Genomic DNA, 72089 nt, shown 5'->3' on the forward strand with positions numbered 1-72089 from the left:
CTCCACTCCCAAATCCCCTCCATCTACCCGTCCCAGTGTGTCTAAAAATCTTTTCCTATCTAATGTTGACCTCTTCCCTACACCTCCCCCCGTCCGTCCCCTAGGGCCCGCCTTTCCAGGTCCCAACCCAGCACCTCAGCCACCACATCACAGGGCACAGTGGTGCCATCAACTGCGGGCTTTTGGAGTGCGCCAAGCAACAGAGCTGCCAGTGTTCCATGGAGCGAGGGCAAGGACATTCCGCCACCTCCAAAAGTAAAAAAGTTGCCCACATCCCGGGGGGAGAAGGCAAAAACACCTGCCACCAAGGGCTCAGGCAAAACAAAAGTGTATAGTGGCAAGACAGCTGCGCCACCATCCAAGGTGGGGAAGGGCCAGAAAATCAAGGGCAGGTCCACATCGACGCCAACCTGCACGGCAGACAAGACAGCCACCAGCACCGCCACCTGCACCGCCACACGCACCGCCACCAGCACCACAGTCACTGAGCCCGCCACCAGCACCGCAGACACTGAGCCCACCACCAGCACTGATGCCACAGAGCCCGCCGCCAGCACCGCCGCCACAAAGACCGCCACCAGCACCGCCGCCACAAACACTACCACCAGCACCAATGCCACAGAGCCCGCCACCAGCACCACCGCTACTGACACCTCTGCCAGCACCGATGCCACTGAGGCAGCCGCAAGCACCACCGCTACTGACACCGCCGCCTGCGCCGCCAGGGGTCCCGCGACATCCTGAGCCAGTGGCACCACCGCAGACATGGCTGCCATCCCCAGTGGTCAGTCATCCGAGGCTGGTGGTCAGTTCCAGGAGCCTGGGCAGCTTGCATGTTGCACTACTGTCAGTGGAGTATCACATCCACTAGCTCAGTCCTTGACAGGATGAAGCATTCTGGGCACCAATCCCGCTCCAGAACCAGTGGAGTATCACATCCACTACCTCAGTCCTTGGCAGGATGAAGCACTCTGGGCACCAAGCCCCCTCCAGAACCAGTGGAGAGAGACATCCACTACCTCAGTCCTTGGCAGGATGAAGCACTCTGGGCACCAAGCCCCCTCCAGAACCAGTGGTGAAAGACATCCACTACCTCAGTCTTTGGCAGGATGAAGCACTCTGGGCACCAAGCCCTCTCCAGAACCAGTGGAGAATCACATCCAGTACCTCAGTCCTTGGCAGGATGAAGCACTCTGGGCACAAAGCCCCTTCCAGAACCAGTGAAGAAAGGCATCCACTACCTCAGTCCTTGGCAGGATGAAGCACTCTGGGCACAAAGCCCCCTCCAGAACCAGTGGAGAAAGGCATCCACTACCTCAGTCTTTGGCAGGATGAAGCACTCTGGGCACCAAGCCCCCTCCAGAACCTGTGGAGAAAGGCATCCACTACCTCAGTCCTTGGCAGGATGAAGCACTCTTGGTATAAAACTCCCTCCAGAACCAGTGGAGAAAGGCATCCACTACCTCAGTCCTTGGCAGGATGAAGCACTCTGGGCACAAGGCCCCCTCCAGAACCAGTGGAGAATCACATCCATTACCTCAGTCCTTGGTAGGATGAAACACTCTGGGCACCAAGCCCCCTCCAGAACCAGTGGAGTATCACATCCACTACCTCAGTCCTTGGCAGGATGAAGCACTCTGGTCACCAAGCCCTATCCACAACCAGTGGAGAAAGACATCCATTACCTCAGTCCTTGGCAGGGTGAAGCACTCTGGGCACCAAGCCCCCTCCAGAACCAGTGGAGTATCACATCCACTATCTCAGTCCTTGGCAGGATGAAGCACTCTGGGCACCAAGCCCCCTCCAGAACCAGTGGAGAAAGACATCCACTACCTCAGTCCTTGGCAGGATGAAGCACTCAGGGCACCAAGCCCCCTTCAGAACCAGTGGAGTATCACATCCACTACCTCAGTCCTTGGCAGGATGAAGCACTCTGGGCACCAAGCTCCCCCCAGAACCAGTGGAGAAAGACATCCACCACCTCAGACCTTGGCAGAGTGAAGCACTCTGGGCACCAAGCCCCCTCCAGAACCAGTGGAGTAAGACATCCACTACCTCAGTCCTTGGCAGGATGAAGCACTCTGGGCACAAAGCCCCCTCCAGAACCAGTGGAGAAAGACATCCACTACCTCAGTCATTGGCAGGATGAAGCACTCAGGGCACCAAGCCCCCTCCAGAACCAGTGGAGTATCACATCCACAACCTCAGTCCTTGGCAGGATGAAGCACTCTGGGCACCAAGCTCCCCCCAGAACCAGTGGAGAAAGACATCCACCACCTCAGACCTTGGCAGAGTGAAGCACTCTGGGCACCAAGCCCCCTCCAGAACCAGTGGAGAAAGATATCCACTACCTCAGTCCTTGGCAGGATGAAGCACTCTGGGCACAAAGCCCCCTCCAGAACCAGTAGAGGCTGTTATCCACTTGAGAGACTGTGGCTTTGCACTCCCCAGGATAGAGCAGTGGGCAAACCACCTACTGGAGAGACTTGAGAGACTGTGGCTTTGCACTCCCCAGGATACATCAATGGGCATGGAGCCCCCTCATGGAGCAGTGACGTTGTGCACTCATCTGGCTGAGGTGCCCCCTTCCCTTCCCCCTGAGGTGCCTGTTTCATTTCGATCTGATGCCCCTGCAGTGTTCTCTCCGTTTGATGTCTGGTATCGAGTGTGGGCCTCGCCCATGCATTTTGGGCCCAGTGGTCAACAGACTATGAATGGTGCACTATCCAGACTTGTGTAGTTGGTGTAGTTGGTGTACATAATTGTTCATACTGTATTTCAAGTTTTGACTAATGAATTTTTATTTATTACAATCGTTCAACTCATTTCCTTTTGTCCTTGTGTTCTTCCAGGGGGGGTGGGAGGGTGTAAATGTAATGTTGCAGCATGTATTTGTGTGTATGTTGTAGTGGGTGAGGGTGGGGGTGGGGGTTTTGCGTGTTGTGTGTGTGTGTCACTCTCTTTTCCCTCCCCCCTTCCCCTGTGTTATAGGTGCAGTACTCACCGTGGTCTTCGGCGCCATCTTTCGTGCTCCTGGTAGAGGAGCAGGGATACTATCGCAGGGAGTATTTTGAGTTCTGGCTCCATGGCGTCCTGGTTCCTCATGGAATGTGTAGAGGTGAGTGTTTTCCCTTCCAAGTCCTGTTTCTGCTGTGTTTTTGTTTGCGTTGGTTCCGCCCCAGAAAAGGTGGAGGATTGGCCTCTCATAATAGTGTGGGCAGTATATTGTCTTCCGCCTGTCTGTTGGCGGTGACCGCCAAGCTGTTTGTTTGTACCGCCGTGGCGGTCGGAGTGTTGAAGTGGCTGTCTATGTTGGCGATTTCCGCCATGGTCGTGATTCCATTTTTTTTACTGCCGCTTTAACATCGACCACCAGGGTTGTATTGTGGGCCATAATGTACTTTTGGTGGGAACTGTTTGCATAATTGTTGCCACAAGCCTGCCCCCTTCATATATTGTTTGGGAACATACCTGCATCAGGGGTCCTACAATATCTGTATAAATACATCTCACACGGACAAGGTCAGAGGGATTCCTACCAGATGCTATCAACATCTATGTTGTGTTGCTTTGATGCAGACCCAGCCTTTGTGTCACTGCGGAGTCTGATCTGCAGACCTCATTCCAAGGTAACAAGGGTTAGGGGGTGCTTCTCATGGATCTGGTACTGGTAACTAGGTTTATCACACCTAGCCATCTTTAGGTTAGAAATTAGGTTCTCCATGCTAGGGTTTTAGGGATTTCTTACATCTCATGTTAATTGCAAGGTGGTGGGGGTCTTTGTATTCACAACTCTCATCTTTACAATTCTGCTTCTTGCATCGTTCATTATCCTAATCATTGACCTAAAACTTAAAATACAAGAATTTCTCCAATACAAACAGGAGTACCACGCACCTCTTAACATTTTGCCACTTGATAGATACCACACTGTCATTTACACCGACAGTTCAGCACAACCAGCAGTAGGTACAAAACATCAATACTGAGCTGTTTTGTGCAGCCATGAGAGGAGTGATGAAGGATGTTGTATTCCACCCTCAGAATTCCAACACGCAGACCTTGGGGGACTGCACAGCTCCACTGGCTAAGTTAAAGGCTCTCATCTTGGCATTGGAACATACAGAGCCAGCGCAGCTCACATTGATTATGTGATTTGTACTATTGTGTCCAGTCCTACAATGATTATCTCAATCATTTGTGGTTGAACGGGTTTTGAATGGGTTCAAAGACTCAAAGGGAAACACCATAAAATACAGAAATCTGTGAGGTAGGGTGGCTGATCTTAAGGATACGTTACCTGAGGCTCATGTAGTCCATACATTGGGTCATCAATGTGTAGGAGTACACGTTATTGGAAACATCTTGGCTGATGAAGCGGCCAAATCTTCAGTAGCTACGGCTTCTGTGGCTGCAATGACTCATTCTAAGATGAAATTGGATAATGAAATTCTGGCTGCAGTGAGAGCTTTGGCTGAAGGCAAGTCTCTCCCAAAAGCATACCCTACTAAAAATTCATACCACACCACACCAGTGCACAGAATGTTGCCTTTGCAACAATACCTGAGTTTGGAGATCGAGTGATTCCCAACCAAGAGCATGAATTGGAACTCATCACAGCAGTGCATGATGGTGTTGCATCCCCTCATGCTGGTGTCACGGCCACAATATCACTCTTATAGAAAGGTTTCTTGTGGTCAGGTCTATACAAGCAGACCAAACAATATGTTCTTTGCAATGACATTTGCCAGCAGATAAAGGCCTCAAACATCAAACACCCACTGCAGACATCCTTCTTAGTGTCCAACAGGCCACTACCATGTGTGTACCTGGACCACTGTGGTCCCTTACAACTTGATGGTGCATACAAATACATCTTAGTCACTGTAGATTCTTGTTCTAGATTCCTGTGGGTTTGGCCACAGCAGTCGGCTGACACTCGAACTGTTATAAAAGACTTGTTGATCTTTATCAGTACATATGCGGTTGCAGCACTCCATTCAGACCAGGGCCCTACCTTTGCCCTTAAAGCATTCAGGGACACCATGAGGATGATGGGTGTTGAACTCCATTATTCCTCACCCTACCATCCAAGGGTAATTTGATCATGGAGAGGAGGAATCGAGATCTAAGTCAGTCCTTAACAGCTAGAGTATTAGGTTCAGGCTCAAGTTGGCTACATCACCTATATGGGGTCCACAGAGCACTGAATAATCTGACAAGATGGTCCTTGGGAGGACGCACTCCTTATGATGTCCTCTTTGGGGTACCCAGGTATGTCCCAGATCTAGATGGCCCTGGTATGGTGGCAGCAGACACACCGTTTGACATAAATGAATGTCTCACCGTGTCTTACAGGAGCTTCAGTAATTTTGTGATGATAATTCATCCGCCAGTACTGCCACCTTAGGAATAAGAGATTTGTCAACAACTTCTACAGTTTGGATTCCTAAAGTTGGGGGATCTGGTTTGTGAGAAGATATCCTGTGAAGAAGGAATTTGTCCTATCCTACACAGCACCAGTACCTGCCCAGGGAGTACAAGGCACCAGAACCATCATCCTGCCACCGCTGCCAGGTTCCAAAGGGAATAGATTTGTCTCCATCAGCAACATCACATTGCATCATGTGGCTGATCCTGCACAGTAGACCCAGAGGCCCCTTAGGTAGTCCCTGGATCCCTCTCACTACCCAACAGGACATACCTCTTCAAAGAATAAACAACAACTCTTCTGACTACACCAGCATGTACAACAATGCTACAATTGCCTCCTAGAGCATGGGGAGGGCAGAGAATGAGCTTCTGCTGATTCCTAGTAACACTTCACAACAAGAATTGTCCAAGATGTAGCTGTTTTCTACTCCAATGCAACGCAAACCGATGACACAGTCTACTCTGAACCTCCACGTGATGTGGATCCATCCACCAGTAATGCACTGGCTACTGTGTTTGCAGAGTCTGCTTCTGGTTACCTTATCGATCAAGATCACTTTTCTTCAACTTAATCTGCACCTGCAACTGAAACTGTTTCAAAGAAATATAAGCTGTACATATGGCTTAAAAATAACTATTTGGTTTATCCATGGTACTATCTGAAGATATTTCGGACATTGTTTGCTTTTCTGTTATGGATTGGTTTTGTGAGTGTTTACTTTCTCTTGATAAATGGTCATTATTTTCCTGAACGTGCTTCTGTTGAGCCAGTGGATGACATTTTAGCTCATATCTTTTCCCACCATAAGGTCCAAAAAGACTTGTCCCTTGTGAATATTTCAGCTCCACCAATTCCAGATGGGATTGTTTGGGATGAAGTTCCCTTTGATATATATGGGCATATTGAGGTTATACAAATTCCATATCTTTTCAAAAGTTCAATGACTGATGTAATTACACCCGGTGTTACTCCTATTGACTGGTATGTTAAAACAGTTGATTCTATGCTTGCTGAGCTGCAGGATTACACTGTATTTGAAAGTGATGATGTGTACATGAACACAGCAAATTATGGGGAAATGTTCTGTTATAATCATTGAGGACATTACTATCTGCAACGAGACACAGATTAGTATTTAATTACACACAGTGGGAACACTGTTCAACTCCACCTGTGGGGAGCCCTGAAACATATGTAGACAAATGTACATACCTTTCTGGGCATGACCCTACAAATGCTGAGTCATTTTATTTTAAATTACCACCATCTAAAATTTGAAAAAGAATGCTACCAAATTAATCTATTCAGATTCCTTTGTTTCCTGACTTGCAGTTGAAGGATGCGAATACTGGAAGAAAACTATTGATGTAAAAGGTGTATGGGGAAGACAAGATTGGCAAATTCAGGGTAGGGAAGCTTTGTTTAGAGCATGTCTTATTCCTGTCCAAGTTATCGTTTTAAATGACACAGTTCAACAGACAGCCTGCCTAGGGTTAGCAAAAATAAAAGAAATGAATGCACCCAGTATCCTCACTGCAGCCAAACTCTCCAATTGGCAATCATTCCTCAATGTCACCGAGGAGGAACTGAATACTTGGGTTCAGAATGTTACTTATAATTCTACACTTTCAAGCCCTGGCAGGTAGCCATTGTGGCCAATAGACACGAATGGCATGTTTTGTGCATTCTTCAAGGGGTTTCAAGATTAACGGTCTGGACCCTCGCTATGTCTCAGGTCAACACTCGGGTATGGTTACCACATACAGTGTGAGTAAACTGTGCCAACAGTGGTTATAGACTAACACCTTAGCAGCAGTCAAGGAACATCTTAATCTCCTATCAGAGGACGTAGACTAGCAAGATTTCTTGCTAGGTTCAAGAAAGCCACCCTCTAAACGATTCCTGAATGCCATACACAATGAAATATGGAATCTTTCTCAAATGGAAGCTGCTACATGTTTATGACGGATAGATAAAGAAAATATGGAAAAGGCTTTAATTGTTGTCGATAATGGCATGAATACTCTGTCCAACAGAATTTACACGCTGAATAACATAGAGGGCCACCGACCACGGGAGCACCGCCAACAGGCTGGCGGTGCTCCAATGAGCATTCTGACCGCGGCGGTTCAGCCGCGGTCAGAAGCGGAAAGTCAGCGGTCTCCCGCTGACTTTCCGCTGCTCTTTGGAATCCTCCATGGCTGCGGAGCGCGCTCCGCAGCCATGAGGATTCTGACACCCCCTACCGCCATCCAGTTCATGGCGTGAAAGCCGCCATGAACAGGATGGCGGTAGGGGGGGTCGCGGGGCCCCTGGGGGCCCCTGCCGTGCCCATGCCAATGGCATGGGCACAGCAGGGGCCCCCGTAAGAGGGCCCCGAAAAGTATTTCAGTGTCTGCCTTGCAGACACTGAAATACGCGACGGGTGCCACTGCACCCGTCGCACCTTCCCACTCCGCCGGCTCGATTACGAGCCGGCATCCTCGTGGGAAGGTCGTTTTCCCCTGGGCTGGCGGGCGGTTTTACTGGAACCGCCCGCCAGCCCAGGGGAAAACTCGTAATACCCGCCGCCGTCTTTTGACCGCGGCGCGGTAATTTGGAGGGCGGGATCCTGGCGGGCGGCCTCCGCCGCCCGCCAGGGTCATAATGAGGCCCATAGTGTCTTCTGCAATTGACATAATTCAGAATGACATGCACTTTTACAGCAGGGACAAAGTCAGCTGCGTTACATCATGCAGTTCGGTGGGACGTTCCAGATCCTGAAACATGGCTGCGTGCAATGGAAATACATTAACAGTAGTGACTTGTTCTCTGCTTTTAATTTGTCCAGGGATAAACAGATAATGGCTAAAAAGGAGACAAGTTACACCATGCTTACCATAGAAAAGTTAGAAAAGCTGCCTTTCACAGTAGCAGAAAGTCCTTCAAAAGTATGGTTTATACATGGCATTTTAAATCTGCCAATTTCCACCTTTTGTTTCACAAATTGTTTGAAACATTTTGCTGTAGGCAGATATGAATGACTAGGAAATAGCTTTATTAAAAAAGAGTGGGAGTTGCCTTTTGAATACAAATGTCTGAAAGGTGAAACAGAGGTCTCTGAGTGGAAGCGAACGCAAGACTACTGTTAGTCATTCAATGATTTGCGAACAGATGTCACTACACGGACTTTGCAATGCTGGAGTGACAAATTTGACATGCTTATTGAAGGGTACTCCTGTCCTTTGATTCATCCAACATTTCACATACTTTCCAAGAGACGTTAAGTGGTCCTGAACAAAGAGCTGTTGCGGTATGAGACCTCGAATTGCCTATGCAATTTCAGTCTCTCTAATTGTAACTTGCTGTGGACATGGTCTATTCCCCCACACATAAATAAAAGTAGCAGAAATGTAGCTTCACATTGTTAGTACTAATGTAAATTATGACAAGCTGAGCAGACTAAAGATGCAACTGTTTAAAGAAACAAGGGGTGGTGACATCCTCCAGAGAGAAGTGGGCTCTCCAGGTGGTTTCCAGAATATTTAATGCCTTGAGCACCACGGCGATTGTGCACTTCTTTAAGGCTATCCATTCACTCTTCTCAAGTGTGTTTGGTGGCTTTCGGGTGATTTTGGTACTGATTGGCGGGATACTGCTGCTGCTGTTCCTAATATACAGTGGTTGTCCCTTCTCCGCTAAGAGTAGTGATGGAGCTACTACCACCAGCCCAGCTGTGCCGTGATGGCATGGTGCAGTTCTTTGGTGTAGCGTTGCTGGAAGAATTGGAGCATGATTGGTCATTGTCATTCTGCCAGCCCTATGGTGCGTGCAACCTGTCTTTCATTGCACTTGGTGCCTCTTCGAATGTCTACCATTGGTGTGTCTTGCTGTTCCTCCAGTGCCTCTTGTGGACAGAGAACTGCTGGTGTTTCCAATGAGGGTTCATTCATGGTCGTGCCCCATGAGCCTGAGGCTGATTTGTGAGGCCACCTACGAGCCACCCCTTGTCATCTATTTATCTCCTTCAGGCACTTTGGATGGTACTGCCTTCGTAGGTGATCCCACGTTGGAGGCTTCTGCGTACTTCTGCTCCATTGATCCATCTGCCAATCCTGTCATCGATCTGATATCTCGATGTGGAGTCATTATTGGATGCTCTTCCTTTCTATGACTTTGGAGACATTCTTCAAGATCATGATTATTGTTAACAAATTTGACCATTGGCTTCATTCTAAAATTTAAAGGTTATGCCAAATTAACTTTAGCCTACTGTGTTTGTCATGGTTGACATGATATCTCATTGTACATTTTTAGTTAGTTTTTAATAAGATTTTATACATGTTTTTAGATATTTTTACCTCAGAGCATTTTAGCTTGTACTCATACACCTTCTGTGGCGTCATCATTATGGTGTCAACCTCGTTCTGGCAATGGAGAGGGTGTAGTGGATCCAATTTAGTTTTAATGGGAACCAGGAGTTTACCTTAGCCTTCTGGCTTGCAGGCTTGTGCCCCCGTCACCTAGTGGCTTTTAACCTACTGATCCTGCTCTGTCTTATCACATTTATTTTATTATTTCTTTTAGGATGGCTGACTTTACTTAGAGTTGGGAACAATGCTATGATTTGCATTATCAGTGCCACTCTGTGAAGGCATCACTATCAGCGTCAAAACCAAGTGATGGATGTAGGTATTCACATCATGTCCCTTTTCCACTTACGTGTGACAGGAACATAATGTACTTTTGATGGAAATTGTTTACATAATTGCCACCACAAGCCTGCCCCCTTACCTATTGTTTGGGAACATACCTGCATCAGGGGTCCTACAATATCTGTAAAAATACATCTCACGCAGACCAGGTTGTCAGAGAGATTCCTACCAGATGCTATTGACGCCATCTTTGCTGCACGTCACTTTGATGCAGACCCAGCCTTCATTTCACTGCGGAGTCTGAGTTAGAGACCTCATTCCAAGGTGACAAGCGTTGGGAGGCGCTTCTCATGGACCTGGTACTGGCAGATTAGGTTAATCACACCTAGCTCTTGTTAGGTTAGAGATTAGGTTCTCCATGCTAGGGTTTTAGGGATTTCTTACATCTCGTGTTTATTGCAAGATGGCGGGTGTTAGACCTGACAGCCTTAGGGTAGTCACCCCTAACTTTTTGACTGCTTCCCTCCACTTTTTGGACACTGTTTTTGCTGGTTTTTAGACTCTGCACACTTTACCACTGCTAACCAGTGCTGAAGTGCATATGCTCTCTCCCTTTAAACATGGTAACATTGGATCATACCCAATTGGACTATTAAATTTACTTAGAAGTCCCTAGTAGAGGGCACTGTATGTGCCCAGGGCCTGTATATTAAATGCTACTAGTGGGCCTGCAGCACTGATTGTGCCACCCACTTAAGTAGCCCCTCAACCTTGTCTCAAGCCTGCCATTGCAAGGCCTGTGTGTACAGTTTCACTACCAATTCGACTTGGCATTTAAAAGTACTTGCCAAGTCTAAAACTCCCCTTTTTCTATATATAAGTCACCCCTAAGGTATGCCCTAGGTCACCCATAGGGAAGGGTGCTGTGTAGGTAAAAGGCAGGACATGTGCCTGTGTAGTTTACATGTACGTGTCCTGGTAGTATGAAACTCCTAAATTCACTTTTACACTGCTGTGAAGCCTGCTCCCTTCATAGGCTAACATTGGGGCTGCCCTCATACATTGTTTGAGTGGTAGCTGCTGATCAGAAAGGAGTAGGAAGGTCATATTTAGTATGGCCAGAATGGTAATACAACATCCTGCTGACTGGTGAGTTTGGAATTAATATTACTATTTTAGAAATGCCACTTTTAGAAAGTTAGCGTTTCTCTGCACTTAAATCTTTCAGTGCCTTACAATCCACATCTGGTTGGGTTTAGTTGACAGCTCCCTAGTGCATTCACTCAGACACACCCCAAACACAGGATACTCAGCCTCACTTGCACACATCTGCATATTGAATGGGTCTTCCTGTGCTGGGAGGGTGGAGGGCCTGACACTTATATGTCAAAGGACAGTAGCCTGCCCTCACACAAAGGACTGCCACACCCCCTACTGGGACCCTGGCAGACAGGATTGAACAGAAAGGGGACCTTGTGCACTTCTAAGCCACTCTTTGAAGTCTCCCCCACTTCAAAGGCACATTTGGGCATCTAAACTGGGCCTCTGCCCCTACCAACTCAGACACTTCCTGGAGAAGAGAGCCTGAACCAGAACCTGCAACCTGCCAAGAAGAACTGCCTGGCTGCCCAAAGAACTCACCTGACTGCTTTCTGAGAAGGACTGCTGCCTTGTTGTTGCCCTGCTGCCTTGCTGCTCTCTGGCTGTGCTGAAGAAGTGCTCTCCCAGGGCTTGGATAGAGCTTGCCTCCTGTTCCCTCAAGTCTCAGGACCAAAAATACTTCATTCCTGCAAGAAGAACTCCCTGTGCGGTGTAAATTGCCGCACATTCTGCAGAAAGCGACACACAGCCTGCACTGCGGTAAAAAATTCACCACACGCCAATCCAGAACAACGCAGTCGACTTCCTGAGAGGAATCGACGCAGCACCTGCCGTGCGGTAGAAATTTCATGCAATGCCCACCGAATCGATGCAGCCCCTGTGATTTTGTCCCGTCAGCGCCGGATTTCATCGCATTGTCCCCGGGGCGTTGAAAACCCCGCAACCCAAAAAGGACCCAAGACTGAGCACCGGAAATCGACGCAAGCCTTCCATGTGTGAAAAACAAACAACGCTTCGCCGTGTGCGGCCTGAGAAATCAACGCACACCACCCTGTTTTCCTTGCATCTCCTCCTCTGCAGTTCCTTGCGGAGATTTTGTACGCAAGCCAGGTACTTTGTGCTTGCAAGAGACATTTGTTGCTTTTAAGAGACTAAAAACACTTTTAGCATTTCTACAGTGATATTTTCAACATATACTTATTGCATCATAATTATTTTGACCTGCATTTATCCAGATAAATAGTATATATTTTTCTAAGCACTGTGTGGTGTATTTTTGTGGTGTTCTACTGTGTTATTGCATGCTTTATTGCACTAATACTTTACATATTGCCTTCCAAGTGAAGCCTGACTGCTCATTGCCAAGCTACCAGAGGGTAGGCACAGGATAATTTGGATTGTGTGTGATTTACCCTGACTAGAGTGAGGGTCCTTGCTTGGACAGGGGGTAACCTGACTGCTAACCAAAGACCCTATTTCTAACAGTGGGGGTCCTTGTATTCACGACTCCAATCTCTACAATTCTGCTTCTTGCATCGTTCATTATCCTAATCATTGCAGCTCATGCATTTTACAGTCTTTTTCATAAACCAATTGAAAACTTTCTTGCATCTCCTTTATTGCCTGTGTATGACTCAGACTTATTGCTAATGTGAGAAAAGGATAACTTCCATTCAACCACGATTTTCCTGGGATGTCACATCCTAGACTCCATGCATAAAGGCTGCCAGAAATCACCTTTTAATGTTTGGGTTTTTGATGAGGTACTGCTTGTGAGCCAGGAGGGTTTGGCCGACAGTTGCAAATTGCTGTAGGATTAGCCTAGTTGCCTATTAACAAAAGTGCTGTCATCCCTAAATCAGCAGTCTCGCCTGGGAGCGAGAGTCCATCTACGACCCATTGTCACTTTTCTATTTAAATTTCTCATCCTACAGTTTGAAAATCAAGATAACCTTAAGTGTCTAACTGCTCGTGATACGGCATGAATAGGAATCTTTTCTTTGCCAAAGTTTCCTTCTGGACCTCACTATCTCTAATATACAATGTACCTTTCAATAACTGTAAAATCATAAGAATGCACCTGCAAGGAAATAACATTGTAGCAGAGGCAAAACGTCATGTTGAAGGTTAAAGACAAGAAACCAAATGCTGAAGGCCTTTAGCCAAGCTTACTTAGGCAAACAGACAGTGCACATTCAGAAGACAATATTACAAGTGCACTTTACAAAATAAATGCAAACATTTGTAAATGAAAACATGAGTACATAAAGAAAACTTCAAAACTTCAATAAAGCAATATAACTCGAAATGCACAAGTGTAATACATTTTGGTGCTTCACTTTACATTAATGTTAGGGCATGCCAAGTATATGATCTTGATTACAAATTTATATGCTTCTGTAACGTACAGGGGTAAAACTAAAACTACGCTTCGGCAATCCCCCCTCTGATGGTGAATCCAGCCATCACAATCAAGACCAGTTAAAACCTTGTAGTTTTCTTCATTTTGCGTCTAGACTCCTCCAGGCATTTCATGTCATCATGTCATAGCACATCTCATATCATATCATACCATATTATATGGGGAGGGGGTATCTAACTCCACATCCACTCTCTTCCTTTTCAGTCCCCGTCTGGCTTTCACTGTCTTGTGTACTTTAGAAGCCACAATCAAAGATATTGTAGAAAGGGCAATCATTAACAATGGCCTCAAGATGGACACCGCTATTTCACTTGCTAGGTTTCCAAACAATCTGCCAACTGCAGCAAACCCAGTTGCATCCCAAGCACCTGTTGCTTTCAACTCTTTAAAATTTTTCTTCAACCCAGAAATAGTCTTAATATGTGCCTTCAGTTCCTTACTCTCATCTGGTATGTGGGTACAGCACTGGTGAACTTTCAACATCTGACAGACTCCGCCCTCCTTGGGGAGCAAAATGTCTAATGCAAGACAAATCTGCAAAATCATGGATCTTATCACTACCATTTCAGTATAGACAACCAATAAGCTCTTGCTGTACTAGTAGACAGTTTATCTACTTTGATGGTTAATTTTCCAATCTTCAAATAATTTAAAATCATTGCACCAAAAATATCTCCTACTATTTTTCCAGCACTAAAACTTCATCTAGATCAACAATTTATTTCCCAAACAGGAATAATGATATGCTCTACAAGATATATTTTTGTAAAAAGTACCCCTAAATAGCATACACCATGCAATTCCCTAGGCAACTTGAAATATGCATGCCCTCCACAAATATTATAAACTTCAGGAATAACAGGATCTTCTCCATCTAGGAACAGTCTCCAGTTTCCTCTAACTTCAAACGTGTGATCATATTCACTCCCTCCCACAAATAAAGTATTAACTGTAGATTTATCTATAAGTAAGCACAATTTGCCCTTTTGCTTCCAATCTAAGACCAATGCTAGAAGATTTCCTGCCTCTTGGTGAACACTTTCTTCTTTGGTCCATTTATGCTGAGATCTTTGTCACTTTTGATTTAAACTCCACATCTCTTTTTCTATCTTCAACAAAATTCAAAAATGTCTTTTCAATATCTGTCAAACAACAGGATAAATTATTTTGATGTGCAGAGAGAGCATCTAATGTTGTGATGGGTTTAAAGAGCCTCACTATTATCCCTATTTTTTTTTAAGTGCAGGGCATCTTTTTAAATGCTTAAACGTGGTGATCTCTGGAAGAATCTAACCATAATTTGAAATATATTATTGGAAATGTCCTGTTCCATAAAACAAACTCAGCAAGAGACTACAAGTGACACCATAAGTCAAAGGAATGTGATGGTACCTTCTGCAGCTGATGCAGGCAATTGCGTGCATATATAGCAATCCCTTGCCTCCATTGTGTCAATGTATTCATAAAGCAAGTTAAAATAAGCATTTGAAGAAAAATCTCCTCTAGATGCATCTACATATAATCATCTCATCTAGTGTGTATAACCTATTACCTACAGGGCTAAAGGGGTATCATCAGATGACGGTTTAGCTACTGTGGAAGATGTAGGTGAGGATAATCTTGCAAGGAGGACAATTAATACCATAGCTACAGTGATAAATGCACCTACTATTATTTATCTACATCTATTGCGATTTACACTATTATTAGAACTGGCTTCCATCACGTCGCTAAAAATCTGACAGTTGAGTGGAATATAGAAGCAGCGGAGGCTTCTCTGTTACTTTATACTTGTGCAAACTGCAAAACAAAGTCCATGCACTGAAATGCAATTATTTACAAGATCTCTGTGAGTCTTCCTTAGCCATACTCCTTGTTCTTCTAAAGGACAACCTCATGCTCCATGAGCAGTCTCGGGACTCTGCACTCCTCTAAGTTCCCTAACAAAGTCAATATTAATGTCGCTAATAAAGGCACAGTTCAAACTCACTCATAGTTACATGCAGAATGAAACAACTAGTCTATCCAGCGGCAAATAAAATTCAAAATGTTCAGTTCAAGTAGGCTTACTGTTATCCGGAGGTTTATTGTTATCCCTAACTTCCCAAAACACTCCCTATGCATCATTGGCAGCAGACTATGGGCCTCATTACGACCCTGGCGGCCGGCAGTACACCGGCAGTAACACCGCCAACAGGCTGGCGGCGTACTGTCAGTGGATTATGACCGTGGCGCATTAGCCACGGCCATACCGCCGGCCCCTCCAACATACCACCAAGCTTATGCCTGGCAGTCATAATCCCCAGGGCAGCGGTGCAAGCACCACTGCCCTGGGGATTATGAGTCCCCAACCGCCAGCCTGTCCATGGCAGTAAACACCGCCATGGAAAGGCTGGCGGTATGGGGGACTTGGCATGGGCAGTGCAGGGGCCCCCAGGCACAACCCCATCGCGCATTTCACTGCCTGAATTTCGGGCAGTGGAATGCGTGGCGGGTGCTGCTGCACCCACTGCACATCAACATTGCCGCCGGCACTATTATGAGTCGGCTGTAATGTTGATGTGACTTTTCCGCTGGCCCAGTGGAAAAGTCATAATAGGGAGCCACATATACCGCCAGCACTGGCGGTATAGTGGTGCCCGTGGCTTTGGCGGTTTTCTAGTAAGACCGCCGAAGTCGTAATGAGGCCCTATGTTCTTTCAGGTGAAGACTACCTCTGACAGGGCACTCTAGTTCTTTTTGATCTTATTTGTACAAGCCCTTTATCCCCACTTTCACTCAGACCAGAATTCTCAGTGTCCTTCAGAATAGTCGGCAGTACATATTCCTTTGACAAACTCAGTCTCTCCCTATCTTGTCTCCTGTGCCAATGTTCTCCAGCTCCCACTTGTATTCTCACAGCGCTGGGTTCTTCATCAGAGTCTGAATCTGACTCATCCTCATCCACCACTACCGGGTGAGGCTCTTCTGTCTCTGCTTTGACTGTTGATCTCTCCAGACCCCCTCAAACCGAACATGTGCTGTTTCAGGCTCTCCTTGGTCCTGACAGCTTGACTAACCTGCTCCTGCTGTCTCTCTGTCACAGCCATAACTTCTGGGAGAGGTCCTGTCCTGTCACATCAAGGGGACACTCAACTCTGTGAGTATGGGAAATGTGTATCCCGTTGGGGATACCTCCACATTTGACAGCAGTATTTGTCATAAGAATTACTTAGTATGTTTCAAACATGTTTTCATCACATGTTTCTTCACCGAGACCCAGTCCCTGGAACTGAGGACATGGTACTGCTCCTGATATGGTGGGGCTGTGGCTGCTCTGACTCTGATGATGACATCAGCCAGTCCTTTGCAGTAATCAAGAATCATGTAACCTGTAATGTTCACAAGCACCTTTGTGGGTATAGCTGGCAGTGTCATAGCTCTGCCCATTATCAGCTCATGGGGGAACAGTCCTTTCATCCAATATAGGTACACTTGTTCCACAATGCCAGACGTTTCTGATAGATAGCTGCCATTCAATCTTTGCTCCACTATAAATGCTGCACACAATAGTTGCAGGACCTCATTGTTAACGTGGATCCCTCGGTCTGACTCTAGAGAAGTTGGGAAACTGAACCTAGGGATAGGTTTCCTTAGCAACAATCTGGCTACTGTGAGACTGTCATTTCTTCTGGTCGGGTAAACTTCAACCTAACATGAGAAGATGCCCACAACCACCAGGACATATTTCAGCCCGTTACACACAGGCATCTCAATGAAGTCCAAATGCTTCCTGTTGAAGGGACCTTCTGATCTTCCTATATGACTCAGGACCTCATTACGAGACTGACGGTCCTGTGACTGCCAGCCTGGGGTGTAGGTCAGACTGCTGCACTCCACGCGTTCTGACCACCACATTACAACCCTGCCAGTCGGATCACCAGGGGACTGCCGTTACCACCAGGAACCATGGTCCCGACGGGTTGGCAGCAGTCAGAGCCATGGTCAGCCACGGCAGTGCTGAGTTCAGCATGAGCCCAGTTTGCACCAGCTTTTTCATGGTGGGGACCCTGCCATGAAAAGGCTGGGCAGAAACCCAGTGCTGGGCCCAGCACCCTCAGAATGCGCACGGTCTGCTATGGCAGACAGCGTGTATTCCGAAGGCGCTGGGAGTACCCTTTGTATGGCGGCATTGGCCGTGGCTCCAAGAGGCTGAGGCCAATGCCGCTGCATGGTTTTCACTGGACTGAGCAGCAGAAACCTCTGATTTTAGAGGTTTCCATCAGTCAGCCCAGTAGAAAGCTAGTAATTGGCTTGGGGGGGTAGACCTCCAGCTCCACAGAGGACTTCTCTCACGTGGCTGGTGAGCCAATGGTAAGCCCGCCAACCTCATAATGACGCACTCAGCATCACTACAGTTGACTTTACTACATTGTTCTGCTGGCACACAGCACATCTATGACACAATGCTTCAGATATTAATCTGAACCCAGGATTGAACCAGGTTTGCCTGAACAGTCAAACCATAGCATCTCTCCCTACATGAGAAGATCCCCGGAAATGTCTAGCTGTTAGGGGCAACAGACTATTTGGCAACAAAGGTCTTCCATCCACTGAAACCCAAGTGTCATCATCTCTCTTGACTCAACCTGCTCTGACCTAACTTTGCTATTATTCCTCTGACACCTCTTCCTCAATCATCTTTGCCTTTTCCCATGTATCTGCGGTTGTTAACAAAAGGTTGTAATTAGTCTCATCTGTCCCCTCATTTGTGTACTTGCCACCAAAGGTACAGACATTATGAGCTCAATAATTTGCGACTTCATCAAGGAACAGCAGGAACATCTAAAACAGGTTGGAGGGTACACTGCCAGCCTGACGGCAGCGGAGTCCGATCGTCCGGCGATTGGAATCCACCACCATGGCAGTTTGTTTCCCAACTTTTAACATTTAAATACTGCTGGTGGGAGACCGCCGATGTGACTGTCTCTTTGGGCCCACCACTGATGCACCTTAGCTGTAATACCACTAACATCTAAATCAGGTACTATGTTCTCAAAGCTTTGGTCTTATTTAAATCTACCTCATATTGTTACCTCATATTTTAGACTACCTCGAATAGTCTGTCAGAAACTTGTCCTGCATGTTGGGTGACATCTGTGCACATGAATATAAGTTCAGTTTCTTGATAGGATTCTAATTAAGCCAATTCAAGACTTCCACTAATCATTTCATCCAATTCCAACTTTAATTTGGCCACATCCACCAAATTTGCTCTCATTGGTGACTGAATCACTGCTTAACTCAACTCAGAGCTTTTGCTATCACCCACTAGTCAATTTCCTTAGCAGTGAGACTACATTGCACTACAGGGGCATTAAGCACAATTGCTTCTCTATGGATGTAATTGTTAGCTTTTAAAGGTAGTTCCAATTCAGGCGTACCAGAAGTTGGCATCCTATGGGAAGTCCTTGTGAGACCAAATCACATTGGACTCAGAGTCGAATCAGTACTTGCAGGACATGGAGAACTTGTGTTTGTTGGGATCAGAGGAACAAATCCTCTTGTATCCGGACTTACAGCAGTATTACCTAAGGCACCCCACTAGGGGCAGTCAAATTATATGTTGCATTTCTTGTTGAATCAGGATTATACATAGGATCTATAGGACCAATAGTGACTGGTACTGTAGGAGCATCTGATATAGCGTATGAGTACCAATGGCATCTTGGCACTAAATGGCTACCACACTAATTGACATAACCTGTGATAAGAGCCCGGTTGTACCTCTCATCATGGACAGGAGAACAGCTAGGTTTTATGATGTTTTCTGAAAATCAGAAGATTGGACTGGCTTCTCAACTGTTCCAGTAAACTATTCCACAGTTGAGCTATGGTGTGGATAAAGCTGCTACCACTCCAGTTTGATCTCCTGAATTTATGAACATTAATGGTTCTTTAGTTAGAGGACGGTGACGTCCTACTGAGCTGGTACCAGGTAAGATTTCTCTTTCAGTCATCAGGGGCAACATCATAGAGAGATTTATGAGCAAGACAGAGTGCCTTGAATTTGATTCTTTTTTCCACTGACAATTAGTGAAGGTCTTTTAATGTTCCTCATACCAAATGACAATTAGGAATCTTCTTTAGAGGTTTTGCTGCTGTGTTCGGGAGGCATTGAGGTTGTTTTAATGAATGCTGGTGAATGCCTAGATATAAGGCATTGCCGTAGTCCAGTCTTGAATGTGCAATTGCTGATACTACTATTTTCAGTAATTCCAGAGGGATATACAGGAGAAACTTCCTGCTCTTGCACAGCAGAAAGAAGCAGGAGGAGGTGATCTTGTTAATTTCTGATTTGAAAGATGGATTGTGGTCAAAGATTGTTTAACTGGAGATCCTGAAATTGGGGGGGGGGCTCCAAGACTTTGCAGCCACCAGGATTGGTTTGAGGATGGTGAATTCTTTATGAAAAAGAGAACCTCAGTTATTGCTGAGTTTAGCATGAGACTATTTCCATTCATTCATTGGACAATAGCCCCTCTGCAGCTATTGAAGCGAAAATAAATTTCTTCAGAATTGTCTGGAATGGACACAATAGGTTGTGTGTCATCTGCGTATGCAACAGCAGCGAGGTCGAAAGATTGAATCAGTTAAGTAAGTTGGGCCTCATGGAGATTAAATAATGTAGGGCTCAATCATGAGCCCTGAGGGACTCCACACGGGAAGTGAAAAGGGCATAGAGAGCAGATCCCCAAAGCTACTGAATGTTAACTCAGTAAGATAGGAAGTATCTGAAGAGTTTCAGGGCAGAGCCTCCAATTCCACTCTCCACCAGACGGGATGTCAAACTTTTGTGGCTATCAGGGTCAAAGGCTGAAAACAAATCTACTAAGATCAAGGGAGGATTCCCACCTGCATCTAAAGTACTTCTCACTTTGTCAGTAGCCACAACCAGAGCAGACTCTGTATTATGATTTGGTCTGAAACTAAACTGGGCTGGATCTAGTACCTCATTCCCCTCAATAAATTTAGACAGAGTGATGTCCATATGTTTTTCTAGTACCTTTGCTGGTAGTGGTAGAGACAAGATAGGGCAGTTGTTTTTTTACCTCTTTTGGGTCTAGCATTGGCTTTTTCAAAAGTGGGAGAATAGAATCTTTCTCCATTCTATGAGAAAAGATCCAGAATCCAAGATGGTGTTCAGTAGCAGAGTCAGAGGAGGTGTTATTTCTCCCACAATCTTGTGCATTATTTTAGGGGGTCAGGAATCTGAAGGGGCCCCAGATTTTGTTTGACCAACAAATTTGATCAATCAGTTTTCTGGGAGCAGGGGAAAATCCACTAAGGAGTTAAGATTTGGGGCTGTGCTATATTGATCAGAATAAGGAGCAGATGAATTATTCTTGTTATTTAGTTTATTAAAGATTTCCTCTACTTTGCTTTTTGAAAATCTGCAGGTTGATTGCAGAAAAGCTGACAGGGTGCTGAAGGATCTGGAGCATTAAGGGTTGTGGAGTTAAGAGGGGCACAAATCCCTGAGCTCTCTCCCATCAAGTTATGGTTCAGACTTAATGGGGTAACTTCCCCTAATTCAGAATTTATGTTTACTGGTACCGTAGCCAGTCCAAGGTTCCTACTAGTGCTGGCACCATTTCCTCTCCCCACTTGGGTCTCATTATATGGGGGTGGGTATTCTGACAGCAACGCATCGAAAAAGCTATCATTAGCATCACTATCACTGATCTCACTCATATGTCTGTCTCCTTTGCTCTTTTGGCTTTCCCTCTTTCCCTTTCCTTTTTTTCTCCTTCTCCCTCTCAAATGTTTCACTCGTAAATGCTGGATGCAGCCTGACTCTCTCTATCATGTCAGTTCTTCATATCCTTGTTCAGCATCTCACCTAGTTTTCCTTTTCTCTTTGATGGTATAATATTTTCCTCAACTTTTCAATGATTCTTAAATTAAATGTGTCATAGTGTGGAAACCTCAATGGGTCTTCTTTCACTGTGACCTTGTGCCATTGATTAAGTCAAATACACGTATGAGCCCATACCTTTATCATCATATAATGACCTAGGGTATTGTCAGGTGGTGCCTCTTCTCCCTCTCTGACAGGTACTGCCAAATCTCCTTTATTTGGATCTCATATGGCCTTTAAACACTTCGGGGGTCATTACGACCCTGGCGGACGGTGGAGAAGCGGGGGTAAGACCGCCAACAGGCTGGCGGTCTTTACCGTGTGTATCATGACCATGGCTCAACCGCCGGTTCTCCGTTCCGCCCGCCAGGGTGGAGATGACTGCCGGGCTGGAGACCAGGCTCTCCAGCCCGGCGGCCGTCACTATACCGCCGGCGGTATTTGGACCCAGCTGACCGCCATGTATTTCATGCGGTTTGAACCACCATGAAATCCATGGCGGTAAGCACTCTCAGTGCCAGGGAATTCCTTCCCTGGCACTGATAGGGGTCTCCCCCACCCCTACCCTGACTCCCTCCCCTACCCCCCCACCCCCTCTGCCACCCCCCAAAGGTGGCAGGACCCCCCTCCCCACCACGACCCCCAACATAACATCACTCATACATACACAACATGCACGCAGGCACCACCAACACACATACACGCACACACACCGACATACATGCCAACATCCACATACACAGTCATACACGCACACCCACATTCAGACATACACGCACTCATTCCCATACACACAACACCCCTGCAAGCATACACGCACTCACACACCCCCTCTACATACACACACACACACCCATGCACGCACACAACACACAACACCCTCCCACCCCCCTCCCCTCACGGACGATCGACTTACCTGGTCCGACGATCCTCCGGGAGGGGACAGGAGCTATGGGGGCTGCTCCGCCGACACCACACCGCCAACAGAACACCGCCACGCCGAATCACAGGACGTGATTCGCTGGGCGGTGTTCTGTTGGCATGGCGGTGGAGATGGAGCAACCTCCACTTCCCCGCCGCCCGCCAATATGGCTGTTGGCAGCTCCCCGTCCGTAAAAGGACAGAGAGCTGCCAGCGGTCATAATAGGCCGAGCGGCAAACCGCCACCACTGGCGGTCTTCCGCACGGCGGTCCCTCGGCGGTCTTGAAAAAAGACCGCTGAGGTCAAAATGACCCCCTTCATTTTCAAACAAAATATCAATAATCAAGGATAGAATTTCATTCTGAATGAGGAAATAACTCTTTACCTGCAGTTATCATTCAATAATAGCAGCCAATAAGAGCCAAACAATACCAGTGTGACACCACACTGACCAATAGCAACAGAGCACACTGTTATGTCAACCTCATTCTCTGCAGCGGTTCATCCTCCTTTACAATTTTCATACATGCACTGCTCTCAGCACACTTAACAAAATACAAAACAAATAGCTTTTGTCTGCTTCACTAAAGAATCAAAACTATTCAATCACAGAGTCAATATAACCAAGCACTGGAATGAAACCTCAACCTGCAGAGTATCATTGGATGGCTACAGCTCCTCCTTACCTACTAGGATTCACTATACCAACCACACCTTACACTCACACAAAGATTAATGTCCCTATCTCAACTGTGCCATTGATGACCCCTCACAAGAAGCATCACAAACCATGCAAACAATTACAATATGGCATCAGATCCAGTAACAACTTCAACTTCTCCACACTAAATGCTACATTCACATGATATTAAAAACATCTCTGCAAACAACCATACAATCTACACAAAACATTGCAAGCGAAGCGTAACTCACTACAATGCACAACCCTACTAATACTCACTCCTCTGCTGTTATGACTCTCGCCTGTAGCGCTTGAACTCCGCCGATCATCCAAACTGAAACCTGGACTATAGGGACTGGGATATAGGGACAAACTAGTCTAGAGTGGAATATTCTAACTCCCTTTACTTCAGTAACTAACCATCTTCTCTCCGCTACCATCTGCTGGAGTGATGGGAAACTGTTCTTAAAGTTTCTTTTGTGACAGATATTTGTAGTGTGCCTGAGTGGTAAAGGAAAATGTGATTTTCTATTCACAATACAATTAACAGTTTAACCCATTTAGTCATACATTAAGGACCCCTGAAACGGTAAGTGAAGTTAAATGAGTATTATTACAGGTGAAGGGCCAAACTAATGTAAATGAATCTCAAAAATATGCTATATATGTACAGAATCACCAACATTGAAAAGAAACATCCAATAAGTTGCAATAGAAGAAGGCATACAATAATCTCAGATAAAGCACTACAAAAGATGACAAATAGGATCTGATGATCAGTGTACAGGTTTAATTCCTCTTGTCTATACATGAAAAAAAGTAAAGGAACCTAAATATTACTAACATAAGTTTGTTAGGAAGCCCTGGTTAATTCTGGGGAAAAAGGAAGGGATCAGTATAGTGGAGACTACAGTAGTAGTTCTCCAATAGAGGTGATGTATACCATGAAGCCGCACAAAGAGAATAAAGGCAGAGAGGTATGTATTCCTCAGAATCCAAGGAAAATCTGTCCTCTTGAATAACAGTGTGTGTTAGAAATGGGGTTTCTGGTTGGCTAGGGTATGCACCTAAGCCAGGCAGAACCCACCCACTCTAGTCAGGGCAAGGGAGTTACACGTCCAAGATTACCCCTGCTCACCCCCTTGGTAGCTTGGCACGAGCAGTCAGGCCTACCTCAGAGGCAATGTGTAAAGCATTTGCACAACACACACAACAGATGTGACGCACTATCCCCACCACAAAGGAAACACAACACCAAGTTATTTTAAACTATACTGTATTGTACACAACGCAATTGTTAGACCAAACACGTCAGTAATATCCTGCTACCTTAGCAGTTGTCAGAACATTACACATTAGTTACTCTGCAGAACCAGCAGTAGTCAGATATAACACACAGGTGACTTAATATTCTGCAACATAAGCAGTAGTCAGGAATCACGTTACTAAATAAAAGCACTTGTCATTAAAGTATCATAAACGCCTGTACCAAGACCATTATAAAACAAATGGCAAGCCAAGAAAACATATTAGCATGTCATGCCCATAAAAGGAACATTAGCATAGAAATATGAAACATCATAAAAATAGGCAAATACACATATAAACCAGTAATGTCCATATAAGGAACATATGAAATATGTTTGTCCTCTAAAATTACCTGTCTTTCATGATGAGACACCTCCAGTGTCACGAATGCTCCAAAACAGGGGGCCCCCGGTGCTCCTCTGTGCCAAACGGGGGCCTTGCGATCATTTGGAGTTAGGGGGGTGACCTGCACCCCCTCTGGTTTGTATAACAGGCCCCTCAGGGGCCCATGATCTCTGGGGGCCCCCCAGGCCTCATCTGGCCCTCCAGAGGAGGGTCCAAAGCCACCACCACGATTGCAGGAGGAGGGGGTGACACACACCCCCTCTGGGTTCTAACCGGCCCCTCCTGGGGCCCGTGATCTCTGGGGGCCCACAAAAATGGCCAAAGAACAATAATGGGGCCCAGTGGAATGGGGAGCCTCCAATGAGGCTTCCACCCCACTCGCCCTTCACCGTGCCCAAGGATCAGTGGAGCCTCATGCTCCTGTGGCAGCGAACAGGGGAGGAGGGGTCCTTCCCTTACCTCCTCTGTGTCCTGCTGTCCGGGTGGCCCTGGGATCCGGGGGAGACCTCTGATGAGGTTTTCCTCCCTCCTGGGGCCATCACGGAGCACTCGCCTGCACCCGATCTGGTGAGCATGTGTGTCTCAATCAATCAATCAATCAGATAATTTATAAAGCGCACTATGTACCCGTCAGGGTTTCGAGGCGCTGGGGGGGGTGCTGCTAGAGTATCGGAAGCCGGAGTTGCGGGGGGCGTGAGGACCGGGGGGGTGGCGCTGGGCGCGGTCCAGGCGCGGACGGGCGCAGACAGGCTTGCCCCTGGCGCGCGGACGCGCAGCGCCAGCCATTAAGAAGGGAGGGGGGAGGAAGGAGCAGCTGGGAGGCGGGAGGGAGCGGCGAATGGGGGCGCGAGGGGGGCAGGGCCGCAGGGAGGCAGCGGCAGGGAGCGGAGAGCGAGGGGGAGTGCACAAGGGGCGAAAACACCAAAACAAGGCACAAAAAAGTCAGGCACAATTTCCAAAAACAGACACAATAAGAAAACAGTCACAGAAATACACTAATGGCACAGTGTACTATCGGGGACACAGCAATCAGAGGGGCACAACAGGGGCAGAAGCGCAGGAGGCGAGGCGCTTGAAAACAGAAAAAACGCACTACAGGGCGGCGAAAAGTGGCACAATCAGAAGGGGCACAGCGGGGGCAGAAGCGCAAGAGGCAAGGCGCTGAAAAAAGAAAACCACTTACAGGGCGGCGGAAAAAACGGCACACGGGTCAAGTGAAGCCTCGAACACGCTAGCAGCAGCGTGGGCGGGGGTCAGAGGCAGGAGACAGCAGGTTGGTGCTGCGGACGTGGGGGGCGAGCTCTAGACCTAAAACAGGTCAGAGGTCGCTCACTCGCGACGCGCAGCGGCAGCCATTAAGAAGGGAGGGGGAGGGAGGAGCAGCTGGGAGGCGGGAGGCGGGAGGGAGCGGCGAATGGGGGCGCGAGGGGGGCGGGGCCGCAGGGAGGCAGCAGCAGGGAGTGGAGAGCGAGGGGGAGCGCACAAGGGGCGAAAACACCAAAACAAGGCACAAAAAAGTCGGGCACAATTTCCAAAAACAGACACAATAAGAAAACAGTCACAGAAATACACTAATGGCACAGAGTACTATCGGGGACACAGCAATCAGAGGGGCACAACGGGGGCAGAAGCGCAGGAGGCGAGGCGCTTGAAAACAGAAAAAACGCACTAAAGGGCGGTGAAAAGTGGCACAATCAGAAGGGGCACGGTGGGGGCAGAAGCGCAAGAGGCAAGGCGCTGAAAAAAGAAAACCACTTACAGGGCGGCGGAAAAAACGGCATACGGGTCAAGTGAAGCCTCGAACACGCTAGCAGCAGCGTGGGCGGGGGTCAGAGGCAGGAGACAGCAGGTTGATGCTGCGGATGTGGGGGGCGAGCTCTAGACCTAAAACAGGTCAGAGGTCACTCACTCGCGACGCGCAGCGCCAGCCATTAAGAAGGGAGGGGGGAGGGAGGAGCAGCTGGGAGGCGGGAGGCGGGAGGGAGCGGTGAATGGGGGCGCGAGGGGGGCGGGCCGCAGGGAGGCAGCGGCAGGGAGCGGAGAGCGAGGGGGAGCGCACAAGGGGTGAAAACACCAAAACAAGGCACAAAAAAGTCGGGCACAATTTCCAAAAACAGATACAATAAGAAAACAGTCACAGAAATACACTAATGGCACAGAGTACTATCGGGGACACAGCAATCAGAGGGGCACAACGGGGGCAGAAGCGCAGGAGGCGAGGCGCTTGAAAACAGAAAAAACGCACTACAGGGCGGCGAAAAGTGGCACAATCAGAAGGGGCACGGCGGGGGCAGAAGTGCAAGAGGCAAGGTGGTGAAAAAAGAAAACCACTTACAGGGCGGCGGAAAAAACGGCACACGGGTCAAGTGAAGCATCAAACACGCTAGCAGCAGCGTGGGCGGGGGTCAGAGGCAGGAGACAGCAGGTTGGTGCTGCGGACGTGGGGGGCGAGCTCTAGACCTAAAACAGGTCAGAGGTCGCTCCCTTGCGACGCGCAGCGGCAGCCATTAAGAAGGGAGGGGGAGGGAGGAGCAGCTGGGAGGCGGGAGGCTGGAGGGAGCGGCGAATGGGGGCGCGAGGGGGGCGGGCCGCAGGGAGGCAGCGGCAGGGAGCAGAGAGCGAGGGGGAGCGCACAAGGGGTGAAAACACCAAAACAAGGCACAAAAAAGTCGGGCACAATTTCCAAAAACAGACACAATAAGAAAACAGTCACAGAAATACACTAATGGCACAGAGTACTATCGGGGACACAGCAATCAGAGGGGCACAACGGGGGCAGAAGCGCAGGAGGTGAGGCGCTTGAAAACAGAAAAAACGCACTACAGGGCGGCGAAAAGTGGCACAATCAGAAGGGGCACGGCGGGGGCAGAAGCGCAAGAGGCAAGGCGCTGAAAAAAGAAAACCACTTACCGGGCGGCGGAAAAAACGGCACACGGGTCAAGTGAAGCCTCGAACACGCTAGCAGCAGCGTGGGCGGGGTCAGAGGCAGGAGACAGCAGGTTGGTGCTGCAGACGTGGGGGGCGAGCTCTAGACCTAAAACAGGTCAGAGGTCGCTCACTCGCGACGCGCAGCGCCAGCCGTTAAGAAGGGAGGGGGGAGGGAGGAGCAGCTGGGAGGCGGGAGGCGGGAGGGAGCACCGAATGGGGGTGTGAGGGGGGCGGGGCCGCAGGGAGGCAGCGGCAGGGAGCGGAGAGCGAGGGGGAGCGCACAAGGGGTGAAAACACCAAAACAAGGCACAAAAAAGTCAGGCACAATTTCCAAAAACAGACACAATAAGAAAACAGTCACAGAAATACACTAATGGCACAGAGTACTATCGGGGACACAGCAATCAGAGGGGCACAACGAGGGCAGAAGCGCAGGAGGCGAGGCGCTTGAAAACAGAAAAAACGCACTACAGGGCGGCGAAAAGTGGCACAATCAGAAGGGGCACGGCGGGGGCAGAAGCGCAAGAGGCAAGGCGCTGAAAAAAGAAAACCACTTACAGGGTGGCGGAAAAAACGGCACATGGGTCAAGTGAAGCCTCGAACACGCTAGCAGCAGCGTGGGCGGGGGTCAGAGGCAGGAGACAGCAGGTTGGTGCTGCAGACGTGGGGGGCGAGCTCTAGACCTAAAACAGGTCAGAGGTCGCTCACTCGCGACGCGCAGCGCCAGCCATTAAGAAGGGAGGGGGGAGGGAGGAGCAGCTGGGAGGCGGGAGGCGGGAGGGAGCGCCGAATGGGGGTGTGAGGGGGGCGGGCCGCAGGGAGGCAGCGGGAGGGAGCGGAGAGCGAGGGGGAGCGCAGAAGGGGAGAAAACACCAAAACAAGGCACAAAAAAGTCAGGCACAATTTCCAAAAACAGACACAATAAGAAAACAGTCACAGAAATACACTAATGGCACAGAGTACTATCGGGGACACAGCAATCAGAGGGGCACAACGGGGGCAGAAGCGCAGGAGGCGAGGCGCTTGAAAACAGAAAAAAACGCACTACAGGGCGGCAAAAAGTGGCACAATCAGAAGGGGCACGGCGGGGTCAGAAGCGCAAGAGTCAAGGCGCTGAAAAAAGAAAACCACCTACAGGGCGGCGGAAAAAACGGCACACGGGTCAAGTGAAGCCTCGAACACGCTAGCAGCAGCGTGGGCGGGGGTCAGAGGCAGGAGACAGCAGGTTGGTGCTGCGGACGTGGGGGGCGAGCTCTAGACCTAAAACAGGTCAGAGGTCGCTCACTCGCGACGCGCAGCGCCAGCCATTAAGAAGGGAGGGGGGAGGGAGGAGCAGCTGGGAGGCGGGAGGGAGCGCCGAATGGGGGTGTGAGGGGGGCGGGGCCGCAGGGAGGCAGCGGCAGGGAGCGGAGAGCGAGGGGGAGCGCACAAGGGCTGAAAACACCAAAACAAGGCACAAAAAAGTCAGGCACAATTTCCAAAAACAGACACAATAAGAAAACAGTCACAGAAATACACTAATGGCACAGAGTACTATCGGGGACACAGCAATCAGAGGGGCACAACGGGGGCAGAAGCGCAGGAGGCGAGGCGCTTGAAAACAGAAAAAACGCACTACAGGGCGGCGAAAAGTGGCACTATCAGAAGGGGCACGGCGGGGGCAGAAGCGCAAGAGGCAAGGCGCTGAAAAAAGAAAAACACTTACAGGGCGGCGGAAAAAACGGCACACGGGTCAAGTGAAGCCTCGAACACGCTAGCAGCAGCGTGGGCGGGGGTCAGAGGCAGGAGACAGCAGGTTGGTGCTGCAGACGTGGGGGGCGAGCTCTAGACCTAAAACAGGTCAGAGGTCGCTCACTCGCGACGCGCAGCGCCAGCCATTAAGAAGGGAGGGGGGAGGGAGGAGCAGCTGGGAGGCGGGAGGCGGGAGGGAGCGCCGAATGGGGGTGTGAGGGGGGCGGGCCGCAGGGAGGCAGCGGCAGGGAGCGGAGAGCGAGGGGGAGCGCACAAGGGGAGAAAACACCAAAACAAGGCACAAAAAAGTCAGGCACAATTTCCAAAAACAGACACAATAAGAAAACAGTCACAGAAATACACTAATGGCACAGAGTACTATCGGGGACACAGCAATCAGAGGGGCACAACGGGGGCAGAAGCGCAGGAGGCGAGGCGCTTGAAAACAGAAAAAAACGCACTACAGGGCGGCAAAAAGTGGCACAATCAGAAGGGGCACGGCGGGGGCAGAAGCGCAAGAGTCAAGGCGCTGAAAAAAGAAAACCACCTACAGGGCGGCGGAAAAAACGGCACACGGGTCAAGTGAAGCCTCGAACACGCTAGCAGCAGCGTGGGCGGGGGTCAGAGGCAGGAGACAGCAGGTTGGTGCTGCGGACGTGGGGGGCGAGCTCTAGACCTAAAACAGGTCAGAGGTCGCTCACTCGCGACGCGCAGCGCCAGCCATTTAGAAGGGAGGGGGGAGGGAGGAGCAGCTGGGAGGCGGGAGGCTGGAGGGAGCGGCGAATGGGGGCGCGAGGGGGGCGGGGCCACAGGGAGGCAGCGGCAGGGAGCGGAGAGCGAGGGGGAGCGCACAAGGGGCGAAAACACCAAAACAAGGCACAAAAAAGTCGTGCACAATTTCCAAAAACAGACACAATAAGAAAACAGTCACAGAAATACACTAATGGCACAGAGTACTATCGGGGACACAGCAATCAGAGGGGCACAACGGGGGCAGAAGCGCAGGAGGCGAGGCGCTTGAAAACAGAAAAAACGCACTACAGGGTGGCGAAAAGTGGCACAATCAGAAGGGGCACGGCGGGGGCAGAAGCGCAAGAGGCCAGGCGCTGAAAAAAGAAAACCACTTACACGGCGGCGGAAAAAACGGCACACGGGTCAAGTGAAGCCTCGACCACGCTAGCAGCAGCGTGGGCGGGGGTCAGAGGCAGGAGACAGCAGGTTGGTGCTGCGGACGTGGGGGGCGAGCTCTAGACCCTGGCCGGGTCACAGCAGTGATTAGGCCTAAGTCGGGGCCTGCTGGTGCCACCGATAGGAACACGCTTGCTCTGAGTTCCTTTCTTTTGGTTTCTCCTTGTGATAATAAGAGAGAGCAGGTTGCAGTGGTGAAAAGGGGCACAGCAACGCACTTTTCAAAGCAATAGGGCCCTCCCATGAGCCCGGGTTGCAGTGGTGATTTCTTTCGGCAACAACGCTTTCTGGCGCTGGGGGCAGTTTACTGACCCACCAAGGCACGCTTTCAGAGCGCTCTATAAATCAATAGATGAACACTGCTCCAGGCGCTAGGGTCATGATTAAGAAGCACTCCTCATGCGCTTCTGGTTGTTGCAGGGGTCAGGGGCCACGGCACCCTGCCCCTGGGGGACAAAGTACTCAAGGAGCATAGGGCGGCAGGGCCCAGCAGCAGGCCAGGACAAGATGAATGCAAGCAAGTGTTTCCTTACCAAGCAGGTCACAGGTCAGCAAATTGTGGGGAGAACTCCCCTGTACTTATACTCAAGTTTATAGTGTGTTACAAAGGAAGTGGGGAGGAGGTTCCAACCAGTTATAACTGGTTCTGTGAGTGCCCCCTCTCTCCTCCAGTACAGGCTCCAAACATCAATCGGGGGTAAACAACCCTATTATGCGAGGCAAGGGCACAGCCTTTACAAATGCAGGTGTGGCCCTCCTCTCCCTTCTTTCAGCCCAGGAAGACTTTCAGCATGTAGATGCACCTCTGTGACACCTCCACCCTCCCTGTGTACCAGCTGTCTGAAAAGTATGCACAGAGCCCAACTGACACCCTGCCCAGACGTGGATTGGAGACAAGCTGCAAAACACCAACGTCATAAGCACAGAGAAATGCTCACTTTCTAGAAGTGGCATTTCTGTAATGATAATAAAAAAATCCACCTACACGAGTAGGCAGCGTTTCTCACTACCATTAAAACCATACCAAAAATGCCTACGCTATGCCTCATAAATCAGACAATACCCCTTACATATAAGGCAGTGCATTTCTAATGCAATCCTATGAGAAGGCAGCACTCACAGCAGTGAGACACCAAGTTAGGCTGTTTGTCACTAGCAGGACATGCCACACAACCTGGCACATGTCCTGCCTTCTATGTACATAGCACCCTGCCCATAGGGCTAGCTAGGGCTTACCTTAGGGGTGACTTACATGTAGTAAACGGGGAGTTCTGGGCCTGACAAGTAAATTTAGATGCCAGGTCCCTGTGGCAGAAAACCGCACACACAGTGTCATAGTTTGGACTCTTGCTCTAGGCAAGACTGCTGGTTTAAGGATGACAGCACTTATGTTTGTAGGCGTCTATGCCTATCCTACAACAAGTCGCAGCTGTCATCCCAACCCTTCCGGCTCACTAGCAGCACCTCACTAAAAACCCAAATAGTAAAAGGTGATTTGTGGCAACCTTTACGCATGAACTCGAGAGTAAGACATTGCAGGGAGTGTCGTGGTCAAACGGAGATTGCCCCTTTCTCACAGATACATTATGCCTCATCCAAACACTGGCAATAACGAAGATGCAGTAAAGTTTCAATAGTTTTTATTTAACACAACTGCAATCTGCGATAAGTTGCATGGGCTGCAATGATTAGGATATCGAACAGTGCAAGAAACAGAGGGGGTTATTACAACTTTGGAGGAGGTGTTAATCCGTCCCAAAAGTGACGGTAAAGTGACGGATATACCACCAGCCGTATTACCAGTCCATTATATCCTATGGAACTCGTAATACGGCTGGTGGTATATCCGTCACTTTACCGTCACTTTTGGGACGGATTAACACCTCCTCCAAAGTTGTAATAACCCCCAGAATTGTGAAGACAAGAGTCATTATTACAAAAACCCCCACCATCTTGCAATAGCATGAAAAGACATAAGGTGTGCAATATGTCCTAATACCCTAATATGATAGGCCTAACCTCCTACCTAAAGGAGAGCTGGGTTTATTAAACCTAATCTGCCAATGCCATGTCAATGAGAGGAGCCCCCAACCCTCGTTACCTTGGAATGAGGTCTCTATCTCAGACTCCGCAGGGACACGAAGACTGGGTCAGCATCAAGACGACGTGCAGCATTGATATCAGCGATGGTGGCGATGCCCTCTGGTCGGAATCCCTCTGATTATCTGTCTAAAGTGTGATGTATTTATACAGATCTACTTGGACTCCTGATGTAGGTGTGTTCCCAAACAATAGATAACAGACATGCTTGGGGCGGCAATTAATATAAACAATTCCCTCGAAAGTATAGAGAGGGAAAGTCCCTAAGTGTGAACACCTACTGTTTGTTTGTCTTTATCACTTGACCTTGACGCCTTAAAGCGGTGGCACTGATAATGCAAAGCATAACAAGTGGCCTTACTATAAACAAGGCAGCCATCTTAGAAGAATTAAATAATTAAATGGGCTAAGACAGAGCAAGCTAAGTAGGTTAAAAGTCACTAGGTGACGGGGGCACGAGTCTGCAAGCCGAAGGCTAAGCTAACTCCTGTCATCCCATTAAAACAAACTAGGATTCACTACAACAGGCCATGCTACTTCAGTGGGTGGTGCAACCAGCGCTGCATGCCCACTAGTAGCATTTAATTTACAGGCCCTGGGTATAGAGATACCACTGTACAAGGGACTTACAGGTAAATTAAATCTGCCAAATAGGTGTAAGCCAATCATACCAACTTTAGATGGGAGGGCACCTGCACTTTAGCACTGGTCAGCAGCTATAAAGTGCTCTGAGTCCTAGAGCCAACAGCGAGAGGTCAGAAAAAATAATTCCATGTCATCAACACCAGTAGTTTTACGTCTTCCCACAGCTGAAAATGGCAACTCCATTTGAATCTCCCATCCTACAGTTTGAACATCACGGCGACCTTGAGCGTCTCCCTGCTTTTTCTTAAATTGCTAGTGCCTCTTGTTCTTGCCAAAGTTTCCTCCTGGATCTCACTATCTCTAGTACACAATATGCCTTTCACTAACTGTGAAATCATATGAACGCACTTGCAGGGAAAGAACATTGCAGCACAAGCTGAACTTCACGTTGAAGGTTAAAGACAAGAAACTTAGGCCCAGATTTATGAGGGCCTAGTGCCCAATGCCACATTAGCGTCATTGTTTCACGCTAATGTGCAGTTAGAAGGCCAAAAACGTCACGCCATATTTATAAAGTGGCACAATGCTTGCTTTGTGCCACTTTGTAACCCCTTGCACCGCATTATGCCTATGCCAGGCATAATGTATGCAAGTGGGGCATTCCAGCGCTGGGGGGGCGAAAAAATGGCACAAAGAAATCTAAGAGATTTCTTTCCATCATTTTTATCGACATCTTTATCGCCTGCTAAGAGCAGGCATTAAAGGGAGGCTCTCATTGTTTTTAATGGGCCTCACGGTGCTTTGCAGGTTTAGCGTCAACATTTTTTACGCTAATTCTGCAAAGCACCGGACTAGCATAAAAAATTATGACACTAGTACCCCTGACTACCGCCATGGTCCACCATATTTTAAATACAGCGCACACATGGTGGCGTTAGGAGGGCGCAAAGGGCTCAAGAAAAGTGGAGCTGCACTACGTTCAGTCCCACTTTCATAAATCTGCCCCCAAATGTTTAAGGCCTTTGGTCAAACTAACTTAGCAAAGCAGTCAGTAGATGTGCGCTTTACAGGTACAAAATAAATGCAAACATTTATTAATGAAAACTTGATTACATAAGGGAAACGTCAATAAAGCAGTATTACTCAAAATGCACAAGTGTAAACGTGAATGAGAATTACAAACATTCATGTTGAATTAAAACATTAAAACACACACATATTGTAATTGTATTTATTTAGAGCTTACTACCCCCGATGAGGTGTCAAAGTTCTTTTCGGTGGGAAGCATGCTACTTGGGACCCAAAAAGTATTAGTGGTGGATTAGTGTAGGGAAATACGAGTTCATTTGAGCTCTGTCTGTAGTTGGATTGAATAGGATGATGGAGGGTTAGAAGAGTGACAGGTCTAGGAAGTGTTATTTGGGACATCATAGAAGTAAGATGAGGTTTGGAAAGGGTAAAAGGAGTGATGGGGAAGGCAGAGTCTCTAGAAATGGATTAGGAAATTCATACTAGTAGAATGAGGTTTGGAGTGAGTCAAAGGAGGGATACATGAGGGAAGGATTTAGAAAGGGTTGTTTGGGAGATCATAGTAGTAATATGAGGTTGGGGATGAGTCAGAGTGGAGGCACAGGATATATTGAGAGAGGTATAGTGTGAGACAGAGAGACGTGCATGAGACGGAGTCGACATTTTATTCTTCTACAGTATAAGTAAAGTAATAAATAAATAGATACATAAGTACGTAAAGAGGGTATACATGTATAAGTAAGAGAAAATATGGAGATTTGAAGTAGTATTTTATAAACTCAGACTTTTGTTTTGTTGTTGTTGTACTTAAGATAATTTATTTGTGATTTTTTTTAACTAATATTATTTTACACTGACCCACAAGCATCTATTCAAATAACTTATATGTAAACTATGCAGTGACCTATATAGATATGTAAGCATAGAATTATATATATTATATATATCTTAGCATAGAATTATATATATATATATTTGTATATATATATATATATATGTATATACATAAATATATGTATATGTATATATATATACATATATATATACATACAAAAAAGAATAGAGAACTCTGGGTAGTTCCCAAGTTTAGGTGGAGAGCAGCTCTAGTAAGGAGCACCCTGCAACACCAGCGACACTCTAGATTTGCTCACCTCAAAAGTCTGTTTATCTAGCAAAGTCTTTAAGCGTTGGATCAGCACAGTGCTATCCATGCCGAGCTAGATAGTGACAAAGTCTTTTGTCATTTGTACAGCAAAGTCTTTAAGCATTGGTTTGACACAGTGTCAACCTTGCCGAGCTGTAAAATGGCATTAATATATATATATATATATATATATATATAGAGAGAGATAGAGAGAAGATATCACAAGTGGTGGTCGCCACTGGGTAGTTATAGTTAGGGCCTAGTTCTATAGGGAAAGTGTTTTTTTGTTTTGCTAATAATGGTGCTGTTAAGGTGGGGTCCCAAAATGATTTTTTCCAATGCATTTTTCCATATTGGTTTTAAACAGGAATAGCGCTTGAACCACTGGACGGAATTACAACAAATTTGGTAATAAGGTAGGTCTTTGTCACGAAAGCACCTTTTTGTTATTTGGTATAAATCCATTCAGTAGTTTTTTAAGAAAGTAAAGAAAATCCAAATTTGTATATATGGGGGTGGGAAGTCACAGGAAACCCTCCCGATCTTGAGCTGAGATCTGATTGTCTGCCAATGTTTTGGCAGCCGTGTTGGGACTCAGCTTCAGCTGAGTCACTCAGAAAAAGATTTTTTTTTAAAAATGGGCCAAAGTAGGGACACCCAGACCCCTTAGCTCTGGTGGGACCCCAAGAGCAAACAATATTTTTTTTGAAAAAATTGGTGTGAATCACGGTGGATACACTTAAAAGTAAAAAACAAGCACAGGCTCCTCCATTCAAAATGTAAAAATTCCCAGGATACAGGAATAGTGCCTGAACCACTGGACGGAATTACACCAAATTTGGCAGGTCTTGGTCAAGAAAGTGTCTTTTTTGTTATTTGGTGTAAATCCATTCAGTGGTTTTTGAAATACATAAAAAAAATATATAAATAAGAACACAAAGGCTCCGCGAACCCTTCCAATCACGTGCTGAAATCTGATTAGCTGGCAACAATAAGGAAGTGTTGGCAGCCATCTTGGGTTTCAGCTTCAGCTGAGTCCCAGAAAAAAGGTAAAAAAATAAGAAAAGGGGCCAGAGTAAGGACATCCAGACCCCTTTGCTCCGGTGATGAGGCAGTTACCAGAGCAGGTCAAAATAAAGCAGGGGGCACACTGATTCCCGTCCTCGCCTTATTTATACCCATGGGGTGACCACCTCTCCTAGGCTTTAGTTTAATAGTATGTGGAGGAGCAGCACAGCCCTCGTGCCCTTGGGACCAACACCTCCCCAAAGCAAAATGGTTTAATTATAATAGAGGGGTCCTGCGGACCCACCCATGTCCACCTCCCTGGTGCAAATATTAAATTACATGCGGGGTCCACCACAGCCCTAGGCACCACTACCTCCCCAGGGCTAAAATAAAATAATGTAGGGGTCCATTGTGGAACCCAGCCCCAGGGACCATCACTCCCTGGGGCAAATACAACATTGAAGGGGGCCATGCAGACCCCCTTGTAGAGCCATAGATGTGTCTGGGGACTGCCACCCCCTATGCCCCAGGGTGCCTACATAGCTGTTTGCTCTCACTTCACTTGCTAGAACTCTCCAGTTCCAGCAACTGAAAGCTGTCAAACAGCTCTTGTGTGCTGAAAGCGGAAGTTTCCTCTGTTCTCCTGCCTGCCGAGGTGTGAACAGGGAAACAGAGGAAAAATTGCTCTCACAGATCAGGAGCTGCAACTTTAGCAGCTACCTGTCTGTGACAGCAATCGAAACTGGAATGGTATGGTGAGCAAAAAAACTGATGGATTAAACCCAGATCTGTGACTGGGATGAATGTTTGATGTTCTGCATTCCGTCCCTCAACTGTTCTTTTTGCACTCAGAGACTCAGGCACTCACTCACAGGCCTTTACAGACACTTATGCACCAACTCACAGACCTAGTCAGACCCTCATGCACCCACTCACAGACATTCTCAGACACTCACCAACTTACAGACCCACTTAGACACTCACTCACACACCCACTCACAGACTGACTCAGACCCTGACGCACCCACTCACAGACCCACTCAGACCCTCATGTAAACATTAACAGACCCACTCAAACCTGCATGTACCCACTCACAGACACACTCAGAGACTCATGTAGTTACTCACAGACCCACTCAAAGACTCAGGCACTCACTAATAGGCCCATTGAGACACTTACACACCCACTCACAGACCTACTCAAACCCTCACACACCCACTTACGGACCTACTCAGACACTCACACATCCACTCAGAGACCCACTCAGACACTGAGGCACCCACTCTCAGACCCAGTCAGAGACTCATGCACTCACTCACAGACCCACTCAGAGACTCACGCACTCACTCACAGACCCACTCAGACCCTCATTCACCAACTCACAGACCCACTCAGAGACTGACACACTCACTGAAGATCCACTCAGTCCCTCATACACCTGCTCACAGACCCACTCAGACCCTCATGCACCCGCTCACAGACCCACTCAAAGAGTCACACACTTATTCACAGACCCACTTAGGGACTCAGTCACTCACTCACAGACTCATACAGACACTTACATACAAACTCACAGACTGCAGGCCCTTGTGCACCCACTGACAAGCCCACTCAGACTGTTAGACATCCACTAACATACCCAATGAGAACCTTACCCACCCACTGACAAACCCACTTAGACTCTCACATACTTACTCACAGACCCATTCATACACTCATCCACCCACTTACAGATCCACTCATACCTTCATAGACCCACACTCACAGACCCACTCAGACCCACATGCACCCATTCACAGACCAACTCAGACACTTGTGCACTTGGACAAAGTTTATTACACTCACTGAAAAAAAGGTTGTGAATGACAGACCCACTGAAAGTCTGTTACATGCAGTGACAGACTCAGTCTGAGAGTTATATGAGTTTAGTGAGTGATTTTGAAGTCGATCTTCATAGTGTGTTGTAGAAAATTAGAAAATGTATATATAAATATATATATATATATATATATATACGGTTATACATTTTTAATGGGCTGGTATGTACTGAAAGCCTGCTTTTGTTTTGCATAGTTGCGGCGATCATGGCATTGCTGCAAACATTTTGAAAATTTGAAGAAAATAAACAACAGTTTTGGCCAATTAGGTGGCCCTGAGAAGAGCCTTTGTGTTCATTGTATGTGACAGCTATATATAAGATTGGATAGAGGTCGCTAAGAAACACCCTGTTGCCTTTGTCTGTTATGTGCATACTGTCACTTCTATAGATACTGGGGGTCATTCCGACCTTAAAAGATCTTCAAAAGATCGCCCGCCGGCCCAGCTGGAAAGCCCCAGCAAAGATGAAGCCGGCTCCGAATGGAGCCTGCGGATTTGCTGGGGTGCGACGGGTGCAGTTGCACCCGTCGCGATTTTCAGTGTCTGCCAAGCAGACACTGAAAATCTTAATGGGGCCCAGGGGCCCCACAACACCCGTTCCCGCCAGCCTCTTCCCGGCAGTGTAAACCGCCAGGAACAGGCTGGCGGGAAGGGGGTCGGAATCCCCATGGCGGCGCTGCTTGCAGCACCGCCATGGAGGATTCCTTTGGCCAGGGGAAAACCGCTGGGAAACCACCGGTTTCCCTTTTCTGACCGCGTCAGAATTGGCCAGGAAGCACCGCCAGCCTGTTGGCGGTGCTTCCTCTGCCCTCTGCCCTCTGCCCTGGCAGTTTCAAACCGCCAGGGTCAGAATGAGGGCCACTGTGTATTTCAAAGCTCAGGTTGTTGTTGGAGCTACAGCCCATGTTATGTTCTCTGAGGAATGCAGAAACAGTTTTATTAACATTTTTCCTGGCTTTGTCAATCTGTGGACAGAACTGATTTGGCAACTTCCATTTCTGTCTTTGGCATATGTTGGAGTACACTAAGACAGGGTTACAGAAAAGTGTCATCAATTGCGCATAGGTATCCTTCATTAGTATTTCCCGTCCTACCCCTATCAGTGTTTCCAGGTCATTACCACTACAGTGCACAATCATGAGGTCAGGGGGTTGGCAATCTCTAATGCTTTTAACCAAAGGTAGCAATTGATGGCACTTTAACCCTCTCTGGCCAATTCAAAAATATCCACATTAGCCAAACCCAAGTACCTGCCAATACCACTCTTTCTAGTTGCCTCCATTGCCCAAATACATAGCTGTATCCAACAATCCACACTCTAACAATTTTGAAGTGAAGCAGCAGTAGCAGACAGGAGAAGGCTAGGGTGAATGAGATAGTTTTTAAAGTGGAAGCAGTTAAAATGGAGGTGTGCTTCTGGTTTAAAAAAAAAATGATCGGATGCTGTGAATGTGCTAATGAATAAAATTAGGTAGTGACTTGAAAGGATTGCTAAGTTGTTCTATGATTGGGTCTGGTAAAAATAAAAATAAAAATAATACAGTCTTGGATATGCTTTTCAATCTGTAGAGTAAACCACACCTGCTGCAGCTCATTTTGTAACTAGTATGCCCCTTCTAGAATGTTCTGCAAACTTGTGACCTGCTGGGTTGCTATGGAGACTGTGCTAAAAATGTATTGGGGAGGGTGTTAGAGAGAGTACTGTTTTAGTAAAATTAAGGGTGTTTGAAATAATTATTGTTTACTATGTGTTAAAGTTCCTAGTGAAGGATTGCTGATAAAGTGTACTGTATGTTTTTGGGAACCTGTTTTTTTTTTTTTTTTTTTGCGAATTCACTGCAATCATCACGCTTAAGACACATATATGGACAAAGGTCCACCATATTAGTCTTCTTTATAAAAGTGCATGAAAGGGTTACAACACACTAACCATTTAGAACTGGACTTACAAGAGTAAAATATGTTAGGTATGTATTTATTTGCTGACTTCCACAGTATCAGACAGTGCAAAGTTAAAAAAGGATGCCATTCATGGTTCCTATGCATGAGAGTGGTGTGTTATTCTTATGCTTCGATTTTATAATGTCTAAGACTTTTGAATCTATCTGATAATAGGAAAACACATTCACCAACAAACTCAATCTTCAGGTATGTGAATTACAATCAATTGTGCAGGAAAAATGATAAAAAATGCATATGTCTATGTGAAATTGTTAAAAGAGTGTATGTCATATATGGAACATTGTTCAAATAAGGTGAGATGATCTATAAGTAGTAGTGTGTTTGCTTTTATATATTTATTAATAGGTGACTAAGATGCAATTCTCTGAGGTGTAGACTAGGTGTGTGAGAGGTTGGTTCACAAAATGTTGCCATAGAACTTCATAATACACATGTGCTGCTTTACTTCATAGTGTAATTGGTAGGAAAAAAACTATGCTGAGTGATAAATCTATACTTAAAGTATCACTAGATGTGAAATGTTTTACATGTCTATATATTTGCTGCTCAGAAAGAATGTTTTCCTTGAATTCTGGGAGTTGTAGTCCTATTTATTCCATTTTAAAAGAAGATAGTCATTAGGGTAGGTGTTCCTAAACTATAGACAGGTTGGTATGTCCCTATATGCTAAGATTTGTTATATTACATAATATTGAGTCAGATGAGCATAACACGACTGATAAACATACTTACACATGCAGTGTTTAAATATGAGTGAGCTCTAGTAATACAGAACTTGTCTATGATGTCACACAGGCAACTTCTCATGGGATGTACAAGGTGTTTTTTAGGTGTGAAACCCATGTTTTAGTATCCACTAGTCATTTCTGAAATATACTGTTGGTATCTCATAATCTATGGTACTTTGTGTTTAAAAAAAAGAGAGATGTATTTATGAGATGCAAAAAGTTACTTATGCACTTGCAGGCCCCATGCAAAGTAATACATAGAGTGTAGCACCTATAAATAAATAAGTAACTCATACACTCACAGGCCCTACACCACGTACTACATACAGTATACTACCCATAAAGGAAGTGACATACATAGTAACAAAATACTCATGCACTTAGAACTACATAGACCATATTACTCACAAAGGAACTGACATTCATGATTCCAGAACACGTGTCTGAGCATGAACATGTGTCCTGTGTCTGAGCCAGTGACAGAGAGACTTCTACATCCAGTCACATGCTCAGAAACTATTTATATACAGAGCACTATCAAAGAGAATTACTGACACACTCACATACCCCTATATTCTCTAAAACAGACACTAAGGTATTTGTTTACCCACTTACATACACATTTACAGAGCCATACAGGTACTAAAACAGGCACTCACATAGTGGCAGATGTCCTGAAATGTCTCAGGGTACTACTACAGGTAGACATACATTCACTGAGTTATGTAGAAAAGTACTGACATAATCTTATTATGTATTTAGACATATACTCCTTTAATCATGGGTGAGGCCTAGTAGTGCACAGCCTGTGTGCTCTGCCACTGCCTAACTAAAGGTATCCTCACCTCTGTGATATGCTGTAGGTATGCTGTCAAGCATTTTGGATTGTGCTTAAGTGATTAAGAAATTAACTTTTCAGTTTTAGAAACTTACACATGTACTTGCAGATCCCTAAGACAAGCACTACATAGAGCATACAGTCACCCTGGAACTGACATTCATGTTTGCAAAGCATGGATCGAGTGTCTCAGCCAGTGACAAAGCGACAGAGAGACTACATCATTCACTCACATATTCAGAAAGTACTTATATATGCAGCATTTACAAAGGCAATTGCAGATACCCTCACACACCCCTGTATTCCCTAGCAAAAACACTAAGGCGTATGTTTATCCACTTACTATACACATTTACAGAGCCTTACAAGCACTAAAACAGGCACCCACATAGCGGCAGATATCCTGAAATGTCTGAGGGCACTGGTATAGGTGAACACCTACATTCACTGAGATATATAGGCGAGTAATGACTTGTCATGTATTCAGACAAATACTGCTTTAATCATGGGTGAGGCCTAGTAGTGCAGAGCCTGTGTGTGCTTTGTCACTGCCTATGCACACCTACAATGCCAATAAAAAGTCAGAGAAGAAAGAAACAGAGACAAACATACTATCTCCTCACAACTGAGAAACAAAAGGGGCAAAATGCACAAGAAGTAGTCGAAGAAAAAGGAACTGCTGGTAAGAGAACACAGACATTTCTTAAAATAGTATGTGGTCACTTGAAAGACAGAAAAATGAAGTATGTAAGAAACAAAGTTTGACATAATCTAAGAAAGGAGTAAAAGTGCATGATATGAGAAGTAAAAGATCCTACAATGAAGCACAGAGTTTAACTTGAAGGCTGTACCATATCAAGCAAACAAGAGTTAGAATGTTTTGTAGCAGAATAATTCAGAACCTAATGAGACACATGAAGAAGTACGAAAGAAGGAGAGAAACTGTTGCACAAGAGAAATGTGTTGAGGATATGGTCTTTAATCTGAAAAGGAAGCTGTTTTTCTGATTGCAAACAGAATGAAAACACTAGATAAAATGGTGTTGAGTATGAGGAGAAAAAGTCAAAAGAAAAGATTAGTCAATAGAAATAACTTTTGCAATGTTTTCAGTGGTGAATGGACACATACTATCAGCACTGAGCCTTTAATGAATAGAGCTACTCAAAGAGAACACAATGGTACATGCAGCTGATGAATCTGGACGATGTTGTGAAGTAAACAATGGTTCTCCTATTGAAAAAGAGGTAGTGGTGCCTAGAAATGTAGAGGAAGTCATAGCTGAAGAGATACAGGGAAGACATAGACAGGCCCCTGTATATAAGTGGAACTGTAGCAGTATTTGCAGTGTTCAGCAGCAATCGATTGACACACTGAGAACATTTCTATGTATCTTTCCATGCAAAAGTCTTAAACAGAAAATTCCAATTTTGCAAGGATTAAATCCTTGCAAAGTAAGGAAACATACAAATGTACAGAGACATTGACTAGCATGTCTATAAAAGAAAGTCTGCCAAAGCACCTTTCATAATTTTTAAAAGGTTGGCAGCACATCACTCTCAAATACGAAATTAAGTTAAAAGGCTTTATCATGTGAACAATCCTGCACTATGTTTAGACCAAATGAATAGAGCTCTACTTTGTGGTACAGTGGCAGAGGTAGAAAATGTTTGTGATGATGCACAAAGTTGTTTCTCTGGTCCTGAAGAGGAGTGTAGAGAAAATAAAGACTTTATATCTGCAGTTGCAGCAGAACAAGAGACAGGTATTACTGTTGAAAACTTTCATGAAGAGGCTAGAAAGTCTAAAACAGTCTGTTCAGACTAACCAGACTATTGTGTAGGCTCCCATTATCCTAATGAGGCTACAGGATTTGGGCGGCAGAATCACCTGAACTGAGTCTAATTCTACACCATGTGACAACTGTCGACCTAATCCGCGTTTTCAGCTAACTAGCAGTGCCTCATCTCTGCCCAAGAGCAGGGATGATTATGGAAACCAGGCGCATGACAGAAATGACTCCTCAGAGGAATCGTGGTCGTTCAGATCTCATCCTTTTCTTTCAGTTACCTTATTGTCACATAGGCAAAGGCAAACAGATTCAGAGAATTAACTGAATTTTACATAAAATGGCATATATTGCAATAACTAGGATGATAAAATACATTAGAAGCAAAAAGGTGACAAGAAGAGTGAAACACAGAAAATGTCCAATCATAGTGTCACTATGCATAATATATGTGGTTCCTACCTAAGATATGTTAAAGCACAGTGTGATAATCCCTAATCCACCCTTCAGGTTTCCCCCAGGGCAGACATCATCTCTCATACCTGAGCAAGGAGGTCTGTTGTCTAGAAAGACACCATTCCCATGTAGGCCAGGGATCGGGTAGTCTAAGCGAGCAGCTGTAGCGAAAGCAATCAGCATGCAGTCGTGGTCATGTGGCTGGAATCTCTCTCTAATGTGTATGGGACAGAGAAGTGTTTTATATTAGGATAAAACAGCTGATGTTCTGAAAAAATGTCCCCATGTAAGGATGTGTACATTTCTGTGAATGCTGGAAACACAGTGTACCATTTTGCTGTCAACTCTATCTGGCTGCAGCCTTAAGGAAAGCCCAAAGTGAAAAGAATGTCCTGCTAGTAATGTAATGATATCCTAGGCAAAAGAACAACTAGATAAAGAAAATAAAACAGCACCACAAATGAGGCCTATGCTAGAAAAATAAAATAAAGCTGAATAAAATGTAACTGGGTTAAAGTACACAATGACAGGCCTAGTTGCTAAAATAATGTGTGTAAAAACATGGCTAAAGAGCTATACAACAGGACTGTGGGTCTGATTACGATCTTGCAGAATGGGGTTACTCTGTCACAAACGTGATAGATATCCTATATACCGCATTACGGCCCATTATGTCCTATAGTGATTGTAATACAGTGGATGGAATAACCTTCCCGGTTGTGACAAAGTATTCTATCCACGAAGATCGTAATAAGGCCCTGTGTGTGTATATGTTATAGACGCACTCACTACAAAAGTCAAACTCCTTATGTTATTGTGTCTTCAAAAACTGAAGAAGAGAATAGAGATAAGTGGCAATAATTTGCACCTTACTTTTCTGTAGAGGAACGCTTTGATTGATTCACACGTCAAACTATATGTAAGTTTTATTATAATAAGTTAGAGGACAACAAATTGCCAGCTAGAGAAGTGCATAACAAATTAGAACTGGTTTCAATTCCACAGGAGCTTCAGGATTTGAATGTTAATGAATCTAGATTTTTACAATGTGTACATCCATTTCAAGCTTTGGTCCGTATGGAGCCAAAGGATGGGAAATTACCACCAAATGAGCTCCAGAAAGGGCTTAAATTTAGAGTTGTGTACTTACCATAAGATTTCAAGCAGAATATTGAAACTGAAGGGGTGCAGAAAGAATTAGAAGAATGACTGGAAAATGGAAAATAACAGTGAAATTATAGGTTACTAGTTTGAAAACAGTTCAGAGGTCAATTCCTATGCAAATATTGTTCTCAATGTAGTGTTGTATTTACCACTTGTAGTAAATAGAATTGAACAAAAATCAGCTAGTAGAGTGTCTTCTGGACTATATAATTTACGTTTAAAGTGACAGAACTGTAATACATGCTGCTTAAGGGATCCAACGCCTCTTAGATACAGGTACAGGATCAATAACATTTACTTGCAACACTTAACAAGATGCACAAGAATTTATTATGGTCAACCTTGGAGTCTTAGAACAGGAATAAGTAAATATTGATGATCTATTTGGACTCAGTTACAAATGAACCATGACTGCAAAGACAGCTCTTTTACATCAAGCATTCAGATCAATTCTGAACAATTTATTTACTTAACATTGCCAGATTCTAAAACTCTACCTTTTGAAAAATTGTATAGAAGTGCTAACCAAAATATGACCTGCCCAAACTACAGATTTGACCTTATCTATACATTGTTTTTACAAAGAGCAGGAAAATACCTGATAGTAATGCTACAACAAAGCAGGTCAGATGGTCCCAAATTGGAAACTCAAATTACAAACTTCAAAGCTGGAAAGTGTCACGCTCAGGAAATATGTTTACTACTTTGGCTATCATCTTTCACAATGGAGTTAATAATACCTCTGGGCACTACACTGTATGCTTAAAGTGAAACTGGATGGACAGAATGCAATGATGAAACACAAACTACATCTTCCCTTCTAACTACTAAACTCATATCTTCTATTTCTTCGACCAAAGTTCTAAGGAAAAAGTATGATTAAAAAAAGTGGTGTATAGCGTTTCCTCTACGTGATTCATGTATTTTTCAGACATCGTTCGGCCTATTAAGGGTAATGTCTTTAAAAAAGACCCTCAAATGTCAAAAGCCCTTGTAATGTTCCATAAAGGAATTATTATATCAAGTCTACACAATGCTCTCTAATTAAAGTCTAAAACTGTAAGAACATACTCCAATTACAGCACCCCAAAGTTAAAAGAATAAAGTTTCTTCAAAACTAATAAAAATGTCCACTTTTGTTTCTCCAACCAAACATCCTAATTAAGGAAAAAAACTACTGCGTGGGATTTTGTATAAATGGATTATCAGCAATTTTGACATCATTTGGCCTGATTGAGATGATCTCTAAAATTGAAAAGTAGTTCATATTTATTTCTGATATTGTACCAGATATAATTATTGAAGAACATCTTTATAATCTGCTTGTTTAGATTACTGAAGTACCTCTAGAAAAAGCCACTAATTAATGAATTATAGTGAGTGTAATGCATATTACCACTTATTTTTAGTGATCCACTGTGCAGCTTTGTGTTTTTTTTTACAATCCATTAATTGCTTTTTCCCTCAGTGTTCAAAGATGCTTTATACAGACCATCATTTATGGTGAAGGAGTATAAAAGCTGAGGACCGTTGAAAAAAAGTAAAAATTATGTAGTTACCTTAGGCCGTGAGCTATAATTATTTGAAATAACATTGCTACTTTAACTGCATTAGTTTTGTATGAGTGAAATCTGAGCCTACCTATACATCACTGTAACATTTGTTTTTTCTGTGAATTTCTAAAGATTTTAAATTTTAGTTCCTAATTATATCGTCCCTGTAACCTTTGTTTTTTCACTGAATTTCCATGGTTTCTAACACTATTTCCTACCTATCACATCCCTGCAACGTTGGTGTGTGAGGGGGTGAGTGAATGGGTGTGTCAGTGGTTGTGTGGGTGTGTACGTGGGTGTATGAGTGTGTGGTGGATGTGCACATGTGTGTGTGTGAGACTGGCTGTGTGAATCTGTGAGTGGGTGGGTATGGGAGTGGCTGTGTGGGTGTGTGAATAGGTGTGTGAGTGGCTGTGTGGGTGTGTATGTGAATGGCTTTATGGGTGTGTGGGTGGTTGAGTTGGTACATAAGTGGGTGTATGAGTGGGTGTAAAGCTGTGTGGCTCTGTGAGTGGGTGTGTGAATGGTTTTGAGGGGTCTGTAAGTGGGTGCATGAGTGGCTGTTTAGGTGTGTGGGTGGGTGTGTGAGTGGTTGTGTGGGTGTGAATGTGGGTGTGTGAAAGCTGTGTGGGTCTGTGAGTGGGTGTGTGAGTGGTTTTGAGGGTCTGTGAGTGGGTGAGTGAGTGGCTGCATGGGTGTGTGTGGCTCTGGGGGTGTGGATCTCTGAGTGAGTGCCCTGTCCACTAACACTGCATGTACTATAGATGTCACCCCTCTGTCTTGCCTTACATCCCCTAAGGCAGGGTGCACTTTAATACAAGTGAGGGCATATGTTTGCATGAGGAGATATGCCCCCACAATGTCTTTACAAACCCTTAAAACATAGTAAGTGTGCAGGGAAGCAATAGCAAGTATATGTGCTGGACACTGGTCATTACATGTTCCTCAGCTACATGATGGAATCTCTGAATACTGGGTTGTTTGATATCAAACAACTCAGAATAATAAACCCACACTGATGCCAGTGTTGTGTTTATTATAACATGTACTGAGAGGGCACCTTAGAGGTGCCCTCTGCAAAACCTACCAGCCTGGGCATGGTTGCTTAACTGGTTGTTACTAGCCTGCTACCACCAGACACAAATCTGGACTCCTGGGCTGAGAGCCTCTGGTCTCAGCAGCCAGAACACAAAGCCTTTCCTGGGTCGAGACGTTACAGATCCTCCTCCAGGCAGACACACAGGCCCAACTGTCAGTTTCAAAGGCTTTACCGCCTTTGAAATCTCACCTCTGACTTTGCTGCTAGCAGTAGTTGGCTACCCAACAGTTTTTCTCCCACTTTGAGTTGGAAAATCAGCAGGAAACCTTAGTCAGAGTAGGAGGAGTGCCCCCCTCAGCCTACACCCCCCCCAGGTGTGGCAGGCGAGGTGACTACTCTATTTCATTTTCCTCCATCTTGGATGGCAGGAAAATAGCCTATCAGGTTTGGAAATGTTACCTCTTCCCACAGGAAATGGTCCTAAAGTGGGAGTAGCCACCCTAAGGTAAGTGGCCAGGTACTCCCCTAAACACCTACTAAATGCAGATCCGCAGATAAGATTCTATGGACATAAGCAGACCAGCGACAAAGAAGACGCAGGGGTCGAGAATAGAAGTCCTGCAGCAAGAAGAAAAAAGGTGCCTAACCCTGCCTGCTGCACCCAGGACTTGACAATCGCCGCTGAGGGATTGACTGTACATTGGAGGGACCCCAGAGAACTTCCAACCTTCTAAAAATTGAACAAGAACCTCCCTCCAGAGTGAAGGCACCCAGCAAGCAAGATCCAATGAAGACAAGTTCTCTGACTGGCTGCTGACCAATGAATGAACACAGTAGCTGGATCGAATTCCACCCAACAAACCAACAAACCAGGAGTCCTTGCCAGTGTGCCAAGTTTAGTGGCACTGTGACCTCCAGTGGCAGAGATGTGCCATAGCCAGGGTAGCTGGACCCCTAACGTTGGACACCCAGAAGAAAAGTCCAATCCAGACTCTCCGAGTGCCAGCAGCAAGCACCAGTCAAGGGACCTCAGCACACCCAAGGAGCACCCCCCAGTGTGGCCCTGCTGACCTGCAATCCACCCTCCAAGTGACCTGCCCCTGGCTTCAAACGATCCTTAACGCACAGCACCTGGCTGACCTACCTGTAATGCACCCGGCCTCCCTGATCCTTGCAGTGGACATCCCCAACCACTTGTGACCTCTCCCTGATACCTGCATTGGACATCTACACTCCTAGGGGACCCACTTGACTTATGTTTAATAGTTAGAGTTCTTTCAAGTAACTACAACTTGCGCCTTAAGGTAACTATCAGTCGTGCCTTTGCCATGCACAGTTTTCTTATCGACAATTTTATTGCAAATGTTGCAGTGATAATATAAAAGATGCCATACAAGAGCTCATCAATGATATAATATGTGGAATAATTAGCTGTGCATGGTGAAGGTGCAAGTTATATTAACCGTAGGGCATGTTATAGTTACTTGAAAGAACTCTAACTATAACTGCTGAATTTCTATGGTTTTGTATGAGTAAATTCAGAACCTATCTATAATGTCCCTGTGACCTTTTTTCAGTGAATTCCTATTTTTTAACGTAAAGCGTTGTAATTACTATATGCTATTCCAACCCCTGCCGCACACAGCCTTAAGCCGTGCATGACGGGGGTTGGCCGCAAGGCCTGTCCTGCAGCTAGGCCTTGCAGCCAAACCCTTATAACCACCTAACCCCACGCCATGCACGTCCTTTGGCTGTGTACAGCGCAGGTTGGCCACAGGGCCTGTCTCTGTCAGTGGATCTGTGAGTGGGTGCTTGAGTATTTGAGTGGGTCTGAAAGTGGATGTGTGAATCTGAGTGGGTCTGAGTGGGTGCATGAGTATCTGAGTTGGTGTGTGAGTGGGCGCATGAGTCTCTGAGTGCATGTATGATTGAATGAATTAGTGTTAGAATGAATATGTGTTTTTTCTTTCCATTTTTTTCATATTGGTGAATATTTTGCCAATAATTTGTGAATATTTGTGAATACCATGCATGGTGATTCAAAATTATTTTAACCCCATAATTTGCCACTAAAACACACCTATTACACACCCCTGGGGCCAGGGTACCTTCATCCTGACTCCTTATGCCACTTTCAATAAGGATTTTCACCCCAGGGGACTGTGTCCTGTGAAATAAAATGGCCACAGCAACTTTCTAGTCAGGATGCAGTCAGCCAATTACCGTGGTTCTTTTCGCATGTGCTTTCACAAAACTTCACAAATTTTCACGAAATAGTCACAAAATAATTGTGAAGGCGCAGTGACCAAAGATATTCAAATATGTGTTCCTGTTCATTTCTCAAAAACAACTGAACAGATTTACACCAAATAAGCGAAAGCACAATCTGTATATATATATCTATATATATGTACATATATATATATATATAGATATATATATATATAGAGAGAGAGAGATATTGTTGAGCACTCCTAAAAAGAGTATCTATATATTTTTTTTTACATATAATCAAATTATCAATGCTTATATGCACACGCAAATTCTGTACATTACTGTTTCAGTATGGTGGTTAAGGAGAAAAGAGCTAACTCTTGAATATACTTCTGAAGATAAGAGTTATTAGTTATTTGTTGATAAAGATGATCCGGGTAGAGGTCATTGGGGTCGTCACATTTAGTCAGTACACGAGAGATAGTAGCCTGCACCTTGTGTGGAAATCCCAGGTGGGGGAAGATGTGTCAGAGAGTTTTCACAGCAATGAAGCTTGATCTTGCTAATTTGTCCACTTAGGCATTCATTGATAACTTGGAGTCCATGGTAATTCCAAAGATTCTTACTTCCTTAGATACTTTGGGAGGTGGTCCCAAATCATCATGCCAGGAGCTGAGTAGGTCATCATTTTTCGAATTGCCACATGCTAGTATTTCATTTTTGGAAGCATTCAACTTGAGATGGCTCCATGTCATCCACTGATCCACAGCACTGAGACAACTGAAGAATTTTGATTTTCAAATGTCGTTGGGGGTTTCCAGTTTATTGAGTATTTGTGTGTTATCTGTATAGTTATAACATATGAGCTGAAATTCATTAATCATTGTCGGTAATGACTTCATGTAGATGTTGAAAAGCACGGGTGAGATGATAAATCCTTGAGGGATCCCTGATTAGAAAGAGGGAATATAGATGACATGTTCTGTTTTGAAGGCAAGATGTGATCGAGTCGAGAGCTGTCCCCTCTACGCCAGCTTCGTAGAGTATTTGATTGTATTAAAGTGTCATGGTCAACTGTGTTGAAAGCAGCTGAGGGGTCCAAGAGAAGTAGTGCTTCAACCCCATTGCAGTCTACTCCGACCCTCATTATGACATTGGCGGTAAGTGCCGCTTACCACCATGCTGACTGCCACCAACATACCGCGACAGTATACCGCTACGTGTATTATGACCCACACATAGAAATCCACCACTATACAGACTCACACACAAGTCTGCCAGCCCAAAGGTCAGTGATAAAATGGTGGTACCAAAACCCACACTGTTACGCCAACAGAAAAATACCCACAGCATCATGACCCATGGCATAAAAGTCACCTTTCACTGTGGGCAAATCCTACTCCTGAGGAAAAACGATGAAGCTACACATTTGTTTCAGCAGGGCAGATAACACTCTAGACAACACGTTAGATAACATAGGCTGGGACATTCCAGATGCCATGGCCACTGTTGTTTGAAAAGGCCCACTGGCCAGGAAATGGAGTACAGACAGAACCTGCACTAGAGGGGGGATTCCTGTGGGATGGCAGATAGCTGAAATCAGCTCTGGCTCCAACTGGGCACACAGTTCCTGGATTGTTGCACGATCAAGTCTGTAGGTGATAATGATGTGTCTCTCTTCCACTGTCCACAGGTCCACCAGGGGTCTGTACACCGGAGGATGCCGCCATCTCATCACCTGCCCCAGCAGACGTGCCCTATGGAGGAGAACAGCGAGCAGAGGGTCATCCAACACTTAGGTATCACAATGTGTTATTTGGTAAAATGTTCTAAAGAGGTGTGACGCAGTTTTTTTCCATGCCATGTGGCCCCCTGAAATTTTTAACTCCCTTTTCCTCTAGGTCAGTGGCCACCAGAAGATGGCTATTTGAGGTGCCATCGCCAAGGAAGTCCGGACCCTGGAGGTCTACCATAGACGGAGCACCCACTGCCATAAAAAAGATGGGAGGACCTGCGCCGCTGGAGCAAGAAGACAGCTTCCCAACGTGGAAGGGGTGCCCGTCGCACCATGACCCTCCTGATGTACCGGATCATGGCGGTGGTCTATCCGGAGTTGGATGGGCACTTGAGGGCATCACAGCAGCCACAAGGGGGTGAGTACACTCTCCTTCAGCTGACCCAGCGTGCTTTACAAGGTGTCTGGGTGGTCGAAGTGGGCTGTGGGTTCCCCTAGGCCAAGGCGAACTTGGTAGGCTAGGTCCCTTGTTAGGCAGGCTCTGTGGCACCCCAACCCCACTACTGTTAATAGCCATCTACACCTAGTCAGGCTCCTGTGACTTCCAGGTGTGCAGCAATTGGGCATAGGCCTCGTCCCCCATGGGCTTGTGAATTTGCTAGGAACTGTTAGTGCATGGCTTAGTGCATAGGTCTGCTCCCTGTGTGTTGTGTCCGCCAACGGTAGTGGTGTTGCATGTACTATGTGTATCCTCTGTCTTCCCCCCCTTTTTGTTTTGTCTCCCTGTTCTTGCGTACATTAGCATCATCGGGCGGAGGAGCATTGGCATCGGAGCAGGAGGGAGCTGCAAACCTCATGGCCCTGGAGGGTGAAGCAAAGGAGTCTGAAGCCACCAGTGGGATGGAGGGCGAGGGGAGCTCTACGACGGGGACAGGAGCATACACCAGCAACAGCGACTCCTCCTCTGATGGGAGCTCCCTTGCGGTGGCGGGCACCTCTGTGCCCACCGCATCAACAGGTACAGCCGCCACCCCCCCAACCAGCACCACCCTCCCATCAGCCCCTCAGAGGGTGTCCGTGCCCGCTCACCCAGGAGGGTGGGCATCTCCTTCGCCCCAGGCACCTCAGGCCCTGCCCCAGTCAGCCCTGCTGCCCTCAGTGAGGAGGCTATTGACCTTCTGAGATCCCTCACTGTTGGGTAATCTACCATTCTGTATGCCCTCCAGGGTGTTGATAGGCATTTGCAACAAACAAATGCATACCTGGATGGCTTTCATTCTGGGCAGGCAGCCCAACAGAGAGATTTCAGGCTCTGGCCGAAGCACTGATGGCAGCTATTGTCCATGTGTCCAGCCTCCCCCTCCAACTTCCTCTACCCAGACCCAATCCCCTGTACCTCAGCCTATCCCAAGCACACCATCAGACCAGCATGCACACTCACACAAGAGTGGACATGGCAAACATAAGCACCACACATCCCACAAGCACTCACACAAGCACCATCCCCATGCAGACACACCAACATCCACTGCCTCCACTGTGTACCCCTCCTCCCCATCCTCCTCATCCCTCCCAGTCTCGTCTCCACTCACACCTGCATGCACTACATCCTCAGCCACTACCTCCATCACCAGCATGCCCATCACCACACACCGTTCATGTGCAATCACCATCCCCACTGCCATTCACACATCCCCGTGTCCTCTCCCAGTGTGTCTGTGAGCCCTCCTCCCAAAGTACACAAACGCAGGCACACACCCACCCAACAGCCATCCACCTCACAACAGCCTCCGGCCCATGCACCTTCACCCAAATTCAGCAAACGTACACCTCCCACAACCACTACCTCTTCCTCCACTCCCAAACCCCCTCCATCTTCCCGTCCCAGTGTGTCTAAAAAACTCTTCCTTGCTAACTTTGACCTCTTCCCTACACCTCCCCCCCGTCCTTCCCTTAGGGCCAGGCTTTCCAGGTCCCAGCCCAGCACCTCAGCCCCCAAATCCCCAGGCACAGTGGTGCCAGCAACTGTGAGGTCATTGAGTGCGCTACCCATCAGGGCTGCCAGTGTGCCACCTTGCGAGGCCAACGACATTCTTCCACCTGCCAAGGTGAAGAAGGTGCCCACATCCCGGAGGGAGAAGCCGCACCTACCAGCCACCAAGGACTCCAGCAAAACAAAAGGGGACAGTGGCAAGACACCTGCGGCACCATCAAAGGTGGCGAAGGGACAAAAGCAGAAGAGCAGGTCAGGACAGGGCACGGTGGCACCAACTGAGGGACTAGTGTCACCCCTTCTGTCAACGACTACACCCACCTGCACGGCGGCGAACACCGCAACCTGCCCCGCCACCAGCACCGCCAAACCACCCACTGGAAAGACTTGTGAGACTGTGGCTTTGCACTCCCCAGGATAAAGCAGTGGGCAAACCACCCACTGGAGTGACTTGAGAGACTGTGACTTTGCACTCCCCAGGATAAAGCAGTGGGCAAACCACCCACTGGAGTGACTTGAGAGACTGTGGCTTTGCACTCCCCAGGATACAGCAATGGGCATGGAGCCCCCTCGAGGAGCAGTGGCGTCGTGCGCTCATCCGGCTGAGGTGCCCCTCCTCCCCTTCCCCCTGAGGTGCCTGTTTCATTTCGATCTGATGCCCCTGCAGTGTTCTCTCCGTTTTGAGTCAGGTATCTTGTGTGGGCTTCGCCCATGCATTTTGGGACCACTGGTCCACGGATAATGATTGGTACACTATCCGGACTTGTGTAGTTGGTGTACATATTTGTATATACTGATTTTTGAACTTTCACTATCTGATTTTTCATGATTACAATTGTTACAATCATTTCCTTTTGTCCTTCCGTTCTTCCAGGGGGTGGGGGGGTGTATATGTAATGTTGATGCATATATGTGTGTGTATGGTGTTGTGGGTGAGGGTGGGGGTATTGAGTGTTTTGTGTGTGTGTGTGTGTCACTCTCTTTTCCCTCCCCCTCCCCTGTGTTGTAGGTTCAGTACTCACCGTGGTCGTCAACGGCATCTGTCCTGCTCCTGATAGAGCAGGAGGAAGACCAGCTTGGGCAATACGTGTAAGTCGAGCTCCATGGTGACCTGGTTCCTCTTTGGGTGTCGAGAGGTGAGTGGTTTCCCTTTTGTGCTCTGTTTCCGCCGTGCTTTTGATAGCGTTGGATCTGCCCCGGAAAAGGTGGCGGATAGGCGTGTTGGAATACAGTGGGCGGTACTTTGTCCTCCGCCTGTCTGTTGCAGTGACCGCCAAGCTGTTTGTTTGTACCGCCATGGCAGTCGGAGTGTTAAAGTGGCTATCTATGTTGGCGGTTTCCGCCATGGTCATGATTCCATTTTTTTTCCGACGGCCTGTTGGCGGTATTACCGCTGCTTTACCACCGTCCGCCAGGGTTGTAATGAGGGCCTTAGTAATGAAGAGTAAGTCAGGTTGTATGCCAGTGAGTAGATGATAGATGTGATGCTTGTTTTTAGAGGGTGATTGAGTATTTATTAGTAGGAAGTTTAGAGATTGTGTGTTGGTGGTGTTGTGACTTTGTTTTTTAGAAAAATCAACACTTTTTTAAAACTTGTTGCAGGTGTGTCATTAGTGCTGGTTTTAGCTGTATGAGGATAGAAATAGTGTTGTTTTTTCTATATTGTATTACTCATCCAGAAGGCTTAGAAGGCTCTATGAAGGGTCTGCGTGTGCAAGTGGCAGAGCTGTGTTTTTGGAGAAGAGAGTATGTGGTGCGTGATAGGGAAAATGTAAACAACTGGAAAGGGGAGTCTCACCTTTGGGAATTTCAAGGTTTATTCGGATTATCTTTACTACCAGTGAGTCACCCTAATGGAGCATCACTCACTGCAAGCTTCAGTTTAAAATTGATATGAGCTGTTACCATCTGTTCTTATGATTTGAAATAAGTTGTGTTGGTGGGCAGCTGTGGTAAGAGGCTCTGCTCAGGTAACAGGTGAACACATATACATAGCGTGAGCCCAAGGATTCTGGCTAAGTGAAAAAAGATTGTCTGACTCAGCCTGGTTTCTGCACGCACATATAGCCGCAGCAGATGGATACCAGAAGAAATTGACTATGACCTACTAACACCTTATAATTCAATTGGGACTCAAGAAGGAAATAATTCCTTATTTTTCAGCTTGAAGTGTAAAGTGTTTATACTGGTTCTGCACTTTGGACAGCATTCAACTAAATAATAACTTTATATTGGAATGCAGAAGGAAAATGTATTTGTTTATGTATTTGTAAAATTGTATATATTTCTCTAATCAACCTTAATGGAATCCATATTTTGAGTTGCTTTGCTTACAAAGTTAATTACTCTGTTGACCAGCTGACAGTTTAAAGCTACTCTAAATGATAGACCCATTCTCAATGATAAGCCTTCTCCTGAAAGAGTAAAACGGCAGGGAGGAAATCTCTATTAGGTCATTGGTGCAAGGCGGACCCTTTGAAAAGCAATGTGTACCCTGTGAGTTGTTGCATCCTCAATGGTTGCTTGTAGTAGTAGTTATTGGTGTATTCGGGTTCTGAGTGTTAGGGTCTGTGGCATGAAAACCATTAAAGGTGCCTGCAGTCTATGGGCCTAGCACACAGTTAATGGACCCATTCCATAGTGTACACCCCCTATACTTTGTAAGGCCCATTAGAGAGTGCCATCTTTGTTTTTCCACCTGCCATGTAGTATACATTTGCAATTTTGTTGCAATTTTGTAAGTAACAGTTAATTGTATGTGTATTAAATGACTTTTCTTTTTAAAAGAATTATCATGGAGTGGACATCTATTTGTTGAGTATTATTTGTGGCATTGCTAAGTTCTGAGATGCTAACCCACACAACCTCTCTGAGTAAGCCTTGAACTGCTCTGCTAAAAGGTTTGGTGATTCCGCTGTATGTTGGCATCAGCACATCAGAAGCAAAGACCTTGGTTATTACAATATAGACCCACATATTTCTGATTTCCCTGGAACCCTCCAATATACATTTCTCTCACCAGCATAGTTCATGCATAAGTACACTACCAGATATGCAAAATATATTTTAAGGGGTTGTTTATACTTAATGATGTGAGTTTACATCAGAAGGGAAATGTTCGACATGTCCATATACTGTACCATCATCTACCAGACAGATCTTCAGGCAAAACAAATATGAGAACAAGGGCTGCGACTTCTGACCATGACAGAGCTACAGAAAGGTAGTTATTTTCAAGGTATTTTTATTTCTGTACCTGTCATGCACAAATAGAGGAAACCCTAAAGCAACTCAAAGTTTACCACTGCCACATGTATACGTATTTCTATTATGGTATATTCTAATGATGGCTTGACAGAACACAGCAACATAAAACTCCTCCTAATCAGCTTACATCTACATATGTTGAAATGTAGACTATCTGACTTACATCTACCTAAAACCAGGTACCACATATTGGGGCACCAAATCCCACCATTATGTCCCCATATGTGCCACCTATTCCTAAACCCATCTATGATAGCTTATCTAGCATCTTCACATGTTTCTGCCTACTTGCTCTGTGTTTTACATTGCCCATCCATCAAGTCCCCTAGAAGGCAAATAGTGGACTAACTAAATTCAGAACCTTAGGTGATTGGACTAATGGCATTTTTAGCAGAAGCAGATGTTAATGTAACATAGGTCTTGGAAGAGGAATATGATTTGGATGTTGGGTAGGCACATCAGGGAGTAGTAGTTTCTGATCCTCAACAATTGTCAGCTATGCTGTCACAGAACAAAGAGGTGCTGAGAGCTAAAAGTTGCACACAATATCTTATAGGCTCAGTTTAACTCACAAGGGGTGGGCAGCACAGTATAACTGTCTGTGTTACATTCATAGGGAAACCAGACTCTCAAGCAAGTCATTAAGGGCTTACACACAAATCATGGATGTTTTAGATCTAAAATACCAGAATATAACCATGTTGCTATGGATATATGTGTCCCAAGATATGTGGTGGGATGTTGCAAGGGATGACATCAAGTGTATATATGCTCTGCATTACTTAGCATGTGATATCCTTGGCTTAGAAGTGTGCAGTCTAGAGATTAGTGGAACTGCTAAAAAAACAAGTATTCACCTTCTTGGGGAATTCAAGAAGTGGGGAGGAGGCTCTTATGTGTAGCAGCAGGTCATTCCATGGTTTAGGAATGATGTAGAAGGCTTGACTGCTAGATCTTGTTTTCCATATGAGTGTGATATATTGTAACGCCGCGCTCTGACGCGGCGTCTCTTTCTGTCCTCGCGGGTGGAACGCGCTACCGATATTCAGAGCGCCGTTCCCCACGTTTTTTGACTATGCTTTCTGGGAAGCATATATTTAGCTCCCGGTCGCGCTACACTTACTTGTAGCCTTTTTTCTTCTTTTATTGTTGGTGGTGGGTTTTTGTTGGCTCTTTTGCCTGTCTCTATCCATGTTGTGTCCATCTTGTCTTCTTCGTGTTTTTGTCCCAGCATGCTCTGTTTTTCTTTTATACTACTTCCTTTTTCCTATACTGGTCTATGGGCTTTTCCCAATCCAAGATGGTGTTACTTCCCTTTCCTGTGATGTCACTTCCCTTTTCTCAGTATATAAGTCAGTCAGTCTTGTTCCTCCTTGCGTTGCAAACACTTCCTTCTGGTTGTGCTGTTCGCTCCTGTTCTTTGTTCCTGCTTTTTTGCCTTGGGAGATTTTCGCCTGTTCTTTGTTCCTGCTTTTGCCTTGGGAGATTTTTGCCTGTTCTTTGTTCCTGCTTTTGCCTTGGGGTATTTTTGCCTGTTCCTTTTTTCCTGCCTTGTTCCCTGGATATTGCCTATTTTTGTTTCCTGTTGTCAAGTCCTGTTTTTTCTTGTTTTCCTTCAGGAGTTCCTGTTAGAGGTTTTTTCCCCAGTGTTGGGGTTTTTTCCCTCTGGAACTCCTTATGGAGGGTACGGTCTGCTTTGGCGTAGCCTGTCAAGCGGCACCGTGGCTACTAGAAGGGGTCGCCCTTATCTGGGAGTATCCAGGACCTGTAGAAGACTTGGTGTATTCACCAATCCGAAATCCAGAGGTGAGAAGTCCAGCGCAGTACGTGACAGATTGCAACGCAAAAAGATTCTGCGTTGCGAGAGCGCCATGAAAGATCCACAGGGAGAGGTGTCAGAAAGTGCTCAAGCTATGTTACAGACTGTCCAACAAAAAGCCCAAGAGTTACAACAGTTACGGGCAGAGAACACTCCGCTACGACAGGTCTTGTCTTCCCGATCAATGGACATACCACCCGTATCTGCTACTATTCCTCGATATTCCGGAGATCCTTTAAAGATGAAGGAATTTTTGGACGCCCTGACGGTTTTCTTTGCCTTTCGTCCACTCCAGTTTTCTTCGGATAAGACTAAGGTGGGCTATCTGATCAGCGCCTTGTCTGGTCCAGTGCTTGCTTGGGCGACTCCTCTGGTTTCTGCAGATGACCCAGTCCTGGCTAACTATTCCGCTTTCCTGACTGTTTTCAAACAAATATTTGAGAGACCTGGGGTAGAAGCAGCAGCTGAAGAAGCCCTATGTGACATTCAGCAAGGTAATCAGGATGTACTGCAGTATATAACCCGCTTCAAACAGCTGGCAGCTGAAACCTCCTGGGTAGAACTCACCTTCGTAACCCTTTTCTGCCGAGGCCTGCGTGAAGAAATTAAAGATGAGCTTGTACACTCTTCTCCAGCTTGTTCTTTGAAAGAATTAATGGATCAATCTATGAACATCGAGTATAGACTTCGAGAGCGCAAGATGGAAAGATGTAGAACTAGAGCTCCATACCAGCCCAGTACCTTCCGTGCTAGCAGTCGGCGAACGGAAGATAGTCCATCTGAAGCCTCTCGACCTCCCCATGAAGAGGCCATGCAGATAGATCTGGTTTGTGGGCCATTGACGGAGTCAGAAAGGGAGGAACGACGACGAAGGGGACTTTGCCTATACTGTGGTAAGGCTGGCCACCTGATCCGTAGTTGTCCGGTACGTCCCTCAAGGCCTGCGGAAAACGCCAGCTCCCGTCCCCTGTAAGGAGGAAGGAGACGGGAGGAGCTGAAGTACCATCAATACGTTCCTCTAAAGAAAGCATGTCCACCCTGTTTATCCTCTCAGTCAAGTTACAAAGTTCACAAGATCAAGAAGAACATCTTCTGCCTCTCCTTGATTGTGGAGCCAGTGGACTCTATCTGGATGAGACCTGGGCTACGAGTAAAGGAATTCCCTGCATTCCTAAAGAAACCCCAGAGCAGGTTCACACGGTGGATGGCTCTCCATTAACCTCAGGACCTGTGGTGGCCTCAACTCCTACTCTTTGTTTGACATTTGGGGGGCATCAAGAACACGTTGCCTTTGATCTCATAGCCTCACCAAATCACATCATGATTTTGGGAATTCCGTGGTTAGCCCGACACAACCCCTATATCAATTGGGAAACACAAACTATATCCCTAACGTCTTCATTTTGTCAACAGAATTGTTATTCCACTACTTCTTATTGGACTCCAAAAAGGTCCTGTCAGTCAACTAAGGATAACACTAACTCTATCAATATTATCCAGGGGGTTCCAGATTGTTATCAGGAATATATCAGGATTTTTCAGAAACCTAGTAATCCTATTTTGCCACCTCATCGCAGTTATGACTGTGCTATTCCTTTAATTCCTGATGAAGTCGTCCCCTTCGGTCGAATGTATTCTCTGACAGACCAAGAAAAGAAGGTTTTAAGGGAATATTTAGACGACAACTTACACAACGGTTTGATGGCTCCTTCCACGTCCCCCGCTGGGGCTCCTCTCTTCTTCGTCCCAAAGAAGACTAAGGATCTGCGTCCTTGTGTGGACTTTCATGAACTCAACAGAATAACGATTAAGGATCGATATCCACTGCCTTTAATCAGGGATATATTGGATGCCATTCAAGGAGCCAAGATATTTACTAAATTAGACTTACGGGGTGCCTATCATCTCCTTCGGATCAAGGAAGGAGATGAATGGAAGACTGCTTTCCGTACCCCTTTTGGGCACTATGAGTATCGTGTTATGCCCTTTGGACTGACCAACGCCCCTTCTGTTTTTCAACGATTTATGGATTCAGTGTTCTCTGATGTACTCAATCAATATGTAGTCATTTATTTGGATGATATCTTGATATATTCCCGTGATCCTGAGCACGATGTAGATCATGTCCTGCAATTCCTGGAAAGACTAAACCTAATTGACACATGTAATTTACTTGGAAGTCTCTAGTAAAAGGGACTCTGTGTCCCTATGGCCTGTAAATTAAATGCTACTAGTGGACCTTAAGCACTTATTGTACCGCCCATTGAGTAGCCCTTTAAAATGTCTCAAGCTTTCAACTGCAGATTGTAGTGCTGTTTTAAACAACCATTTTCGACGGCTAAACCTTCCTTTTCAATGCATACAAGTCACCCCTAAGGTAGGCGTTAAAGGTTCATAGGGTGTTGTTGGGTAGCCATGTTAGTTGTAGCTCCATGCACGTTATTTTAACATACTAGGCCTGCCGCTGTACACTTTAACCTAGATATATTTTATTTGGCTTCGCTTTATTGTTATAATAGCAACTTTTACAGTCTTGTTTTATTTCTCTCTAACTGTTTTTGCCTAGGCCCGCACTCTGTTCTCTAACAAGACATTCTTGCTCATTCTGTGCTTCTTCCAAGCCTGCAGTAAGATAGGTTGCCGGTGAACATGGTATAAGTTTAATCTCTGACATTCATAGAAAATACACATCCTCACGTAGGGACATTTCTCAGAACATCAGCTGTCATATTATAAAAACACTTCCCTGTCCCTTACACATTGGAGGGAGATTCCAGCCAGAGAACCACGACTTTATGCCGATTGCTGAATGCTTCACTACAGCTGCTTATGCAGACTCCAGGCCTTTGCTCAGGTACGGGGGATGATGTCTTCCCAGGGGAACCTGAAGGGCAGAATTAAAGCTTAACACGCTGTGCTCTATTATAGCCTAGGCAGTGACAATATGGTAGTGTTATTTCTATGCTTTACTCTCCTTGTCACAATTTTAATCTTGTCATGCTGTATCGTCCTGGTTATTGAAGCCCATGCTTTGCTATCTAAGATGCAGTCGCTTCATAAAGGCATTATTGAAGCATATACTGCCTCTGGTTGTCATTGTGTATTGAGACTAATGTAACTGAGAGAAACGGATGAGACCTGAGTGACCACAGCTTCCCTGAGAAACCAGTTATGACATGTGCTCGGCTGCCTAATCATCCCAGCTCCTGGGTAGAGATGAGGCACTGCTAGTTAGCTGGAGCAAAACTCGGATTGGAGCGACAGGTGTAATTTCCAGGGGCTCAGACTCAATCTCCCACACCGCAGGTGATTCTGCCCCTCGAAATCCAGTAGTCTCATTAGAATAATGAGAGCCTATGCGACAGTGTGGTGCAGTGTATTTAAAAAGTGGGACATGTGGGTTTAAGTTTTACATGTCTTGGTAGTGAAAGACTCCTAAAGTCTTTTTCCACTATTGCAGGGCCTATCTCTCCCATGGGATATCATTGGGTTACATTATTGTACTTAATAAGTGATAACTTAAGTAATGGAGCCGATAGTAAAATTAATGGTAATTTAACATTGCCATTCACATGAATGGTAATTTAAAATTGCCTTTAATGGTAAGGTCAGTTTTGAAGTCACATTTCTGAAAATGCCACTTTAAGAAAGCTGGCATTTTCGTGTCTTAAACGTTTGGTGCCTGGGGTCTGTGTTCTGGGTCACACGACTGTGAATTGCTTGGTAGTTATCTTTTGTGTCAGACAGTGAGGTAAAAGATGGATTAAGTGTTGACAGGATGGACAAACCTTGCAGGGTTTTTGAGATGGAGCCTTGGCCCACTTTCATTTCAAAGGGCTGCCTCCAGCTCACTCACAAAGGAACTTGACACCAGCCTATTGACATCCGAGACCAATTGGAGCCCGGGCATGAGAGGGAAGGAACTTTACAGAACCAGATGTGTGTGTAAATAGGGAATACCCCCACTTTAGAGGCTGGCACAAGGTATACAGCCTCCTGAGACACACATCAGATCACTTCTGGACCTGTGGAAGACTCAGAAGAAGAAATTCTCAGCTACACTGCTGCTGAAAGGACTGCTCTGATTCTCAGCAGCTGGAAGGACTGCCCTGCTGCCTGAGCAAGTAAGATTGGACCTGTTCCTTTAATGCAGAAAAACTTGAGTGATGCCAAGTGCTACTTCGTTGGCCTCCTCTTCTGCGCTACACTGACACAAACCGCTCCAGAGACCTCCCTGCAACTCCCCAGCTAACCTGCTGCAACCAGACCAGCCTGGACCTGTCCAAGCCCTGCTGGCTTTTGCCAGAGTGGGTCCCTGATCCCCAGGCGGTGCATCTCCAAGTCCTGGGCCCTTGGTAGGCATCAGAGTGCACTCTGCTGTAAGAAAATGAGAAATCCTGAAGGTTTTGGCTCTTCGTGACTGCAAACAGGCCAGTTTGAGGTGAGATTCTGCCGCCCTCAATGACTGCCAACCCAGATCTTAAGTGTATCTCACTCTTTGCGCTACAGCTACCACCTAGCATTGACCAGCAACGGCTGTCTTCAATGCCAGGCCTGCTTTTTTTCCTAAAGGAACGGCCATCCGATATCCTCTACTTGCGCCTCACAACCTTCTCTACTCCAAATGGAACACTCTACTCTGGATTTAGAGAACATTTTTCAGCAGGACTAATCTGGTCCTTGAATCTGGCCTGTGATCCATTGCAATTGGCCTGAACATGTGACTTTCCCCTGATTTAGCACAACTGGATGACCCCCAGTGGCTAATGTGCATTTAGGTGGTATACTTACCAAAAACGTTTAAATTATATTTTTTGTTTTGGCATCATGTTATTTATTGGAATTTAATCTTTTTTCCTAAATTGGTTTAAGATTTCATTTTTCTCCTGTTGTTTTTTTACTTTATTACTGTTTTTGGTGGCAAAAATACATTACACTTTGCCTTCATGTTAATCCTGACTGCTTTGGCACAGGTTAATTTTGTGACTTTTCTGGTTCATTCTGAAAGGATTGTGATTGTTGCCTAAGTAGGACTTTCATACCCCTAACCAATAACCCTGATTTCTTGCAGTTACTACATGCCTAAATCACCATTACGGCAGGATGAGTATCACATCTGACAGCCTTAGAGTGGTCTTTCCCCTAACTATTTGCCTACCTTCTCCATTTTGTTTGATCTCCTTATTGCTGGCTTTTGTAAGCTGAGCACCTTATCACTGCTAACCAGTGCAAAAGTACTTGTGCTCTCTCCCTAAAACATGATAACATTGGCTCATACCCAATTGTCATATTTAATTTACTCAAATGTCCCTAGTAAAGTGCATTACATGTCCCCAGGGCCTGCAAATTAAATGCTGCTAGTAGGACTTCAGCACTGATTGTGCCAACCCCTTAATTAGCCCTTTAATCATGTCTTAGGCCGTACATTGCAAAGTCTGCGTGTGAAGTTTATACTGCCAATTTGACCTGGCAAGATAGACCTTTGCCAGGCTCAAATCATCCCTTTTGGTACATAGCTTAACATGTCCTGGTAGTGAAAAACTCTGCAATTCATTTTTCACTACTACAAGCTCTATCCCTCCTATAGGTTAACATTGGGATTACCTTATATTTTTAGGTGTTATCTTGTCCAATTGAGACAATATTGATATTTTGAGTTTGGTGTCTCTGGATTTTCAATTTAAAATCACAAATTATGGTGAAGTTTGATTTTAAGTTACAAGTCTAAAAATGCCACTTTTAGAAAGTGAGCATTTTTCGTACTGAAACAATTCTGTGCCTTCTTCCTGTCTCCAATACCTGCCTAAGATGGGTGACAGATGGGCTTTGTGAATTCCTTCCAGGCAGCTACACACAAAAGGATATCAGGTGTGCCTGATGTGCCATTCACTGACGTGACCACCATTTTCTAACTATAACCTCACTTGATTCCTGACTTTCCACAGGACAACACCTACACTGAGTGTGCTGCTGTGACCTGTGTCTGGATCCTGCCATGGCAAGTGTGACTGGGGAAAGGGCCCCTGCCTTCACTTCTTAGGAGTTAAAGCACCTGGTGGATGGGGTCCTACCCTTGTTTGGACAGCTGTATGGACCTTCAGACCAACAGATGATTACACCATGGGGATGATGCATGCGACAAGGTATGGGGTATGTCTGGTGGTAGTGTACATGCAGGGCTCCGGGTGATGTGTGTGCCAATGGAGATGAAAATGTAATTTGGGGGCCTTCTGTGTGATAGGCAGGATTGTATGGTTAATGGTGTCCTCCTGTCTGTATTATCTCTGCAGGTTGGCGCCCATCAGAAGAAGGGATTGTGGCATGCCATCGCCAAGGATGTGCGGACCCTGGGGGTCTATAGCAGGCGTAGCACCCACTGTAGGAAAAGGTGGGAGGACCTGAGACACTGGGCCTGGAAGACTGCAGAGACCCAGCTGGGGATGGCCTCCCAACGAGAGAGGGGTGCCTGTCAGAACCTGACCCCTCTGATGGCCAGTATACTTGCGGTGGCCTACCCAGAGCTGCATGGGCGCTTGAGCGTAGCATAGCAGCCACAAGGGGGTGAGTACAGTGAGCATGACAACCATTTTTGTTGCCTGGCATGGAATCCTGGTGGTGGGTTTCAGTTAGTGGGTACCCCATAATGCCAGCTCAGACATTGCTGCGTGGTCCAGCACAAGGTAAATGGGTGTATAGCAAAATCTTGTAGTCCAGCTGCGTGGCATTCCAGGTCAGACAGGGCTTAGTGGGTCTCAGGAGGGATGCAGTTGGCAGTGGTTGGCCCTCATCTTGCTGTGGTACCTAGCCAGTGGAATGTCAGTGCGATGCACAGTGCCCAATCCTGATCCCTGTGTGTGATAGTAATGTGTATGCCAGCTGTGGTGTTGGTGCAGCATCAGCTGGCAGAGGAGCAGGGGCACCGGCAACTGAGGGAGGTGCATCCCACATGACCCAGGAGGCAGAGTCCACTGACGCAGAGGGGACCAGTGGGATGGGAGGCGAGGGGAGCACCATGGCAGATACAGGAGGTGACAACACTGACTTTGATTCCTTCTCTGATGGGAGCTCCCTGGTGGTGGCGGACACCTCTGGAACCACCCCAGCTCCAGGTACAGCCGGAACACCCCATACCAGCACCGCCCTCCCAGTAGCCCCCCACCGAGTTGCATTTGCCTGCTCACCCAGGACGGTGGGCATCTCCTTCGACCCAGGCACCTCAGGCCCTGCCCCAGTGAGCCCTGCTGCCCTCACTGAGAAGGCTATTGACCCCCAGGGAACCATCTCTGTAGGGCAGTCCACCATAGTTAAAATCATCCAGGAGCTGGCATCACAGATGCAGCAATGCAATGCATACCTGGAGGGCATCCACAGTGGCTTCACGGCCCTCCAGAGATTGTGTCAGGCTCTGGAGGCACCTGTTCCTACTGTCCCCCATCCAACTACTTCGTCCCAGTCTCCTCAACCCCGACCTATCCCATGCCCACATACAGACAAGCATGCACACAAAACATCAGACAAGAGTAGCACAGTCAAACACAGGCAGTACACTTCAGGTCACAAGCACTCACAGAAACAACAGACAGTTGCACACACAACCACATCTACTGCCTCCACTGTCTCCCCCCTCCTCTTCCTCCTGCCTCACAGTCACATCCGCACTCACACCTGGATGCACTGCATCAACAGCCACCACCACCACCATCACCACATCATGCAGCACACACACCTCACTTGCAGACACCTCCACAACATCCATCCACGCGTCCCCTTTGTCCTCTCCCACTCTGTCTGCCCCTCTCCTAAGAGACACAAATGCATGCACTCAAAGTCCCAACAGCCATCCAACTCACACACGTACTCTGTCCATGTACCTGCACCCATGTCCAACAGACGTACACCTCCGACAACCACTCCCTCAACCTCCACTCCCATACCTCCTCCCAAATCCCACCCAACATCCCTAAGAAGCTTTTCCTTGTCCATCTTGACTTCTTCCCTCCCCCTCCACCCCCGTCCTGCCTGTAAGAGCAGGGTCCCATGACCCAGCCCAGCACCTCAGCCAAACAGTCTGCCACTGCTCCCATCAAATCTTCAGCTGCTGGCACAAAGGGGCCTCAGAGTGCGGCTGCCACTCTGACTGTGAGTACACCTCCACCTCAGAAAGGGAAGACTAGGGTGGTGAAAACCAAGGGACAGGAGACAGGGGCAGTGGAGGCACCTCCTAGTCCTGGAGGCAAGAAAAGGAAGGATCCCACTCCACCACCCAAGAAAGGGAAGGTTCCCACTCCACCAGCAAAGAGAGGCAGAGGCCCCCTCCACCAGCAGTGGGCAAGGAGCCCCCACCTCCAGCAGAGGCAGCCAGGGTAACACCTCCACCAGCAGTGTGCAAGGATCCCTCACCTCTAGCAGAGAAAGCCAGGTTAACACCTCCACCAGCAGTGGACAAGGAGCCCTCACCTCCAGCAGAGGCACAGCAGCCCTCACCTCCAGCAGAGGGCATGTAGGCCACCCACCAGGGACAAACCAGTGGGCATGTTCCCCACTTCAGGGACTGTGGCATTACACTCCCCACTTGGGACAATTGGGCCAGAAGCCCCCTCCAGAACCAGTGGGCATGTTTCCCACTTCAGAGACTGTAGCATTACATTCCCCACCCGGGACAGTTGGGCAAGGAGCACCCTCCAGAACCAGAGGGCATGTTACCCACTTCAGAGACTGTGGCCTTACACTCCCCACCAGAGACAATTGGGCAAGGAGCCCCCTCCAGAACCAGTGGGCATATTACCCACTTCAGCTGTGGTGCCCCCACCCCTGTTCCACCTGAGGTGCCTGCCCATTTCCAACATGATGCCCCTGCACAGTGGAGTCCGTATAATGTCAGGAGTCAAGTTGAGCCTTGGAATGTGCCCTGTGGCCATGTGGGCTTTTTATACTTTGGACTGCCCATTGGCCCTTTATGGATTTTGACAAATGCTTTACTTTTCACATGGACAATATGGTGGTTGTTGGCATTAAAGAACATTGTCAGTTAAAGCTCAATGTGGTCCTTGTTTTAATTAGACGTGGGTCCTGTGACATTGGTTTTCCTCTGCAGCTGGCTGTGTGTATGGATTGTGTGTGAATGGTGTGTGTTGTGCATGTGTGTGTCACTCTCCTTTTCCTCCATCCCTCCCTTGTTTGATAGGCAGCTGTACTCACCGTCGTCATCTTCGTCGGCATTGGTGTTTGAGGAGGACCATGGCATAGAAGAGCATTGGGAAGACTTGAAGTTCCGGTTCCATGGCTGCGGCGGACTCCTCTGTGTCTCTGATGGTGAGTCTTTCATTTTCTATGCAGTGTTTCCGCCAGGCTTTTGATTGTGTTGGTACCGCCCCAGAAATTGTGGCGGATTGCTATGTCATAATATGGTGGGTGGTACCTTGTCTTCTGCCTGGCTGTTGATGGCTACTGGTGTGGTCAGTGGTGTTAACGCCCCGGCGGTTGGTGTGGTACATTGGGTGTCTATGGAGGTATCACTGTCATAGTCATAATTTGGCGGTAGTTACCGCCAGCCTGTTGGCGGTATTACCGCCAATGTAACAGTCACCACCAATGTCATAATGAAGGCCTAAGTTTCCTGGAACTGGGCAGCCCATGTACTGGTGGTCCCCCAGTGTAACCAAACCTTCCAACTGGGTGAGGCTCACAACATACTCCTCGCAGGACATTTAGGGAAAGACAAGACCTTCACCAGGCTTGTTTCCCACTTTTATCGGCCCGAAAAGAAGACAGCCTCAGATATATTCTGCAGGTCCTGTCCCACTTGCCAGGCCAGCGGGAAATTAGAGAAAAAGCAGTAAGCTCCCATGATCCCCCTTTCCGTCACCGGTACCCCCTTTGAAAGGTTGGGCATCAACGTCATTGGACCCTTGGACCCCAAGACAGCCTTTGGCAGCAGTTAATCCTGCTCTTGGTGGATTATGCCACATGCTACCCAGAGGCAATCCCTCTGCAGGCAGTGACTGCACCTGTGTAGAGCTCTGATGATGATCTTTACCCATGTTGGGTTACCTAAGGAGATAGTGTCTGATAGAGGCAGTAACTTCATGTCTGTGGATATGAAGTATCTGTGGGATGAGTGTGGTGTAATATACAAGTTCAACACACCTTAGCAACCCAAAATGAATTATCTGGTTTAAAGATTCAGCAACATTTTGAAGGGCAGGATTATGGGCCTACCTGTGCCCATGAGGCGTAAGTAGGACTTCCTCTTGCCATACCTTCTCTTTGCCTACAGGGAGGTGCCACAGAAAGGAGTAGGGTTCAGACTCTTTGAACCCCTTCATGACCACTCTGCTGAGGGACCTATGAGCATTGTAAAGGAGGGATGGAAGAAAGCTCCAGGGAAGACCCCCATGGTGTGGTCAGCTACATAATGGCCCTCTGCAACCAGATGCCTCACATCTGGAGGAAGGCCAACAGCAATCTAGAGGCCATCCAGCAAGTAATGACTTACTGGCATGACCAGAAGGCCACTCTCCAGAAGGCCACTCTAGGAGAGTTTCAACCTGGCCAGGAGGTATGGGTCATGGACTCAGTAGTGCCCAGAGCTCTTCAGGACCACTGCAGTGGCCCATATGAAGTCAATGAGCAAAAGGTGGAGGCCACCTACTTTGTAGATCTCCAGACCCCTAGAGTACCCCTAAGGGTCCTCCATGTCAACCGGTTAGATAATTTCCATATTGTACTTCATTGATTAAATCATAGAGCAAAGTGAACATTCAGCCAGCTGACACGTGTTTCGCCCTAAGGGGTGCATTCACCTGGGCTTTCTCAAGGCTGTGAATGATAAAAGGAATTACAAATTTAAAAGAATCTAAAAAGATTGGGACATTAGAAAATAAGAACCAAAAAACACCAAGACATGAGAACCCAAGGTTCGTCAGGAATAAATAAGCCAGCATGCTGTCCATGTGGAAGAGTAAAATAATAGTTGACTGTAGAAATCCATGCAATAGGTATGCCAAAGTATAGATCAATCCCAGATTGAGAGTTTAAAAAGTGGTAGCAGCAGAATCGTTGCAGTTAACCAGCCTAACATCATTTCTGACCCACTAACTCCATTTCCCCTAACGCCATCCCCACCGGCTAGAGTCTTTTTTAGTGTCGCTAGCCATTTCTAAGCACCATCTTGCGTCATTTCATCAAAATGGAACACGGATGCTTTAAGGAATGGCATTAGCAGGCATTAAAAAAAAATGCACAGTTGTGTGTCATTTTTCATAAATATGGACCTAAGATTTTAAACTTAATGACAACTTTTGTGATGCCCCTGAGCTCCGCAAATCAAGGGAGTCAACAAGAATGTCTGATGTTGTCTTAACATGTTTTACATCATTGTTCAATATCAGCAAAGCAAAACTGTTACAAACTAAAGTTCTTGAGTTTGGAACAGGAGCTGACACTACTGATGATGGCCTTGAAGATATAAGCAAAGACAATCCCATGACCCAACAGGCTTATACTGTGCAAATGTACTGTATTTTCCAAATCATATTTTATGAATTACATCACAGCTAAAAGAAAACTCTGCTACACATGTTGACTGCTCATGCACTCTATGACAAGTGCACATGTAGAGAGCTAATCACTTCAATAAATAGGATTGGTGTGTCAACAAATTACAAGGACACAGTACAGAGCAGGAACTTGTTAACAGCTCATGCTGTAAATCTTGTGAATCTGACAGCACACTACTTCCAAGTCACTTTACCAGGAAAGGATGCACAATTGCTGCTCTTGATAATTTTGATTTTGAAGACAGCTCTTCTTTTTCTGGAACATTCAGCACACATGACACTGCTGTGGTGCTTTTTCAAGTCTGTACCAATGAAGTAGCTAATGAAAAACAAGCTGTGTCAGCTGTAGGCATAAACAAATGAAGCTGCAAACTTATAACCCAACTGCCTTGCCAACATGTGCAAAACCACTGCAAGCCATCAACATGTCCCAGTCTTCCAGAAAGTTTCAAAGTGGCTGAGGACATGGTTTTTCTTCTACCTGATGCTGCAGTCTCCAAAGGTGATTTAACTGAATTTATCATATCGCCTATTCAGTGCGGACTGAAGGATGAAGAAAAGCCAGTTCCTCCGTGGGCTGGAATTTATGCTCTGACCTCCCAGAACACTCTCCCACTGAAGAAGGTTGGGTTTTTACCAGTAATACCATCTCCAGTCACAAACTACGCAACAGTATACACACCTCTAAAAAAGTTTGTAAATTTCCAAAAACCCAGAGAGTCCACCCCCCCCCACTCCGCTCGGAGGCCACCAAAACCATCTGCAGCGTACCCCAGGTTTTGTCCCTCAGACCGACCCTCTTCAACATCTACATGGCCCCGCTCGCTAACATCGCCCCGTTCCCACAACCACAACATCATCTCATACACCGACGACACCCAGCTAATCCTCTCCCTCACCAAGGACTCTGCCAAGACCTACCTCTACGAAGGAATGAAGGCCACCGCCGAATGGATGAAGAGCAGCTGCCTCAAACTCAATTCCGACAAGACGGAAGTCCTCATCTTCGCTTCATCCCCTCAACATGGGATGACTACTGGTGGCCTGCCACTCTTGGAATCACTCTGACCCTCACCGACCACGCACACAACCTAAGATTCATCTTGGACCCCTCACTATCCATGACCCAGCAAGTCAACGCCATCTCCTCGTCCTGCTTCAACACCCTCCACATGCTTCAAAAGATCTACAAATGGATACCCACCAAAACCAGAAGAACAGTCACCTAAGCGCTTGTAAGCAGCAAGCTGGACTATGGCAATGCCCTCCACACAGGAACCACAGCCAAACTCCACAAGAGGCTGCAACGCATCCAGAATGCCTCCGCACACCTCATCCTGGACATCCCCCCCCACTGCCACACCACAGACCACCTGAAAAACCTGCACTAGCTCCCAGTCAACAAGAGAATCACCTTCAAATTCCTCACCCATGTTCACAAAGCACTGCACAACCCCAGACCAGAATACATCAACAGACGGCTCTCCTTCTACACCCCAACCCGGCATATCTGCTCCGCTGGCCTCACCCTCACAACCGTCCCACGCATCTTCAGAACTACAACCGGAGGTAGATAATTCTCGCACCTCACCCCCAAAATGGAGAAGACTTTTCCCACCCACCTGCGCCAGACCAAA

Source organism: Pleurodeles waltl, chromosome 1_1 (assembly GCF_031143425.1).
Source record: "Pleurodeles waltl isolate 20211129_DDA chromosome 1_1, aPleWal1.hap1.20221129, whole genome shotgun sequence".
Lineage (NCBI taxonomy): Eukaryota > Metazoa > Chordata > Amphibia > Caudata > Salamandridae > Pleurodeles > Pleurodeles waltl.